This window comes from Mus musculus, chromosome 10 (assembly GCF_000001635.26).
Source record: "Mus musculus strain C57BL/6J chromosome 10, GRCm38.p6 C57BL/6J".
In the NCBI taxonomy this organism is placed as follows: Eukaryota; Metazoa; Chordata; class Mammalia; order Rodentia; family Muridae; genus Mus; species Mus musculus.
Window position 1 is genome coordinate 118,843,175 of NC_000076.6, and position 72,089 is coordinate 118,915,263.

Here is a 72,089-nt window from a genome sequence, read left to right on the forward strand (position 1 = left end):
CTCCAAATGATGACACCATTGCATACACTAGCAAGCGTTTGCTGAAAGGACCCTGATATAGCTGTCTCTTGTGAGACTAGGCCAGGGCCTAGCAAACACATAAGTGGATGCTCACAGTCAGCTATTGCATGGATCACAGGGCCCCCAATGGAGGAGCTAGAGAAAGTATCCAAAAAGCTAAAGATATCTGCAACCCTGTAGGTGCAACAACATTATGAACTAACCAATACCCTGGAGCTCTTGACTCTAGCTGCATATGTATCAAAAGATGGCCTAGTCGGCCATCACTGGAAAGAGAGGCCCATTGGACACGCAAACTTTATATGCCCTAGTACAGGGGAACGCCAGGGCCAAAAAGTGGGAATGGGTGGGTAGGGGAGTAGGGGGGAGGGCATGGGGGACTTTTGGGCTAGCATTGGAAATGTAATTGAGGAAAATACGTTTAAAAAAAAAAAAAAGCATGATCCACGAAAGAGGCATTTAGAAACAGCTGTGAGTTTTTTTATTTTATTTTTTCAGAGTAAATGCAAACAGTTGGCTCAGTCCAAACTAGCTGAGAGGGCTGAAGTTCCTAAGAGAGCTGGGGTGGGGCGGGGCGGGGTTCAGGATCCCAAGACCATGTACTCTCTTACCTTACTTTCCGAGAGGTGGTAATAGAAACATTAGGAACTTTGCATCCTTGGAAAGTTGATCAGTCTTAAGAAAAGCCTTTCCAGAGGTCATCACAGACAACATGTCTTTCTTTATCAACTGACAGAAACTGACTGTGACCGGAGAGGCCGAGAAGCCAGAGAGGAAGGAGAGATTCAGTCTCCAGAGCACATAAGGGAAGCTGGGTACGGCGGCAAAGGCGTGCAGTCCCAGCACTTGGCAGGCTGAGGCAATGAGGAGGTTTTGAGTTTTAGTCCATCTGAGCTATAGAGTCAGTAGCTTATAACAGCATGAGATACAGAGTTGAGAATCTGTCTCAGACAACAGACTAGACATCCCTGAACAAGCTAAAACCCCCTAACCCAATATCTTAGTGTTTCCATTGCTATGAAGCGACACCATGACCAAAGGCAACTCTAATAAAGGACATTTAATTGGGGCTGGCTTACAGGTTCAGAGGTTCAGTCCATTATCATCAAGGTGGGAATCATGGCAGCATCCAGGCAGGCATGGTGCGGGATAAGCTGAGAGTACTACATCTTGAGAGGCTGTCTTCCAGGCAGCTAGGAAAAGGGTCTCAAAACCCATCACCAGAGAGACACAATTTCTCCAACAAGGCCACACCTCCTAATAGTGCCATTCCCTGGACCACACATATTCAAACCGCCAGAAGCAGAGTATGTACATTTTGTACAAATGTACAAGCAACATACACACTCACTATACACAACACAGCAATACCCTTCCCGTGTCTCAAATGTAATGGCTGCTATTGAGACTCAGTTTAACTCTACACTCCTTTTGTCTGTGGGTTTTATGTTACCTTGATTTTTATTCTATTCAAATGGAGAGGTAAGTTTATACTTCACATAACATTCCATTTTGACAAAGAGAGTAAAATAAGCTGAAAGTGTTGTGTGCCACGCTGTTTGGCCCCATTTCCTCTGTGTGGTCTAGCTCAGGTTGTGGCAGACAGTGTTCAGATTTGGTACCTCACTTCTATCCCAATTAGCTTATTTTATTTTATTTTATTTTATTTAAGAAGCAAATGAATCCTCAATATATACATCTATCCAAAACTTCCCTTTCGAAGTGCCAATATACAGACATGAAGGCCCAACAGGCTAAAATTTATTTTCTATTGATGTGTCAAATTAATTACTCCAAATGTTAAAGCTTTTAAAACAACGCGTTTATTATCTTACAGTTCTATAAGTTAGAAGTTTGGCACTGGTCTCCTTGGGTTTAATGGTTAACCGCCCATGAATGGATTGGGGGCTGTCTTAGACAGGGTTTCTATTCCTGCACAAACATCATGGCCAAGAAGCAAGCTGTGGAGGAAAGGGTTTATTCAGCTTACACTTCCACACTGCTGTTCATCACCAAAGGAATTCAGGGCTGGAACTCAAGCAGGTCAGGAAGCAGGAGCTGATGCAGAGGCCATGGAGTGTGCAGCTGACTGGCTTGCTTTCCCTGGCTTGCTCAACCTGCTTTCTTATAGAATCCAGGACTACCAGCCCAGGCCCCACCCACCCCTGATCACTAATTGATAAAATGCCTTACACTGGATCTCATGGAGGCATTTCCTCAAGGGAGACTTCTTTCTCTGTGATAACGTCAGCTTCTGTCAAGTTCACACACAAAACCAGCCAGTGCAGGAGACACCCACAAAATTAGTGCAGCATACTTCCAAGTGTGTTTCTGAGGGTGCTTCTGTGAAGGACATTTGGTTCATTGAGCTGAGAATGAAGGCTTTCCCTGAATATAGGCAGCTTCGTCTGATGGGCTTGGACAAGAGAGAAGAGGACGGGGCTCTCTAGAGTAAGGGTGTTCTCTGATGATGCCCATGCCTGAGGGTTGATCAGACTCCACACTCTTCAGCCTTTGAGTGTAGACTCATACCAGCAAATCTGTGTGAAGCTTCTAGGCCCGTTGCTCAGTGTTGGGAATCACTCATTGCTTTCAGATGTTCTGAGGCCCCCATTTTCTTAGATTTCGTTGCTTTTGGCTTTTCTGGCCCTGCAGCCTCTACATTGCAATAGTAGACCATGTAGCCTCAGACCCTGTGAGTCATTCTAATAACGGCCTAATTATATATGCATTCAGTTGGATCAGTTTCTCCAGGCACCAGTTTGATCAAGATATAGAACTCTCAGCTCCTCCAGTCCCATGTCTGCCTGGATGCTGCCATGCTTCCTACCTTGATGATAATAGACTGAACCTCTGAACCTGTAAGCCAGCCACAAATAACTGTCTTTTATAATAGTTGCCTTGGTCATGGTGTCTGTATGCTCATAGACTGGGACTGAGGTGTCAGCAGGCATGCATCCCTTTTGCCTCCTTCTATGTCTACAGACCTTTTACAGACCAGGAAGATACAGAAGAGCCTCCCCACTCCATCTGATTCTTGGCCTTCACCCCATCTGTCAGTGTAGTCTTCTGTTGTGTGCTTTAATCTCAGCTCTCGCTGCCATAATAAAACACCACTGGTGGTTCAAATGAGAGACGTATGCTTCATGGTGGTTCTCAGGTTGGTTTCAGGGGGGCTTCCCTCCTCTGCAGACAGCAGCCACTACATTATCCTCATGGGGGGTTTCCTGTGCATGCCTACGCTCTGGTGTTGATATTTTGCGTGTGAAGATACCAGCCGTACCATGTTAGCACATCAGTCCGTTCGACAGAGGGCCTGTCTCCCAATATGTCCACATGAGGGGTAGGAACTTCAGCAGGGGAGACTGGTGGGTTCAGTTTGTATGACGCATAAGCCAATAATTCCCACAGGTTCTAGAGGCTAAGAAGGATTCAGTAACACGGTGTCATTAGTAGAACCCCAGTGAGTGCTGCCAGGGTCAAACGAGGAAAGGATGGCAAGACTGACCTTGGTGGGGTGACTAGAAAGAGGAAAGACACTGTATGGGACAGTTGCATTCTGCTACCCCCCAAGTGGTGATAATGGAAGTTTGAACCACTTCCAAGAGGACAACAAACCTTCTCTGGCTTAGGCTCAGGGGACGATCAATAGCAGCACTTACTCAGGGTAAATGGTGGAAGTGGCCACGGGTGCCAAGCCCTCTAGACCACAGGGACAAGACAATTGCACTTCTGTAATGAGTCACAGGTGTCCAGAGATTAATCTGAACACTAATGAGCGGTATATGCTGAGCAGATCCTGGTCAAGTGGCTCGAGGGTCAAGCACTTGAAGACTGCATGGTGAGATAGCATGATGCACGAAAGAGATGAGAAACAAGCCAAGGGTGCTGTTTGTTCCAGAGGAGTGTACCCAGGAAAAGTCTAGAGGGAGGGAAAAGTCAGAGGCAGGAAAAGCTTTTATCTTTATATTCCGTTCTTATCATCCATGAAGGTCATTGGGTTAATCGGCTCATTATTCACCATTTGCGATAGGACACAGAGGAGAGGCCCGAGTCAATTTAAAGGCCTTACTGTTTTCAAGAGGAAAAAAAAATAACTCAGGGAGTGGGAGACACAGACGACTGGGCTAAAGGAAGACAGCAAGAATCTGAAACATGAGAACAACTCAGCTGTAGCCTGTCCACCTCGTCACCGCTAGGCTCTGCCTGCTGTCAGCCACTCACAAGACAAGGCACTGAAAATGTAAAAGTAAGGAGATTATGATGAAAGGAAAGGCTCTTTGTCCTTCTTTTAGTCCTGCCAGATACACGAATATGCAGGCAAATGTAATAGTAGAGAATTAATCCATTACACTGAGATGAATACATAATGTTCCTGGCATTACATTGGCTCCTAAAGAAAAAAGGGGTGGAGGAGCAATCTGCTTAATTAAACCTTAACGAACAGCTAATATTAGCAATGCCTTGGACACATTCCAGGTGTCAAGACTAGAATTCAAACAATAATTCTGAACCACAAGTAATTCTGAAATACAAAACTGCAAAGATACTTCTACAACTAGCAATTGTTTTGCCCAGGGCAGACATTGCTAATCAATCACAGCATTGTTTCCTACTGAACCCTGAGTAAATATCAACGAATGATTCTAGATAGTCACTGCCAATATTTGCAGCAATAACTTTTCTAATTTTTAGCTTCGCCCTGGCCTCATTTCCTCCAAACACACATGATCCTGAGTTATAAGCAGGAGTACCTACAACACAACAGTGATGCTAAGGCAGTAGAAAACAGTCAACAAAACCCAGAAAAAAACCCTGCTATTCATCTATTTCCTCCAATAGAGGTATTCACTCCTGGAAGGAAGGGGAAAGTTTATAAGACCCAGAAAACTTACAAGGAAACTTACAAGGCTCAGGAAGTACATGGAATTTACCAGTTTCATAAAGCCCCTCCTCAATATTACATAATCAGCAAACAATTGGTAGGAACATGCCGTCCCATGTCTGCTTCTCCTGCTTGGGGTAGCCAGGCCCGTTGCACACTATACCAGAGTTGACTGGAGGGAGAGAAGTTTATCTGTGGTGCAGGCAGGATCTTGGTCAGCAATGAGTGTGCTGATAAGGAACACATACACCTGGGAACAGCTTCAGAGAACAGGTTCAGTTTAATGGGGGGAGGGGAACGGGGGGGAGGATCAAAAGATATTTAAGCCTTTGTTTAGTAAGTAAGGGCTATCAGGGTGAGTGTACATCACTGGCCTGGGCCAGGGTGCTAGGAATGCCTCATTTGAATGAGGAGGAATTCCCATATGCTGGACATGAACTTATAAGTGGAAAGGAAATTTAACATGGCTACCTGCCACATGATCTCTTCTAGGGATGCAAAGGCTATATGTGGCAAAACATGAAGGCCTGGGGTGGGTGGAGCCTGCAGGCCTCGGGTAAATGGAGACTGGGGGAAGGGAAGGGGCGGGGCTATTCTTGCTGATCTCAGGATGAGATTTCCAGGGTTTGGACACACCTTGACCCCTCTCATTCCAGGCCTGCTTTCCCTGGTTCCAAGGCTCCCTGGCTCCACACTGGCAGAGGGGACCCTGCCATGGAGTGGCCTGAACGTTAAGCAGGGAGATCCTGGGATTGGAGCGTCTGTAAGTCATCTCCCATGTGGGAATAGTCTTCTTAGTGATGAAGCTGTCTTCAGGTTCATCATGCTCTTATCAGTACCTCTCACTCATGTGTCTGCAGGTAAACCCCAGAAATGCATTGGCTCACCAAGCTACACTTGTGAATCCCTCTTGGGCCCATTGTTGGTGTTCCAGGTCATAGAATGTGATATGAGAAAGTGTACGGCTCAGCGTGATTCCTCAAGACACCAAGAATGCAGTGTGACCATGTGACTTCATTGCTTCACCATAACTAAAGTCCACACATACTGTCTGCCGTGACTTCATTGCCTTCTTACTTTTCTTTGAAATAATACAATGTGTTTTCTAATAAAATTATATGATGAACCGGCAACATACACCAGCAGATATGAGACCACCAACACACATACATCAGAGGACTGTCAGGTCGGTGTTCATTCAGAGAAGATGCACCTAACCCTCAAGAGACTGGAGGCCCCAGGAAGTTTAGAGATCAGATGGGGGGGGACATCCACGTGGAGACAGGGAGGTGGGGAGGAGGTATGAGATGTGGAGCAGTAGGAGGGTGGACGGAGAGGAGGGGAATAAAATACGGAGTGTAAATTAATGAATTAATTAAAAATGCAAAAAATGCAAATACTCATATTCTAATGAAACAGAAGAAAATTAAAATGGAGAACAGACACTGTGTTAGTTACTTCTCCTGCTGCTGTGACCAATGGCCTCACAAGGAGCAACTTAAGCGAGGAGCGATTTACCTCCATCTTTGGAGGCAAGTTTTGTGTCTTATTTTCGGTGTAATATGTGCTTCTATTTGAAGTGTTTCTTTCTCTTTTTTTAGCCTATTTGCTTCTAATTGGATAAAAACATAACCGAGGTATAATTTATGAAGCAATCACCAGTTGGTGTATACAAGTTTTTTCCCAGGTTTGATTTTTGCCACTAGATGTGATTACTTTGAACACAAATTGTGTGAACATCATTGGTGACACATTCCTGAGGCCAATTGGCAGGCAAACTCAACTGCAATTTTTTTAAGCTCAGGGGCAAACTATCGAGGTGCTTTCCAGAAGGCGCTGCTAATTCCACCCCGTAAAGCATCTAATGAGTACATTGCACCACATGGTTTTGGAAACATTGATCATGACTGTTTTATTGATTACCGATACTGCACTGATGAAAAAGAAACCCACTGCTTCGATTTACATTGCTTTGATTCACAAGGAAGGTTCTCGATCGATTTGTTTCTCATGTAACTTTTAAGAACAGTCTTTTGTCTACTTTTTAATTTCTTACTGTTTTTCTTATTGACTCGAAATGTCCTTGCTAGGTTTAATTGGGTCTGTGGAACTTGAAAGTGTACGGGCTTCTCAAGTTCTTAAGGTAAAGGCCTCTAAGGCTCTTGTGTGAAGACTTGGTCAATCCCCTACCTCACCTCAGTTTGCAAGGACAACCTGTGGTCTTGAAACATTTTCATTCCAATCAAGCTCATCATAGAAGCCAGACACACAAGATGCTCTGCCTGCGTGAATCGTCATCACTTTCTTGCACAAGGGTCTCTTCTAAGCTTTCTGCATGAAAACCCAGAATGGCTGTTTCAACGGCTATGTTAATTATTCCAATTGCCTTTTGGTATAATCACAAAAAAAAAAAAAGCCCTGGGTCCTCAGCACGGTCTGTGTAGCCCTACCCACACTGGTCTCTCCTCTACCCCTACTTGTTTTAGATCATGTAGGGCTCAAGAGGCACATGAGGTTCTCAACCTGTGGGTTGTGACCCCATTTGAGGTCACATATCAGGTATTGTGCATATCAGATATTTATATTACAATTCCTAACCATAGTACAATTATGAAGTAACAACAAAGTAGTTTTATGGCTGGGGTCACCACAGCATGAGGGACTGTAGCAAAGGGTCACAGCACTGGAAAGGTTGGGAACCAGTGCCATACAGCATCCTTCTCCCAGAGGAGCTTGACCTTCCTCCCAGTCTTTTATCCTTCTTCCCAACATCACTTGCTTTCCTGCACTTTATGCAATTCACAGCTAACATTCTAACGATTATCCGTCAATCACCCACCTTCGAGACTAAAATGCAATCCCCAGAGACCCCTTTGCTGTGTGCCAGCGTGTGCCCAGGAGGCCAGATAGGAGGAAACAGTGGAGGAGACGGTACAGTGAAGTGAGATCTTTCTGGGGAGAGGGAAATGCCAGTGTCTGCTTCAGGGCAGTATCATCTTGGCCAACTTCATGCCTTCCAGCCACACAGAGACTGTGAAATGCCTGGGACACAGTGTAGCTGAGGAAACCCTGCCATGATGATACACACCTTTCCAAAGAGCTATGCTTCCCTCCCTCACTCTGCCTAGGTCCAAAATTACACTGTAGCCCCTCACACATTGGATGATGAACAAACAATACGCACCTCTGTGAGAACAATTCTCTTCTCTCAAAAATGACCCTTAGCTCTGTAGCCATCTGAATTCCATTGAGACCTGGCTGGAAACACCCCCTTTGAAGCTTTGTATCCAGGGCCACTACAAATGACCTTCTAAAGAAATATAAACTCCTCCCGGTCATTGTTAGTGTTGTTGTTTTGATAAACCAAGCGCAACAAGCATGACTACTGTGTTCTATCCTTCAAGTGCCTTTATCAAACCTTATCTGAAATCTCTCTTTCCATGGTTTCCATGAGAGACTGAAAATATTAAATGACAAACTTCAGAAATAAGTAATTAAATTTTTTTAAACTGCATACCACACTGAGTAGAATCTCATACTATACCACCTGGGCCATGGATACATTCCATACATCCAAGGTATGCATGCTCATATACATTAAACACCAATCGTATGTAACCGCCAGGGTTATCAGGTCAGTTTTCACAGACTCACGAGTAGCATCCATTCTTGCAATAACAGCCTCAAACAGTCAACATTGTACTGATCCCAAACATTTTATCATTTTATCTCACTGTATGTTATTCTAGTTCATTGTTAGCCGATTGTCACCTCTTTCTGAGCCTACTTTATGTAAATATAGTGTTCAGTGTTATCAACCGCTTCAGATATTCAGGAAACGGTGAAGAGAGGCCTGCAGGGAAGAGAGGGGCAGGAGAGGAGTCTAGCCTGGGAGAGTATGTTTGCTGGTGAGTTGGGTTTAGCTGGTCTTTACAAACTTACCCTTGGCCTGTGTGTGTATATGTCCAATGATCTCTTTAAACCTGAAAGCTGCCCGAAGTTCTTTTCAATGGACGAGTAAGTGGGATTTCACTCAAAGGCTTCAACAAGTCTTCAGCAAAGTCTAGTGTTCAGCCGCACTTCACACTTGAACCAAGCACAGTCATCTTCGATTCTCTCTGAACAAACGGGGTATCTCAGTCGACGTTGATTCCAGGAAGCAAACTCGAAATACCTGCAGCTACTTCTGATGCACCAACACCTGCTACTTCTATTTTCATACTCTGCATCCCCATCCATCTTCATCAGATACCCCCCACCCCCAGCCCTGCCCAGCCCAGCCCAGCCCAGCCCAGCCCAGCCCAACCCAGCCCAGCCCAGCCCCCACCCCGCCCGTGCCATTTCCTATGGAACCTTTCTTAATCGACTGCTCTTTCAGTCTTCTACAGACAGCCAAGGAGAGCCCATTTCCTTGTGAAACTTTCTTCTCCTGAAGATCCCTCAGTCACATCCTTGCACCCGAGATAAAGGACATAAAACTTCACATCACCCACAGACGAGGCTTGGCCCGGTTTGGCACGTGAGCATTGCAGCTTAGTCTCACACCAAGGTCCTCACTCTCTGGGCTCCACAAGGGCCATCCTTCGGCTGCTTGCTCAACGTCATGTCACCACCCACTCTTCCTCAGAAAAAGCTATTTCCTTGAGAAGCCACCCAGGACCTATACAACACAGGACGCCCGCTCTGCCGTCGTACGCATGCTCACTGCCACGTGCGTCTCCTTCACGCTTTCATTAGATTAGCCGTTCTCTGTTCATTCAATCACGTTTGCCTTCACAATCAGCCTAAAAACTCCCCAAAGACAGGATCCGTGTCTATTTTGTTGGATATTTTCTATTTCTAGTGCCTGGGATCCAACTTCACATGTAGGCATTTAGTAAGGACTTGGCAGACGAATGTGGTCTGCAACAGATGTTAAAAGGATTCTATGACTTCAGTGTCTTTCTTCTTAAATGTAAGCATGCTCAGGACAAAAGCCCAGTAATTCTAATCCTAGAGAAAGGGGAAAATAAATAGGGCATTAACTTTTGGGGACAAAGATCACAAATGAGCCCATGTTATTTGTATGCTTATTTACTAAAAGTCTAGATAAACTGCTTATAATCAATTACATAGTGTTCCTGCAAACAACTGAAAACGTCAATTTTTATTAAATGATCTAATTCATGGACTTTGGTTTTATAAAGGAGACTTCATTTCTACCAATGAATAAATGAATAAATGGGTCTCGATATTTAAAGCTTCTCAAATGTAGGAGGTAAGTAACCTGTTATAGAAAGCAAGGAAAGACACGATCTTTTAGTTTGTAAAAACTGGTTTATTTACAATTTGGTATTTTAAAACTGTATCTGAAATGATATGTGTATATATATATATACATATATATATATATATATATATATATATATATATATATATATACCCATCCCTGGGAAGTAATCTATATTTATTTAAATATGGAGGCAAAGGGTAGAAAATCTGAATAAATCTTAAGAGATTTATCTATTGCTACCAATCTGTGAATTTTAACTTTTAGTCCCCTGAGAATTAATGTGTCAAAAATATTTTCATACACTCAAATATAAAGGAATAAAAAAAAGTTCAAGACCACAGGAAATAATGAACAGAGAGCTATAGTCACCCATCGCATAAATGACCACATACCCCACTTCTGCCAATTAAGGGGTGTGTGTGCAGCTGCATCTAAATCTGCAGGTAGAGCTAAAGAGACTAAAATGTTCTAGTCTTCAATATTTTTGTGGTGTCTCCATTGAAAAGATAGCCTCAGACATTGGTGGCTAGCAAACCTCTCTTCTTCCCAGTCTTCTCCCCTCTGTTTTTACAAAGCCTCTTTGGTATCATTCATTTCATTTTCTTCAGCATCAGCTGGGGATAATTATAGCTCAGAGGAGTGCGTAAGGATGAAGGATGCTCCTGTGACACTGTGGGATCTGCAGGGAGCTTTCTCCCCTTTGTGGGGAGAGCTGCTCCTACATGCTGCCAAACGCAATACAATCACACCTCTTCCAGTCCTTACCACAGCCAGCTAACACTTCAGAAGAACCACCACTCATTCTTGATTTACTAAACTTCCGAGACTCAGAAAAATCGGCCATTCCCGTCTCCCTCGCAGTTAATGAGGATGCAACCACGGCCGATCCGTTAAGTCGAAGAGGAAAGCAAATAAACCAAGCACTTGGCATGAAGACGCGATTCTCTCATGCACACACAGCACAGTGGTCAGATTTTCTTTGGGGAGGGGCTTCTGTCAGTGGTGACAAGTGTTTATTTGTGTTAAGTCTGAAGGAAAAGAGGTGTAATTCAAACTAGAAGAAACAGGTGAGACAAAGCAAAGCCACAGATACCCGTGGTTTCGGGTCTCTTCTAAAGCCCTTCCTTAACAGAACAGTAAGCGAAGCCAGCGCTAACAAGGGGCATTCTCTAAGGCTGGTTTGAAAGCAGCATTGAAGTTCCTTATTTCTGAATTCTTATTTGTATACTTGCTGGTTCCAAAAAGGTAACCAGTTCTAGAGACTCAAACAGAATATAGCCTTAATTGACTTCAGAACAAACTTAGATTTGGTAAGAGTGGTGGTAACTGGTCTTTACTGAGTCAGACCTGGGTGCCGTGGGCCTGCTTGGGTTTTCATATACATCATGTTCATTGGTTTTGCTCTCGTTTGGTGGATTCTGTGGTTGACTGGTTCTGTGTGTTGCGCTTTTACACCGGATGTGGAATAAGCAGCAAGCAAGATAAATCTGAAGACCTTTGTACTGGGCTTAGGAATCGCATGCTCCCTTCCTTTGGCACATGCTACTGACTGTGGATAAGGCACCGGAAGCCGCTTGCTTGTTGCCATTGGCAAGTAAGCCAGAAATCGGTGTTCAGTGTGATAACTCGACACATCTTGAGTTAGATGTTCAGTGTGTTAACTCAACACATCTTGAGTTAGATGCAGCTCACAAGCCTTATTTCCTGGCCCAAGCATGTCAGGAGACACCAAAACCCCAAAATGTGAGCCAGGGAAAATCATAAAATTAGCAAAAGCATGCACATTTCTGAAAGCCTGGGGTAGATAGGAGAGCATCTTCAGATAACGGACCTGAAGGGTCCACAGGGAAGAGTGAGGAATATCAGGAAAGACCTGAGCACCCTGCTCCCCTCCAGCCTGAAGGATAAAAGGATTCGAAGCTCTAGTATAGGATATGGGATGTAGCAGATACCATATAAAGAAAAATTAACATGAAATTACCAAAGAGAAATAGAAGTATCTAAAGAGCTCTGATTTAGTAGGGGGGGGGGGTTCTTCCTAAAACCTCATAAAACCAACAAGAACAAAAAAAAAACAAAAAAAAGAAAAGAAAAACCCTCAGAATCTGCATATTTCTAGTGAAGAAATAACACAAGGTTTTAAGGACGCAAGCCACCTGCCATGCAAAAGAGTCTCCCCAGGTTTAACAAACCAGGAAGAATCATACGAGAAATAGGGTGAGATTCCAGTTAGAAAAAGGGGTGAGATGTAAGGTAGGACATTAAAATTTTATTCTGAAATTATCTCTGGCCACAACAATAAAATTTAACAAATAATTCACTAAACAGTCTTACTTCTGCTCTGGCTGTACAATGCATACAGTATCATAGAACTGGTCGCTAGGGTTCAGACCCACTACAACACTTCCCATGTCAAGTGGCAACAGCAGCATCTCACAGAAATCTGTACATACATATATACACAGTCCACATTCAACCATTTCACATATTTTCAGTACACACAGTTGCAGCATTAATACAGTCACGTGTCTAAGGTGTTGCTCGATAAAAAACCCAAGCCCCCGCCTAGACATAACTGCAGCAGTTGAGCTGATATAATTACAATGTATCGTATATATGTCCATAGCAGAGAGATGTACAAGCCCCTAAAAACAGAGTCCACAAATACTTTTTTTTTAATGCTACCACAGCATTATGTTGGGCAATATTAAAACCTTTACCAACCGAATCCGTTGATTTTTTTTATTATTATTTTTTATTTTAAAAAAAATCTTCTGTTACCAGAAATAGTCTTGATGAAAAAAATTACAAAAAATGAATGTTCTCTTTTAAAATAATTCGCGCTTTTAAGATTCCAATATGGCCCAATGCTACTGATGCCTAAAGTGTTTTCTGACATTCTGATGGAGTCGTCTAACAGGACCCCACACCGCCCAGTAAGTTTAAAAGTGGCTTAAGTGTCATGCACCCAAATTGTAAAAATCCCTGGCCATCCTTACTGGAGCCAGGCACATAAAAAAAAGGAATGCACTTTGGTTCATACCAAATGCCCTGGGATTAACCAATCACACTATAAAATTAAATGGTTTGAGGTAAATTTTTACAAATACAGTTGATTTTTTTTTGTCTAGTGTTAGCATAACAACAAAAAAGTTATCGTTAAAAAATCAGTCTGATGTTAAGATACAACAAAGACCATCTTTAACCTCTTAAACGTGGGAATTCCTGGCGTAACTAACCAATAGTTATCTTGCTCAGCATCCAGTGACAATTCACGCCTTATGGTTTCTATTAAGGCCTATAAATCTAGATATTTAAGACAGATGTTATCTCCGCAGAGGTGGCATCCCTCTTTACTACCTCTCATTCAAAGAGTTAAAGAGGCCAAAAATGCATGCCCTGTAACATGGCATTCAGAACAAAAGGCACATTATTAACACTAAGGGCACAATTTCTCCTCTACGATGTTAATCTATGCTGCCCTGCGTCCCTCCGTGTTCCACGGTTGTGCTAAGAACACTCTGGTAGTGCAAGAAACAGAGCCAAGTGAGACTGCAACCAAAGACAAGACTACACTGTGCTATTCCTAAATCTGAAAACAGCTGAGACATCCCTAGACAATGGTAACCTGTGAGACCTGTTTCCAAGCCAACTCCTAGTCGCTATCAGAGCCCTTTACTTAGGTGAAGATCATGAAGAGGCAACAGTTTCATTTTAGACACAATAGTTAAATAAGATTCTCCTCAAAGCAGCGGTATCAGTAAATGCTGACACGGTTTTTGTGAATAAAGGAAATTTCACTGTAGTCCCGGGAGGAGGGTGGGGGGAGAGAAGGAAACAAAAGCCTTGTAGCACATGATGGTTCCATATATGGGTAAAGCTCCTCACAAAAGTTCCGCTGGCATCTACGAAGAACCAGTTTTGTGTGGTGGGGGAAAGGCAAACCATCTTAGTCCACTTCTAAACTGTTGCAAGTACAGTGAGGTTCTAGGGGAGTGAGTAACCTTAGACTCAGGCTCAGGCAGCAACCAAGTGAGAACAGAAGAAGGGAGCCTGGCGGGGAGGGGAAATAGTGTCCATTTTTAAAAATTTATTTTAATGACCTAAAGACAATAACCATCGTTAAGAGGCTCATAGCTTTATAAAGTCCCCAGACCGACTCTTTATACTTCTTATGCCTTTAAGCCAAAGTTTTAAAAATAAATACAGCATTTTTAAGCCCTCTAAGCCACTGATTGGGGGTGCTGTCACATGGGCATCTTTATGTAACTTATTGACATATTATTGCACTTCACAGATTACACAGAACTGTGTATAGTATGCTAAAGAGTTTGACTAGGGGAAATAAGCTATAATTGCTAAGTACAGGGGTACAAATTAATTTATCAATGACATCCTTAAATAGTAAAGCAAACATCGATATTACTAACTTATTAATAAGCTAATCTTATTACTGATTTTTGGCAAATATTTGAAATAATTCCTGAGCATATTTTTCCACCATCAACTGGCAAAGCCTCAAGATAAGAAAAATGTTTTATTCAAAATGACACTTTCTATTTTTTTCTTTTTTTTTCTTTTTTTTTTAAGTAAGAGAAAACATAGAATTAAAAAAACTTAACCGGAAACTTTCTTGGCCTCGCTGGGGACCGTGCTTTAAGTACTTGTAAATCGATTTACAGGCAATACAATAATATCTGTGCATATAAAAGATTATTTATCCTAATTTTTACTATCCAAAACCTATTGTCCAAACAGGCAGAAATCTTTCTCTATTAAATTGCACATACTAAAAAATTCTTTCCACGTGCCTTGAAATTGATATATATCACTGTTCATACATTAGTGATAAAATACTGAAATTTTCACTGTGAAAATAATTATTATTCAGAGAAGAAAATATTCTTTTACCTAACTCTCAGTTACTCTCTCAGGTAAAGCGTCATTCCCCACAAAAACACTCAGTGCGATTCAAAAGAAAAAGTCAACTCAACAGAGGAATAGTGTTTTTCCTGGGGCTCTTCTAGTGAATCAGAGAATAAGTCAGGCCATTTAACTTGACATTGGAATTTCTCCTCCCTTTGCAACCCCTATTCTTTCTAACGAAAGAGTTGATGCTTCCCCAGGCTAAGGGAACCTCTGTGGCACCTGCAGTGTGAACTGACTCCAGTCTAGGCGGCTAACTCTTCTTTGGAACTACGCAAATCCCCACCTCAGGTAGCTAGGCCGATGTTCTTTTGGGGTACAAAACTGTAGACAGAATGGCAGCTGAAATGTCTCTCTGTGTTATTGGTCTGGGATGGACAAAAAAGACAGACTAAACGCAGGCAACAGATGTGTGTGGTGGAAGAGGAGCGAACAAGAGAAAAGGCAGCAGGGAACACTGTGGGGGAGGGGGAGTCCTTAAAATTAGGTGCAAAAGCAATTCCGTAACCAGAAGGCTTCCTGATTATGACAGCCCGCCATCATCCTAGTGCCTCGGGAGGAACGGACACATCTCAGTTTCCACTTATCCACTAAATGCGGCTCGGTGGCTTAAGCACATCAGAATGTTAAGTGGGCAGTTGAAAGCGGGCAATCCTATTTTGTAATCATTTGAACAGACCGTGAGGAAAAAAAGAAAATCTCGAAAGTGCAGTTTTCCTTAGAGATTTTTCACCCCGGCCCCCCTTCTCCCTCCTCCACTCTGACCCAGATTAATTTATGAAAAATGGAGGCAAGGCGGGCTGCTTCCGTGTGAACCTGGAGCCAGGAGAGAGGAGGGGGGCCTCAGGGGACCACCTCCCTGGGGAGTGGGACGAAAACCACGAAAACAGAGTGAATGTGTTTGACCAATCTGTAAATGTGTGACAGTCATGAAGAATCAATGGCCTGCCACCAATGTGATTTCTCTGCCACACTAAATACAGTAAGGCTCATCGTACTTTTAGAAACACAAGGAAGGAAAACAAACAAAAAAACAAAAACCAAAAACAAAAACAGTTTCAGAAAGTATAAAAACTTAAAGCATTGTCCCCATGTATTTTATAAAAACAAAACAGTCTTACATCAAGTGCTGAAAAGATACAAATGAGTCGAGTTATTGAGCAAATAAAAACAGGTCTGAGCTACACTTTTTCAACCCAGTAAGGCTCAGCTATAACGCGGTTCTCTCTCTCTCTCTCTCTCTTCAGATTGCCAGCATCAGGGGGACTGGAGCTCAGCTAACGAGTTTCGGCAACACTGTCCTCTGCTGAATATTCCCATTGGCATCTGTCATCTGTGCCAAGTTAGTCCTCAGCTTGGAAGCTGAACTGGAGGGTGGAGGTAACTTGGAAATGGAGGTGATAGCACCAGTACTCTCTGTGACCCTCTTCACCGCTGTCTTCTCTCCGGTCGGAGGCTTTGGCAAGCGCCTCCTAAGCCACGGGTGCCGCAAAGCCTGGCCCGGGGTCATGCGGACCGCGGGATCCCACTCCAAACACTGTTTTAAGAAGTCAAGGAAAAGAGGGTCATCGCATCCCTTCAGTGCGTTCCCCCACTCTCTGCTCTCTGGCGGACCCCTTAGTTTCCCTCTCCGGGATCGGCCCCCGTTGAGGACCACAGAGCCATCTGAAAGAGTCGTAACTGTGCAGTATCGGGGGTAACCCTTGGAGCTCACGAAATTTTTGGCTCGTTTGGAAGCATCCAGGAGTTTCTGAGAGGGCATGCCCAAAAGCTCGATCATACAAGCCAGCTGGTCCCCTTCATCCTCCCCAGGCAAGAGGGGGTAACCCGTCAGGAGTTCCGCGAGGATGCAACCCAGGCTCCACATGTCTATGGGCATGCCATACCTGGCTCCGAGGATCACTTCCGGAGCCCGGTAAAAGCGTGACTGGATGTACGTGTAGACGCGTTGGTGCTCGTAACAACTGGAGCCAAAGTCAATCACTTTAATACTGCTTCGACCCTGCTGCTTTAACAAAATGTTCTCGGGCTTAAGGTCACAGTGGATTATTCTGTTCTTGTGCAAAGCATCCAAGCACTGCAGAATGGAGTGGGCAAACTTGCGCACCAGAGGCAGGCTGAAGCCCTGGAACTTATTCTTCTTGATGAGCTCATAGAGGTTCATGCTCAGCAACTCGAACGTCATGCAGATGTGGTTGCGGAAGGTGAAGTTCTCCAGCATGTGGATGACGTTCATAGTGTTGTCCTTGTCCTGCTTCCGTAGGTGTTCCAAGATCCGGATCTCCTCGGCCGCCTGCCTGTGGAAGCGCTTCTCGTTCCGCACCATCTTCAGGGCCACGTGCTGGTGGACTTTGTGGTCATAGGCCTTGACCACCTGCCCAAAGCTCCCCTTCCCGATGACCTTGAGGACCTCGTACCTGTAAGCCACGTGATCATGGGGCACCTGCACGTACGATCCCTGGTCGTCGTCATAACCACCATTGTTGGGTCCACCGGTCATGCCTTGGCGTTTCTTTGCATTTGGACCCAAGAAGTATATTTCAGGGTAGCTAAAAATCTCATGGTGTTCGAAGGCTGTGAGTTTTTGCATGTATTGCTTCATCGCTTGTTCGGGCGTCATGGGGGAGGCTTTTACCTTCCCCATGCCTTCCATGGACTTCAGAGAGGTGGAGCTGCCCTGCCGTCGGTGAATGCTCTCCAGCTGCCGCTCGGGCACCCCAGGCAAGCCTGTCTTGCCCACCGTCGTAAGCCCATTGGGCTGTGTTGTGAGCACTGTCCTTTTGTTACTATTATCCTCGAACAGCTGCTGAACCTGGATCTGTCCGTGGCTGTTGAGGTGGAGGTGGTCATTCATGGTGTGCTTACTGCCGCCAATCTGGAATGCAGACAAAAAGCATCAACAGAAAGGAAGGGGGGGGCACCCCGCGTCTCTCCAAGGATGACTTTTGAAAAGTCCCTGTTAACCCATTCCCATCTTTACAATATCCAATTTGGTGTGAACAAAGTCACATCTGGTTTTACAACATGGAAGCCGTTCCATGAACATACACCAGCAGAGAGAATGAGTAGGCTGGTTATAGGCAAGACAGTAATAAAAATAAAAAGTAGACTGGGCGGGGTTAGGATACATAGGACAGCCCCAAGAATGCCAGTCCTACATAGCCCAGGTCCTTGGAGTAAGTTTTCCTGGAGCAAGGATCAAGCGTTCATGTTACCATCCTGCACCTAGTGTTTAATAACAGGCCTGGCCCATGGCGGGTGTTTGGAGCCATATCTGATCTGGAAATGAAACAGACAAAGCACAAAGAAGTGCCATCTACCCTGCTGCCCACGCCCAGACCACAGTGCCTCCCACATTTCATCTAGGCATTCTTTATTTACACGAGGACAGGGAATCACATTTGTCCAGTGCTCTTTTACGTATCTAGATCTCCTCCCCAAACACGTTGTTTCCTTCTTCCCTGGAAGTTATAATTGACCTTGGAGAGCACACATAGCAACAAGCAAAATATGCTTCTATTGACAGAGTCTCCCATAGATACGTGTGCCCTGGTTATCTCGCGAACTTCAAACCTGTTGTTTACAGTTTCTGGGTGTTGGTGGCTTTATAATCAGTTAAGGTCATTCTGTCCAACAAACTGAGCAACTTGCCATTCAGTTTGGGGCCTCTGGTCCACAGCTCAGTACCCATGCATGGGTTTGTACAGGCTGCTGGGATACTCAGCTTTCCAACACAGAATAATGTGACATTGAGACTCCCACCATGGCAGGATCTACAATCACCTAAGAGACAAACCTCTGCTCATGTCCCTTAAAGAGCTTCTAGATTGGGTTAACTGAGGTGGGAGGATCCAACCTATACATGGCTGCACTTTTCCACTGGCTGGGGTTCCAGACTGGATGAGCAAAGCGAGCCAAACCCTATCATGCTCCCCCATCGGCTTCCAGCCAGCAGGGGCAGTGTGACCAGCTGCCTCAGGTTCCTGCCACCATGTCTTCATGCCATGACAGTATAGCCCTCCTTAAATTGCCAGCCAAAATAAACCCTTCCTCCTTTAGATGATTCTTGCCAGGTATTTGCTCAAAGCAAAGGAAACAGTAACTAAGACGAATACAAAGTAGCAGTTTCTATTTCTGGCACACATGTCATCCCAGAATAGTCTCATCTAAACAAAACTTGACAGGGCAAAGGAAGAGCCCTCCGTTTCCCATCCTGAATCGGCTTGGGATTTCCTTCGAGCAGCCTGCTGGTGGATTCTCACTTGATACCTCAAAGAATCAACTTGTCACCATAATCTACCCCACTCTTTCAGTGTTAGTAAGGGACAGGCTACAAAGTGCTGGGAACTGTGCCCACTGGAGATTTACAGTAAATAGGATGAGTCCTAGTTCCTCAGCGCTAAGTCCTCTGTTTTGGGTTATTCATACTCCTGAAAGAACAGACGCACTCTGTAGGGTGGCACGGGAATTCAAGAAACGGTTTGGGAGCAGCTGGATTATAGAATGGAATCACACGATCTTCATTGTTTTGTTTTGTTTTGTTTTGTTTTTGAACTGACAAACAGCAAGCATAATGACCATCTATGGAGTGAGACTCTGCTTACTTGCTTACTTCCTTCTAAAACAGAAGGAAGCCAGCACTCGCGACTATGACTTTACAGAATCAAGAATTTTATTCCTCAGAGAGACTTTCAGCAGATTTCTCTTATGGAACCCGCAGATGATGCTCCATGCATCCAAGGCGACTGTATGTTCTACTAAGGGAGGTGCTATCTTTTTCGACTTCAAAAGCAAGGCAGACCACAAAATGCACCAGAAAAGCTTTGCACAGATAAAAAGGCAACACAGGCTTGTTTGTCCTTCCCTTCCTTTCCCCGGGTTCTTAAGACCCCAGAGTTAGCCAAGAACTTGCTAACAAGTGCTAGCCTTAGGGTGGGGGAAACCAGTGCTGGCACTGCCTGCCTCTGAAGTGCTGGGTGCTGCCCTGCTCCACTGTGCCCCAGTCTACGCACTGCATTTCTTCCAAAGCTCCATTCATCTCTGAGCCCTCTTTCCTCTGCAGTCTTTAAAACACCAGGAATGAAAAGGACTCAGGATTTGAAATCTGTCTCTTCAGGGCCAGAGGGGGACTCCTTCAGGTCTACCCCCACCGCCGCCATCCAGATCGATACTCTACGACTCGAGAGCCACATGAAGGATAAAAATCAACCTTGGGATTTGTAAAGGTTCCTAAAATGCTACCACCATAAAAGTTTTTGAGCATCAAGATTTTACTCCGGCTTATGTTATTATAATGACTTTTTGTATAATCCAAAAACCAAAACATTCTAATATTTTAGTGGCCAGAAGTGAAAGAGGTTGCCCATCAATTGGTCCACCATGTCTCTCTCCAGCTGTCTGCTCTCAGCATCCTTTTGCAGGATCTGCTATGTCCCTTTGCTGACAGGTGGGTGCAAGCTTCCGTTCTCTTGCCGTTTCACTCCAATAATTTCCTAGGCAGTGCTGAGCACAGCTGGCATGTCCGGAGCGCCTCTCGTTGGCTGGAGCCTACCAGGTCTCCTCTTGCAGACATGCCTATCCATCCCTGCCTCCTGGACTCCAGCCCTTTCCGCTCAGCTACTAATGAGTTTCTGCTCCCACGAGCAACTCAAACAAACTCCTAACTTTTCTTTATAGAGCCAAATGTTTTCTTGTTATCGTAATCCCAACTTTAAAACAAACAAATAAGCACCGACGACGACGACGAAAACAAAAAACAAAACAAAACAAAACAAACAAACAAACAAAATCCCTTCTCTTTCCAAATAATCACTCTGGCTGAATCCCTGGGAGTCCCTGACAGTGTACACCTGCGACCCTCCTCTGCCTCTGCACCCTTCCCACTCCCGGGAAGCCTCCTGTGTCCAACCCCTCACACCCTTTCTAAGAGTTACATCTGGCCGTACACTGCTTGTTTTCACTGGGACAACTGAGGTGGCTATGCAGGCCCAGACGCACCCTGCTTCATAGCCTAAACTCTTCAAATCCTTCTCCATAGTCTTTTCTAGAGTTGGCATGCACACGCTGTCTGTCTGACACTGCCCTTGCTTTTCTTGTGGCCCACGGCTACATCCCACCACCAGAGCCAATGCCTGCAGTAAGAACGCATCTGGCCTGAGCTCTTCCAAGTCTGATCTATCCATCTCAGAGGAACAAGGCTGAACTCCCAAGACCCAGGGATCCTGTGCATTTTCACACCCTCTCTTGTTGATGGAAACAGTTTTCTAAGAGCCCAGAGATTTTCACCCGTCAAGTGAGTGCAGTGCCCACAGTTACTGTGTGACCCTGGGCTGTTTACTTAATCTCTCAGAACTGCAGTGTCCTTGTGTATAAAAAGGTCCCAAGCTACCTCATTAGGGATATTAGGGAGATTAGAGGGGTTACACGTGGAAAGTGTTGGGTATAGTCCTGAGCAGTGCCAGCTATGACCACAGCCCTTTTCAGACTTGGAATCGCCTTCTTACCAATGTTCATATGATAAACTCCTATTCATTCTTCAAAACCCAGGGCTCTCATGTCCTCTGATTATTCAATTCCCCCTCCCCCCACCCCACACCTACAGTACCATTCACAGCTTCATTTCACTCTGGTTTGACAAAAAAAAAATCACACCTATATATCCAGCTGCTGAGAAATTACAGGAGAGGGTCACCTCTAATTTTTAAGCCCTCGACAACATAAACTCAGGTCCACAGTGGGAATTTAATGAATACCTCCCGGCTAGAAGCGCGCACATCAAGAAATGTCTCTCAGAGTCATTCTTCAGCGATGGTGTTTGCATCTTCAAAAGAAAACATGAAGTCAACACTGAGGGAGTTGGGAAATATCCCAAGAGGCCCAAGTCACAAGATCTCGCTGTGCCTCCGAGGCAAAGGACAGCTGGTTAAAAAGTACCTGAGGTAGACATCTTAACAACACCCCAGAGCCTTACACATTCCAGGAGTTAAAGATATTTACTTGAAGTTTCCAGGAAGAAGAAGAAGCCTGAAATCCCAACCAAAATCAAATGCACAAAACTGACACATGGAGGACTAGGGGGAGGGGCACCCAGAAAGGCCAGACAAGCCAGGACCAGATCATAAACATAAGAACACTGAAAACTCTTCACTCTCACCTCAGCCTCTTGAAGTCAGCGACCATGGGTTGGCCCTATTTGCTAAAATACTACAATGGGTCACATTCAAGAATACAAGCTGACACTAACTAAAGGTGATGGTCCAACTCCCCAGAAATGCATGCATTAACGTGGAGAGACCCATAAAGCCCTCCTGGGAACATGCAATGTTTTAGTATTGAAAATTCTATCCGACAACAAAGGCTAAGAAGTCTGCCACTTCATCACCCTCTCGCGATACCAAAATGGCAAGCAACAGATGCTCCTCGTGCTAAGACTTCTGGGAGTTTTAAAGCCTCCCCAAATCATCTTAGAAATGATGTGTGCTGTTATGGGAAGAAAACCGTGGAGGTTAAAAAATAAAATCACTGATGAATAATTTAAGCATTAAAAGTTATAAGGATATATACCAATATCTTGGAATCTATAGAAATTAAAAGTTTTCAAAAATTTTATCATCGCCCATATATTATTATTATTTTTTAAAGCCAATGAGAATTGAGATATTTATTGGTTTTACTTTTAGGACAAGCTGACCCAAACTAAATTGCTCTAGTATACAATAAACGTCATACAAAAAAAAGAAAGCAAACTACCATGGGAAATTCCAAAGTTCATAATCCTGTCATGTGTTTAAGGGAGAAAGGGCCCCCCTGCTCTGCTCATTTTTCTTCCTGCCCTTTCTTTCTCCCTCTGCCATTCCTCCACAGTTCCTCCCAGGGGTAACTGCTCCAGAAACAAACACATAAACACTTTTGAAAATGTGGAATATTGGGACTCTGGATCTGTAAAGGTTCTAGTATTTATAATTAAGCTAATACTGGTTCCCAGAACTAGTAGTCCCAAATAGTACATTAAACGAAGACTCGGGAGGGTGTGTGACTCGGCAATACACATCAGAGTTGCCTCTGGACTCCTGACAGCTCAGTTAACCTGTGGAGTCTGCCTCCTCAGGTAAACACACAGAGGAGCCAGATCAACTCTGTGCTCCTTAATGCCTGATCTGGGAAACCTGCAATGTTACACAAACCAAGTCGAAAGTAACATTTGAAATACAAAGCTTCACTTTCAAAACGGAGCATCCAAGGATGCAGAGTAGCCGAAGTTCACCCTTCAACTACAAACAGCCATGTCACACACAGGTCACAAAGCACAGGCGTCTATCCCGAAATCGCCTTCATGGCCTTTCCTCTCTGATGCCACACAGGCTATTCTGCTAGTGACAACTTCTCCTTCACCCGGTTCCATGACATATTTCAACCGCAAAGAAGTTCTGATCAGGCTAAGGCCATCCTTACAAAAACTGGGAAACCAGAGGCAAACTGAATTATTTCTTTTCCAGTTCACACCATGTAACATGAGCACACCAACACATGGGGGAGGGGGAGCTGGGGGGAGGGGGATGGACGCTGTATTTTCCAAACTGTCAGATGATTCAAAACCAGCCAAAACCACAAAAAATCCAAACCTCTAAAACCAATGGCTGTTCCTTTGTAGGATGCCCTTGTGGCAATCACATCCCTACTAACTGCAGGCTCTCTTTCCCAGCAACAGTACAACCCAGATGAGTTAATTCTGTGTATGTCCAGCCCCTAGGATAGACCCACAAGAAAAACAGAGAGAATAACAAAACATGTCTATGAGATTATCTACCTCTCTTATATGTCTCCATTACAAACAACTAAAGTCCACCTTCTTCTCATCTCCTGTGATAAGCAAGTTTCAGTCACACATGATTCCCCACCCCCCTCCCCCAGAGATGCTCCCTGCAGGCCACAAACCATGGGTGGGTGCTCTCAACCAACTTTCACTTGGTAACAAAATCCTATGCCCTGCAAGCAACCTCACATAGAAACCATCCTAGGTTGCTCACGCTCCCAGAGAGCCTTTGGGAAAGAGACCTTTGAAACCACCACCTTCTGCAAGCGCACACCTCCTCTAGGCTCCAGGTCACCATCCAAAGGCCATCGCTGGGAGCCGAGGAAAGGTACATTCTGAAGTCACATCCAGCTTGCCAGTCTCTACAGCTACCAGTCCCAGGCTCCGCTCTCCTCCCCAGGGACTCAAGGGACAGCCCTTGTCAGGTGCCCTTCCTTTGCCACCTACAAAGCAAAGCCCAGTCTTTCCTTTTGAGCAATATCCACGTTGAGAATCCTGCGGGGGGGGGGGGGTTGTTTTGTTTTGACTACTGCTGTAGCTCTTATTTTTGTTAATGTTAATTACAATTTCTGCTGTGCTCAAACCTGTAGCTCTCATAAAACATGCTTACACACGCGGGGGACAATTGGCGGGTGCTCCCTGCTGGCTGGAGCCAGGCCTCGGAGGCTCTTTGGGGGATCGATTTTCCGGGCAGGGTAGGCTAGCTGTCCCCTAACACATACGTTTCTATAAATATCCACTACCCCTGGGGTTGGGAGTAGATGTTTACCGGGTCGGGGGGGAAGGGAGCTCTGAGAAGCAGAGATGAAAAAAGGGGGAGGGGGCGCAAGGAGGAAGTTCCCAGGAAAAGGAGCCTGGGGTGGGCGAGCACCAGAGGGAAGCAAGGGGCCCACGCCACGAATCTCCTTTGTGGCAGCAGCTCGGGGCTCGCCCAAGTTGCAGAGGGCGGCGTCGAGGACAGGCCCCTGCTAGGGGCGTGGAGATTCGGCCCTCTCTTCCCACAGTCGGAACCCAACAAGCCAGGGGTCTGCCTGGCGCCCACCCGAAGCCAGGTCTCACCGTGTGGGCTGTAGTGGTAGCGTTGCTGGCCCGGAGAGGCGGCAGGGCGATGGGGGAGGGCGGGCCGGTCCCCACTCCGCTTCGGGGAGCCCCCGCGCCGATCCCCGGGGAAGCCTGAAGCTGGCGAACGGCGGTGTCCCCTCCTCGGCCTGGGAGCCACGCGCGGGAGGAGACAAAAGAGGGTCAGGGTGGGGGAAGAGAGCCACCCAGACCCCCCGCCCCCGCCCCGGTGGGCAGCGAACCCCCTCTTCTAGGGAGAAGATGGAAGGAGACACCCGGCCCGGGAAAAGCCGGCGGCGTGCGGGAAACAAGGGGGGTCGGGACGCGACTCCCCAGCGCGCACCCGCCAGCTGCAAAGTTAAGTTCGCGACCCGGCGGGGAGCAGTGCTGGGCCGGAGCTCCGGAGCCCACGTCGCCGGGCCGGGGGAGGGGAGGGCGGGCCACCGAGAAGGCGCAGCGGCGGGGTCGCGCTCCGGATGGCCCTCGCTCGACCCGCCGGGTTCGGGGATCCCGGGGCACCAACGCGCGCAGCCCGCGCCCCACGCCGCCGACAGGGTCCCGGGGCCCTTACCGGTCGGGTAGGCGGCGGGAGCGGCGGCCGAAGGTTTCCTGGTTAACATGGCCGCGGGAGAGGAACGTGCATGGCAGTGCTGCCCTCGCCGCCGGTCCCGCCGCTACTCCTCGCCGCCGCCGCCGCCGCCTCCTGGTCGCCCCTCACGCGGGTCACCCGCGCCTCGTCGCCGCCTCGCTCCCGCTACAGCCAGACACACGCAGTCCGCTGCATCCCCTCGGCCCGGACCCGCCGCCGCGAGCCCCCCGCTCTCCTCCTCGCCGCCGCCGTCCCCCTCGTCCTCGGGCGGCTGCTGTACCCCCCGGCCCGTGCACATGCCTCGCCCTCCCCTGCCGCACCGCTGGCCTCCCCGACTCCCTCACATCGGGGCCGCGGGGAGCGGGTTGCGGCCGCCGGGACCCACTCGCTCGGGAGCCTCCTCCCGGGCCCGCGCGCGTCCGCGCACACTCGCACACACGCTCGCCCCCGCGGCTCGCGCCCGAGAAGGCCAGCCCCGCCCCCGCCGAGGCCCCGCCCCGGACTCCCCCCACCCCCCACCCCCGGCCCCAGCCACACAGGCTGGCGGCCACCCCACCCCCACCCGCCACCCCGGGAGTCCCACCCCCTCCGATCTTCCGCAGAGCCGCCCTCCGCTCCCAGGAAAACTGCGACTCCGGCTCGCCCTGTGCCTCCCCTACGGCCATCTGCCCTCTACCCGGGTCCCCCTCGCCCCTGCGACGCCCCTCCCGGCACTACCGCGCAACCTACCGCGGCCGGCCTCCTCCCGAAATTGCTGCAGAGACCACTCCCTCTTCCATCACGCCCCTAAACACCGCTCCTAATGGCTGCTCCCAGACAATACTGCGGCCCCCCACCCCTGGCCCCGACCCTAGTCCCTGTCCCTGTCCCAGTGGCCCAGCCAGCCCCTCTCCCCAGTTTATCATGGAGAGAACTTAGTTGTATGAGGGTCACCTCGGAAAGTCAGGCTCCGAGGAGGGACTGCGGCTGAGCCTGGTGACCCAAGCATGGACGAAGGAAGGGGCTGCCCTTCCACCTTCATTTCAGCCACGCACGCCCTCCCTGATTCACTGACACCGAGTGACCGCTGCCCTCCAGTCGCTAGGACAAGGGGAGGCAGACAGGCGCCTGTGGACCGCAGCTGAGGTAGCAGTTGGCTGTGGGTTGCTAGGCAAAAATAAACATCAGAGACACCTCCCATTTCCTTACAACTCCAAGCCTTTCCCCGGCGCGGCGCGGCCACTGAGACAGACACACCTTCCTTTCAGCTCTCTGCTGCACTGGTGCGACACCTCTGATTCCTCACATCCTCGGAGGAAAAGATTCCTTTTCCCTTTCCCTTCCCAGACACGTGGAGAATTTCCCCGCCCTTTTCATTTGTGGTCTATAGCCTCTGTTTCCCAGAAAGAACAAAAATTTTCTTCTCTGTCGTCGCACACCTTATGCTTTGTCGCGCGTGGCACACTTGTGCACCTTTGTCCACTTGGACAGCCAGGTGTGGAGGGAAAGCTTCAAAAAATCCCAGCAGATAGGGAAGAAAGTTGGACCGCATCCAGGCATGCACTTCCTTCCTGGGAGGTGCCTAATTTCTGAAGTGCTCCTGGAGTCCCGGGTCCATTTTTTACTGTCCTGTTCATTGTGTCTGTCCCCAGGTCCCCGAGAGTGCTGGCCCCAGCTAGAGCAGACTTCAGTCCAGAGGGAGCTACCTCCTGCTGTTCTGTGGGCTCTGCTGTTTGCAAATTGTCATAGCAACCTCCTACAAAGATCACCTCAGCTTTATCCAAATGCCAAAGGGACCGGCCCACATTACAGTGTGACCCTCTAGGGCGCCTACAGAGTAATAAGAGGAGGGCACACTCCACCCTCGAAGAGAATGAGAGACAGAGACAGACAGAGAGGAGAGAGGCAAGCAGACAGGCAGAGACACACAGAGAGACAGAGACAGACTAATTTCCTTCCGTTTGGGGGTCCTTTTACAAGAAAATAGGGCCACGGTACAATATTAATAATCGGCTCATGCCATGACCTAAATTGCCCCTAGCAAGAAATCCCTCCCTGCGCTTATCGCCTGCAAACTCACTCGGGAAGGCTGGAGTAGCATTCAGAATTAACCAACAGAAAGGGGATACTAAGGAGCAGCTACATGGCTACAATGTATCTGAGATCCTCGGAGTGGTCTCGCTATTGCTATGCTCGCAGCCTGTGCGCTTTCAAGAAAATTCAGGCAGTTTTCCCCCTTACTCTTTCTAAACAATTATCTCCTTCCCATCTTATTTTTTGAATACTCCATACGACTGATGTTTGAAAAGAATACTGTTCTTAAATATCAATTCCAGTATCAACTTATTTCAAATACCATTGCTTCAAAATTAAATAAATAATAAGAAAAATCATAAATAAGAATACTAATAGTACAGGTACATTCTAGCTCTGTTTCCAAATTAATAATATTAATAGAATAAAAATAAGGGAAAATGAACACTTTTTTTACAAAGAAAATTATTTGCTTTAATTAAAGAAAAGGGTATGTGTCTCATTTAGTGAACTTTAGATAAAATACCTTTTACTCTATGACAATTTCATAATGCAAACTATATATTGATCATATCTACCCCCAACTCTCTCTGCCCACTCCCCTCTCCCACACCCTATCCCAACTCTCTCTCATGACCCCACCCCCAGCCTCCAGCAACTGCCAACATCTTTCTCCCCTTCCCCTCCCCCCTCCCCCCTCCTCCCCCTCCTTCTTGACCTTTTCATTGTGCTTTGGTTTTCTAGAGCCCACTGGGTCTAACTAGCTCTGTCAGGTTGCTGACTGTTTGGTTTCATCTTGCAATGGTGACATGGCTCCTGTGAGTTCTTGTGTGCAATGGCTATGTCATGTCCTGAAGGTAGTGTCTGTTCCCTCTCCCTGTTCTGTCTTTCAAACCCAGGGTTTGGAAGATGGAAGATCACAGCTCTCTGTCTCTCTCTGTCTCTCTGTCTCTGTCTCTCTCTGTCTCTGTCTCTGTCTCTCTCTGTGTCTCTCTCTCTCTCTCTCTCTCTCTGACTCTCCTCTGTCTCTGTCCCTCTCTGACTCTCTGTCTCTCTAACACATACACAAATGCACACGTGCGTGTACATTTCAATTCTCATTGAACTAAATAAACACTATGAGATATTAGAAACCATGTAAATGTGAGACATGGTCTAAGTTTTCAAGGAGCGCCTAAAACAGACAAGAAAAGTCACCTTTAACAAACACATGGATTACAAACTAAAGACATTCCCTGTCTCTCAAACCCACTCTCTACTCTTCCACCCACTCCCTACTGCAGGAGCCTGAGACAGCAGCAACTGTTCTCTTGCCCACTGGTTACCAGTAGATTGGATAAGCAAACACTACTAGGCAGAGATCGAAAGGCCCGAGGACAATGAAGTCAGCCTCTATCGCTGGCTCTTCCTAAGACATTCCACCACAAGTTAGTAGTCATCTTCCATGAGATTTCTTCCACATGCTAGGCATGGAACCCAAGGCCTCATATAGGTCCAGCTAGAGTGTTACCACTAAGCTACATCCCAGCCTGGATGTGCCTGTGACTGAAGATATCAGCTCCTGTTGGACAGGCCTCTTCCATAGATGTCCATTTTCCCTCAGAGTTTTGGAATCCATCCCATCCTCCTGTCCCCTGAAGCCCAGTGGTAGCAAGGATTTCCTGCTATCACCATCTTCAGGGCTCTTGATTTCTCTTTATCAGTTTGTCCAACCCTATCTTCTGCGGCGAATCCTTCAATTAAGCTGCACAATGTTTTGTTACACCATGTTCTGTCTGATACTGAGAGTGACTCATACAGTTCCTGGTTTGGGATTTTTTTTTCTCAGCTTTATGAGGGTGCAAAAGTAATATGAATTCAATGGAAACTGAACTTTGAACTCTTTTTTTTCTTAAAAAATATTTTCCCAGGATGGTGATATGAGGAGTCATTTTCTCAGCAGAATGTGTGACAGCACTGAGCCACAGCTCCAAAGAAGCCATGAGATCTCAAGAGGCAACCACGGATAACTCTACAAGGCTCAGCTAGGCTGAGTTATTGGGGGTGTCCTAGATTAGTTAACCTTAATGTGTCTTTTGACGTAACCTATATTTTCAGTTTAAGAGGGGTTTATCTGACTTTGTCCTCATAGTAAATCAAAAACACCCCTCTAAGTACTCTATTGTGTAGATCATAGAGGCTAAATACCAGATAACTACAAAGGACTAGAGAACCAGGGTTCATTGGAAGAGCCACAGCAGATTCCTCGAGGAGGGGAATTGCATCTTGACTTCAGAAAATGGGCAGACGGGCTTTCCATGAGCAAAGGAGAGCACATTCGAAGTAGAAGAAACAGCGTAGTCGATGGAGAGAAGTCCAGGTAAGGATAACAGACAAGAGATACTCTGGGCGTGAGTCAGCTTCCCACTGGCAGAGACCACAGGACAACTAACTTACAAGGAGGTGTCTCAGTTAGGGTTTTACTGCTGTGAAGAGGCACCGTGACCAAGGCAACTCTTATAAAGGACAACATTTAATTATGGCTGGCTTACGGGTTCAGAGGTTCAGTCCATTATTATCATGGTGAGAACATAGCAGCATCCAGGCAGGCACAGTGTTGGAGGAGCTGAGAGTTCTAACTCTTGTTCTAAAGGCATCTAGAAGACTAACTTCCAAGCAGTTAGGATGAGGATCCTAAAGCCCGTGCCCACAATGACACACTTCCTGCAACAAGGCTCTACCTAGTCCAACAAGGTCACACCTCCTAATAGTGCCACTCTCTGGGCCAAGAATATTCAAACCACCCCAGAAGGCAAGGTTGATTTCTTCAGTTTTGGGTATTTCAATCCCTGATCGATGGCCCTGTAACTTTAGGGCTTGTGAGAAAGGGCAGCATTGTGTCAGCATCTCATGGTAGAGCAAGACTGCCCTGTCACCATCAGTAATGAAAGGAGCAGCAGCAGAAGGAGCAGCTGGAATCTCCAGTTTTCCTTCAGGGAACTCCCCAATGGAGTGAGGACCTCCCACATGGTTCAACCTGGTAAGAGCTGCCACTGGTTTCTAACAATTTTTGAGAGTGCTGTGTGGGAGGAGACAAAGCCTGCAACATGGACAGGACCATTGGGAGTGCATTTAAGTTCCAAACTATAAAGCCAGGAATGAAAGGGCATGTCTTTAATTCCAGCTGTGGAGAAGCAGAGGTAGATGGAGCTCTATGAGTTCAGGGCCAGCCTGGTCTACACTCTGAATTTCAGGATCGCCAAGGCTACATGGTGAGGCTGTTTCAATAAACAGAACAAACAAAGACCACACACACCACAATCATAAAAGATCTGAACTATAGCACCCCTAAACTGAACAATGACCTAAAAAAAGAGATACCGAGTCATAGGGTACAAGGTTTCCAGGTTGAGCACGATAAAAGCTGGTAAGAGGATATAATACATGACGTAGGTGATGTAACACATGGTCAGAGGCCACTGGAGGGTTCTGAGCACTGGGCTGACTAAAGGAAAATGTAGAGCACAGATTATGCGTTAGTTTTACTGCAGCAGCCTGGACCAAAAGCATTAGTCCGGAGACCATTTTCAGGGAGAGCCAAGGGTGGTACCCAAGCCAGTGCCACTTATTTTCATACTTTCTCTTGATTCCAAAAGACTCACCCACACATGGAAGCAAGGAGAAGTCTGAAGAGGCAGGGTGATTTTTATTTTGTTTTGTTGTGTTTCTGATACCATTTGCTTTGAGAACTGACATACTTCAGAAGGCTGTCTAAGTAAGAGTTTTGACATGGTCAGGTGACAAGAGATAAAACTGCAAGGTAGCAAGCTACAATATTGGACAGTGACTCTGGCTCAGAGGCAGAAGGACTCTCTGGCCTGGGTTTGACACCAACAAAGAAAAGAGAAGAAAGAAGGAGAGAGGAGAGGAGGGGAGGGGAGGGGAGGGGAGGGGAGGGGAGGGGAGGGGAGAGGAGAGGAGAGGAGAGGAGAGGAGAGGAGAGGAGAGGAGAGGAGAGGAGAGGAGAGGAGAGGAGAGAAGAGAAGAGAAGAGAAGAGAAGAGAAGAGAAGAGAAGAGAAGAGAAGAGAAGAGAAGAGAAGAGAAGAAGAGAAAAAGGTTTAGAATATAAATTTCCCTGGTAATTGCATCCTTCCCGAGTATCCTGGCCATAGACCTAACAGGATGAAACATTACAACAGGAAGATGTTACAAAAGAGGGAGAAATTGAGTTCCTTGGAGCCTTTCTAGATTCCTGACTCACGGAGAGAAAGGATTGATGTACTGCCTTCTGACTGACTTTATATCTAAAATTTTTAATTTTAAACTAAGGAGTTAATGCCATTAAAAGAATATGTGAAAAATTAAGACTTCCATCTACCATCTTGTTGTTAAAAGAGCTAAAGGAAAGGCAGGATGGAGAAGATGCAGGAAGGGTAAACAGTCTTAGAACAATCCTGACTCCCTGGAAGCCCTGGACCCCAGAGCCCCTTAGGGGATGTGACACGTCCTTGGGTTCTCCAACTCCAGGCTTGTAAGGCTACAAACAGGACACAGGAAACTCCGGGTCACTGTACCGCTCCTCACCAGGGGTATGACCCAAAACTGACAAAATGTCCCTAGGTCTAAGGGCCTCTTAGACTACATAGATGGAAGGAAATGCTACAAAGACCTAAGGCATCAGGGCTTTTTCAGAGTGCTCTCAAGAAATACACAATAATTTATTCATATATGACACTTTGTATCAGTTGCTTTGGGGTCGCTATGACAAAATACCTGACAGAAACAACTTGAGGAGAAAAAAATTATTTTGACTGATAGATTCAGAGGGTTTCAGTCCAAGAAGAAATGATGGAGCAACTTAGGTCCTGGTGACAGAGGCATGTGGTGGAAGATACTCACATCATGATGGACTAGGAAATATACATCAAGTCAGGAATCAGGGGCTGGGTATTTTATATATATGTGTGTGTGTGTGTGTGTGTGTGTGTGTGTGTGTGTGTATACATATACATGTAAAATGTAATATATAATATATATTATATACACATATATTATATTATATTGTATTATATTATATTACATATTAATACATATTATATATATATAATATATGTATAAATGTATTATATACAATGTTCTTCAGATATATAATATATCCTCCATAGTTTTGCTTGTAAGCATGGACTTTTTTACCTGGCTTGTTTGTTCTCAGAAATAACTACCCTTGAGACTTAATATTTTATGAAGAAATGTGTAGGCTAAAAGCTTAGGCTTGTTCCCTGACTAGCTCATAACTAAATTATCCATTTATTATTTTCTAAGTTCTGTCAGATGCCTTGTTACCTCTCTGCAGTTTCGTGTGACCCTCTCCTTCAGTGTTGGGGCAATCTCTCATGCCTATTTCTCAGAAGCTGATATCTCTCTGCCAAATATCCCATGGGCCATAGGCTTTTTATTGATAGGTGATGCTTCCATACACTGCACAAGAGATTCTTTCTACATCTTCCTTTAATGACTTAACTTTTAGCTAGGTTTCCAATACCAATATCAAAACCAACACCAAAACCAGAACCAAAACTAAACAAAAAGCATCAATAAGAAGGTCCAAGTTTTTAAACCATGAACCTGTGGAGGAAGGGGGGTTATGTGACTGCTTTCGTCAAGAAAGCTCCTTAACCAGAAAAGCAAACAACTCAAAGTAGCTTCAGGAAGTTCCTGAAACTGACCAGATTCACTAGGCCCCTCCCTGCGACAGTGAGTAATAAAAGTTGAGAGTCCCTTCAGACTGAAGAGAGATAATCTGCAAAGATGTAATAATCTAGGACCATCTATGTTCACTTGATATCAAGGGATATCAAGTGATACTAAGTCATATGTATTGTTACCCTCTCTATATGCTAGGTTCTGTCCTGTACGTCAGAAATAGGTTGTATTCCTTAAGCTTCATAGGAAGGATGTGAGGAAGATGATATCTTAGGAGTTGGCTCCCAAATTTCCTAATAGCACATGACATTGGTTGGTCGAGTTTGTGATGTTTTGACTTTGAGGGGGTGGTTCCTATGATTCCCCCAAAATAGATGCTGATAAAAAAAAAAAAAACTGCTAGATCTACAGACACATGTGTGATCGTATGTATATGCTTGGTCCAGGGAGTGGCACTATTAGGAAGTGTGGCCTTGTTGGAGTAGGTGTGTCACTGTGGACATGGACTATAATATCCTAGCCATAGCTGCTTGGAAGTCTGTCTTCCACTAGCTGCCTTCAGAAGAAGATGTAGAACTCTTAACTATGCCTGCCTGGATGCTGCTATGCTTCCCACTTGATGATAATAAGACTCAACTTCTGATCTGAAAGCCAGCCCCAATTAAAAGTTGTTCTTTATTAAGACTTGCCTTGGTCATGGTGTCTGTTAACAGCAGTAAAACCCTAACTAAGACAACGGGCAAATATGAATATATATTATAATATATATGTATATATATATATATATACACACAAACATTAAATAATGAAACAAATTTAAAGCAAATATAATGAAACATAAATGTATTGTTTCCTATGATCTTATCATAGAAAAAATTTCCCCTATGCTTGAACCAAATGGAGAAGAGGTCTCTACTACACTAGAAATAAGTGTTCTCCACCAACATGGCCTTTGCACAGAGTAATCTCGATATCAGAGTCCTGGAGAATTGATTTTAATGAAAGCATACATCTATCCATACGAACATTCTCCTCCAAGTTAAAGACTTAATTGACAGTGTTCTGGAGTATTTGTAATCAGTAGCTAAAAACAAAAACTCAGCCTTGGGGAGGGGGGGATAAAAACAAAAACAAATCTGTGTGCTCAATTAGTTGGTCAGGAGCAAGATAAATTACCTGTAGTGACTGAATAATTTGAGCAATTTGAGATACATGCAAATATGTGTGTGTATGTACATTAATATAATTAATATAATGTTCATATATGTCTCTATACACATATATATTTGAATATAGGCACACACACACACATAATAGACCTAGATAAGTCTTCAAACTCTCCTAGTATTTCTTTGATCAGTCAAAATTTATTTGAAATATCATTACAGACAATGCATGCAATGCTTGTCAGTCATCTTTCAGAAGTGATGTTATAGACATCCATTGCTCATAAGTATCATTCTCAGAGGTGGGTTTGAGGCACAGAAACTGAAGCAAGCACCCTGAGCCAAAGGACCCCCATTATCATCTCCAACTGCCAGAAATACTAGAAATTAGCCAACAAATAACGGACCACCAATAGGCAGAAAACATCAGAAATGAAGAAAGGAGTAAGAGGGAGTTTGCCGAGTGAGCACTTCTTTGGGGGGGAGGAAGGGTGATCTTTCTTAGGATTTAGAGGTTGAAAAGATAAAGCCGGCTCTGAAGAACCACGCTTTAAGAGAACAGATGGGAGAGACATCATCCATGGGTACTCAACAGAAGGAAGAGCAAGAATATCGGCCTATGTGGAGAGCAAGGTTAAAAGGAAGTAGGAGCTTTATAGAAATGAATGTAAGGATGATGAAGTGCCAGGTAAGGTCGGTCAAGCATGCAACAAAGGTAAAAAAAAACAAAAACAAAAACAAAAAAAAAACCAAAAAACAAAAACAAAAACAAAAAAAAAACACAAAAAAACAAAAAACAACAAAAAACAAAAACAAAAACAAAAAACCCAGAGCATAGAAATGTGATTCGGATTTTGCGATGCAGCTACTTTCTTATCATACATGTTGGGTGCCTGGAGCTTTCTCTTCTCCTTCCCTGGCTGGCAGTCAGTGTCCACTTTCTCACTAAGGATGTGGCTGGCTGTCTTCTCTTCCCTCAGTACTTGATTACCCTTCCTTTTTTGTCTACTTAACCCACAGCGAGGCATGAGCCCACCCAACCTGTCATGCAATGCAGGCTGGAGGGAAGAATTCCACCCTTGTTTTCTTCGTGACTTACTTGCTGGGCTCTGGACGAAGTGTTTTGCCTGATCCACCCCTTGTGTTTTCACAACCAACCAATGAGGCAGACATATCATTATCCCGACTTTAGAGACAAGGGCTCGCAGATTGAATGGGATGGGTGGCTTGCTAGTAATTGGCGGCGAGTGCGTTTGAATTTGGGGGAAACCTGATGAAGCACATACTTCCCCACAGAGCACTGGTTGCTTGTTATCCAGGTGCCGCGGGGCGGAGAGACTGGCAGGCTCCTGTCTTCTGCTCTCTGCCTGCAAATTTTCATCTGACTTAGCAGCACCAAGTGCCACCTTCATCCTTCCCTAATGGCTGAGAAGCAAGAAGTTAGAGTCCCTTTAAAGAAAGTCCTGGGCAGTCCTGAGACACTGGTGCCCAGGCCAAGTGTATCAAGGTCAAATCCTCTCCGTGTGCCGGTTTGCATGGTTCTGCTTTCTCGTGTGTTCTCCCTTAGCCGGGCCAGAATTGCCACGTGGTCTATTGTGTCAGTCAGGGTTCTCTGACAGAACCGATAGGACCGTTTAATATACACTCAAAGGGGGGTTATTAGAGTGGCTTACAGGCTATGGTCAGAATGGTCTAACAATGGCTGTCTCTTGGCAGAAAGGCTCCATCGGTTGTCCAGTTGCCCAGTCCACAAGACTGAATGCCTCAGCACTTCCTCTCCGCTGCAGCTCGGGGAAGTCCTAGAGAGATGACAGTCTTCAGTCTACATTAGAATATCAGGGAGGTAGGTTCTAATGCCAACAAAAGGGATCTCTCAGGAACACGACAGATGAACTTGCCGGTCAGAGTTAGGGCAAGCAAGCAAAGAGCAAAGGCTTCCTTGTTCCATGTCGTTTTATGTGGGCTGCCATTGTAAGGTGTGGCCCAGATGTAGGGTCAGTCTTCAAACTATCTGGATTTCTCGTCATTCTCCCAACTCAAATAATCCAACCACGACAAATCTCTCACAAGTATGCCCAGCTGCTTCAGTTTTAGTTAATCCCAAGTGTGGGCAAGGGGACCCCCAAGGTCAGTTATCATAACAATCCGGACAATGTATGAAAAAGTGAAGTTAACCCCAGAGACTTGATGTAAATACTTTATGGAATGTGAAAGCAAGTGTAGAATTGGTCACTTCCTATACGGTTAATCCAAGCATCTTCAGAAAAGTGCATTGGAATGTTGGGGAATAATGGAAATTGCTAGCAAAAAAAAGTACTAATGGCCAAGAATCTAGGGCAAGTTTTGAATGTTTGAAATAAACATTCGAAACATTAGGTGAGCTCTCTCTTCTTGAAACATAAACAGCTGACATAAACTTGGGATGAGATCATTTCTAGATCTAAAAAAGCTGTTATGAATCCCATTGTATGACTAAATAGAAAAATGCAATTATTTCACAAATATAAAGTAGCACAATGGCCTTCTAAGACAAAATGCTCTCTAATTGAAAAGATAATAGAAAAGAGAGGCATTGGGTCGCCTCTTAAGAAAGAAAGAAAAAATGTAAGTCAGAGGTCTCCAGGAAGCAAATGGGCAGCAAAAAGTGTCTGAAGGAAGTGTTTCTAAGAGTAAGTCATGGGGAAACACTAATACCCTGCAGCCTAGAACGCACCAAAGAAATCCATGGGGCTGCGTATGGCTGGACGCAACATCAGCACCTTTCCAGGACATGGTGGAAGAAAGGAAGGAATTTCAAAAATCTAAATAAATGCAGCTGGTACAGCAACGTCCATGTACTGAGTGCAGGCACATTTCTAATGGAAGACTTGTTCGTGTCTACTTGATGTAAATCATAGCACATGGACCTCATGGCCGAAGTACCACTGTGACTCAGCTGTGGACTAATTATGTCCATTCCCTGTTTCTCAGCTTCTCCCTCTTGGTTCCTAGCTCCTAAAATATCATCTTCCTCACAGCCTTCCTATGAAGCTTAAGGAATGCAATCTATTTCTGAGGCACAGGACAGAACCTAGCATATAGAGAGGGCACAATACATATGACTTAGTATCACTTGATAACACTCTGGGCAAACATAGATGCTCCTAGATTTTTCCATCTTAGACTTAACAAACCAAGAGCAGTAGAAAGATGCCAGTAAAATATGCACCCATAATTACAACAAGGACAAATAAATTATTTTAAAACCAGGACATTAAAGCATTGTGGCCTTTCAATTCTTGAATTTGAAATGTCAGCTGATAGTACAGACAACAGTCTGGCATGAAAGTCACAATTCCACTTGATGTTGCAATCATTTAAACTAATATTTATTATTGAAGACAGGTGCCTCACCCTGTAATAGGCTTAGCAAAATCCTTCTTACCAAGCCTGTCAGCCCATTCAGGAGATGGATGTGGAACCCCACTTTGTCCTGTCTCTTGCAGCTTCCTCTACGTGCTCATCAGTAAGAGTGAAGGCTCTGTCTAAGGAAGATGGTGGATGGCATCCCAGCACCTGCACTTCATCACCCGACTGTGGCAGCTTCTGCTATTATATGTAACCTTGCGTTTTTAACTGTAGGGAAAAAGAAGTCACTTGCCCACCTAACATGCCAGCTATTGGAATTGTAAGAACTAACCCCACTCAGGCATCCCTTCTCTCAGTTATTTCAAAAGTAAAGCAGGAAGAAAGAAGAACCTGCCTTCCAACTGTATAGATACATGCAGCGTGTGGAAATGAAGCCACTCCAGGGCAAACGACCCCCAAGAGTTCTCCGGAAGATGGAATTCTTCCCAATTTTGTGTGTGTGTGTGTGTGTGTGTTTTCCTGTGATAAAACATCTTGATAAAAGCAACTTAGGGGCTAAGGAATTTAGTTGGTTCACAGTTCATTTATAGTTTATTCTTGTGGGGAAGTCAGGACACCTGAGGCATATATTACATCCATAGTCAAGACCACAGAGCAAGGAGTTTACGAATGCACCAGAGTGCTCAGCTTGCTCTCTCCATGCTCACAGAGTCCACCATTTCCTGTCTAGAGGACTGTCCCACTGGGATCAATCTATGCAGAATAATCCCTCACAGACACGTGCATAACTAACCTAGTCTAGACAATCCACATTAGGACTTCTTAGATTACACCTAGATTGTATTGAGTTGACAATGAGCGCTAGTTCCTCTAGGGTCATGAACTAGGTTCCAGCCACCTATTGGGAAGGAAAAAGGTAATGTGCCCCACAAAGTCTACTCCATCATCTTGGGTTCCTTTCTTTCAGTGAAGATTTCCAGAAAAAAAGGGGGGATGAAAAAATGACTTACTGGGGGAAATATGAAAAACACCCAGGATCATAATAAAAATCCTTTCCACCATGGGTTGAATCCAGTCAGAGCCTGTCCTTTTTCTTCCACCTCTTGCGATTTCTGAAACATCGTTTGAAGAAACATTTCATGACGGTCTTTCAAAATGTCAACCTATTTTGGAGTCGGCAAAGCCGACTTTCCTTTGTTCCGTGTTGTTAACGCAGAGCTATAATCTGAGAAGTTTTTACACAGAAACAATAAGAAAGCTGACAACTTTCATTTTAAGAAATCTTGAAAAGGTGGGGAATTATGTATATTGTATTATTAGTATGCTTTTACTCCTGTATATGTGAATATTAGCACTTCATACGTAAATAGAAACTTCAGGTCATAAGTAAAATGCACGGTCTCTCCTATGCAGGAAAAAAGGTCGTCAAAGCCATGAGGGGATTTAAAAGATCCACTCAGTCAATAATTAAAACAGTTTGCGTGTAGCTGGCAAATTTAGAAAGTGAAAGTTAAAAGCCATCAATCAATAGCATTCTGCAGATATGTTTTGTTTGGCTTTTACATGGGACTTTTTGAAAATGTGAACGCGAGTCCAGCCTTTTAAAATTAGACTTCATGTAAATACACATGTTTCTGGTTGTTCTAGAAACAACACAAAATCAGACTGCATTAGCCTTCCTTCCATCTTTCACAATAGTGGCATACAAGCCTTCCTATCCCCACCTCCACCCTGGGCCCTGCAGAATACCACAGCCCCTACCACTTCCTGTTATTGTACGTGCGCCTTTGCTTTTGGTGGTACCTACTTCTACAGCATGCCGGTAACCTCTACATGAGTTTTTTAATTAATGGAATTTCCTCACCACTGCCTTTCCACAGATAGGAACGCATCTCCCCGCTCCCCGCTCTTTCCTTTCTTTGTTTATTTGGGTATTTATTTACACCGAGACTGCTCAGACTGGTCTTGTTTATAAATAAAAATCTGGAACAAGAAGTATCGTTTTGCCTCGCAGTTAGTTGTGGAGACTCTGAAATCATGGCTTGTTTGAGATCTACCTGAGGTGACCTGGCGTAGCCACTGCAGACAGCTCTATGGGGATTCATCATATACTGTAAAAGCATACATTGTTTCCTTACAGTTACCATCTTGCTTTGTCTGGAAGTTGTTAAGGTCTTGAAGTTTCTGTAGACATTCACGAGCACGTTTTGAATAGGGCAGAAATCCCCATGTCTCCCTACTGTGGAAGGGCCCAGGGGAAGAATACATTTAGGACACCGATGACTCTTGAAATAGCCTGCTTATTCAGTAGTGCTGCATACTAGTTTGTATCTGAACATATCGTGGCCAGCATTAAATGCCAGACTTCTACCCTTCCAAAGTATTTCCCCTAATGTGCTTCCTGTCTCGGCGTAGGGAACTTCCGGTGTTCCGGTCAGCCAGGCCGTGTGCCTTGAAGCAGTTCAGCTAGTTTTATTTGTCAACTTTTATCACAACCTAGAATCATCTTGAAAAAGGGAAGCTCAACCGAGGAATTCCCAGATTTCAGTGGCCTGGGACCGTGTCTGTGACAGGTTGTCTTGGTTGTGGTTCATGAGGGAAAATCCAGGCTGCCATGCATCTAGGCTATATAGGGAAGTTAGCGAAGCGTGAGCCGGAGACAACTGTTTCTGCCTCAGTTACTGCTCGGGATCCTGTTGTCACTTCCTTCAGAGATGACCCATGACCTGGAAGTGTAAGCCAAATAAAACCCTTTCCTCCCCAGGTTACTTCCGGCCAGACTGTTTTATCGCAGCCACGGGAAATTGAGTAGAATGTGGTTGTTTATTCTCCTCTTGCTCTTATCCGTCCATCCCATCATCTACAAAACCTAATAACCTCACACTAAAAGAATTCTACCAACCACTCACTTCTCTTTATGGCTAATATCGCCATAATTAAAGGCAACGCTACAGCTCAACCGCATCATGAGAAATATCTTCTTACGTAGTCTCCATTGCTCCTTTTATTCCCAACATGGCTACCATGAGGATCCCTTCCAGATGACCTTTCAGGTGTTCCCTTCAGATGTCCCTTTTGGACAAACCTGTTGCACCACTTCTCAAAATCTAATGCCTCTTCAGTAGCCAGAGTCAAAGGCAAAGTTCTTGGTGTAACTAAAAGCTCCTAAGTGATTCTCACCCTCCCTCCTCATCTTGTGAGGTAAGCACCTCCCTTGTACACTTCAGCACCACAGACCTGTTGTTGCCTCTCAAGCATTCCACACCCAGGGCTGAGAAGGAGGTGCAATGGGTATAAGTGTGAAGGAAGATCAGAACCCGACATTCATAAGATAGCTAGTGTGGCAGTCTTGCTTATACTCCAGCCCTGGGGAGGAGGGTACAAAGAGAAGGAAGGGGGCGGGGCAAGGGAGATCTCTGAGGCTCACCAGTGAGCCTAGCCAAAGGCACAAATGGTAGGTTCAGTTACAGAAAGACCATCTCAAAATTTAACTTGGGGAGTCATAGAGGAAGATGCTCAAAGTTGACCTCTGGCTTCCACATGCACAGAAATTGGGGGGGGGGGCACATGTGTATATACATGCATGTACATGATACACACACATAAACACTATGCCATACTCATTTCGCACCCAGAGCCATATTTGTATCAGCTCTTTTGCCTAGAATGTTCTTCCTTTAAAAAGCCCTCACCTCTTTCAAGTCTTTGGTACATGTTGTTGGTTGGCTGGAGTCAACCCTAGTCCACTGAAGATCCATTGAAGATAGTATGCATCCTAGCATGCACACACACACATATGCACACATGTATGCACACATGTATACATACATATATAAATACACACATATAGACATATATATACACATATACATACATACACATGTACACATACAGACACACATATACACTCATATATACACATGCACACATATACATTCACACATGTATACACACACATACAGACACATATGTACACATGTACATACATACATACACACATGTATACACACATACACATGCACATGTACATACACACACACACACACACACACACACACACCTTTTTTGTGCTCTCACCATCTGGCATGACACACATCTTTGCTCAGTTGTTTTCTCTTTGTTTCCTTCTTCTAGAACACACATTCTGAGAACAGGAGCTTTCCTTGTGTGTGTGTGTGTGTGTGTGTGTGTGTGTGTGTGTGTGTGTGTGTGTGTGTGTGTGTTTTTAACCTGCTGTTTTTTAGTGCCCAGAATAGCTCATGGGAATGAAAGTTTCCTAATAAATATTCAATGGATAAATTATGTAGAAATGACATTATTTAATTTCTTTAAATATTTAAATTATTTAAATAAAATCTGTAAGGAAAAATGTATGCGTCCAATCCTGAGTACATTTATACAATCTTCTGAAGTATAGCAGCCAAAATAAAAATGTTTATTTCTCATGTTCTTTTGACATGACCCACAATTTTCTAGTTTTCCAAAGCTAAGTGCCTTTGCTCGGTCCCAAGCATGTGGAACGTCTACAGGTGAATAAAGAAAAGTTTGTACTTTGAATTATGCCATAAGATCCTCGGCCTGATACCTCAGAGGCTGCACATTCCGGTCAGCTGCATAAGGGAGCCTCCAGCATCTCTAAAAGGCTCCTCCTGGGCCCCTGTAGAGCTGTGGGTGGCTCTCAGTCTGGGTCTGTGGATTCAGTACCATCACTTGCAAGCTTGCTTTTAACATCATCCCAGAAATGTGCTACAGCTCTTGGGCCTACATTATTTAAATGTACCTTACATCTTCTGAAGCAGAAAAAATTCAAATTGTAAAAAAAGAAAAGAAAAAGAAAAAAGAAAAGAAATTACACCTGAAAAGTGTATTCAATTAGGGTACTTACAAAATTTTATTTAAAGACAAAGCGTTCGGCAGGAGACATAAGGTAGTGAAATTTAATTATTTTATATTAAAGCCTATCTCTAGTACCATCAAAAGCACTGTTGTAATCAGAGTTCATAAAATAAGTAACTATATTCCAGTGCTTCTACACCTTCCCAACGCTGCTGCCTTTAGTACAGTTCCTTGAGTTGTCATGACCCCAACCATAAAATAATTTTCACTGCTACTTCATAAATTGCAATTTTGCTAGTTGTTAATTTTAACGTAAATATCTGATATCCAGAATATCTGATATGTGACCCCTATGAAAGGGTTGTTGGACCACCAAAAGGGCTGTGACCCACAGGTTGAGAAACACTTCTATAAAATTTAACTCTAGTTATTTTGGGTTCTGAGACAAGAGGATCACAAGTTTAGGGCCTACTTGGCTCCAGAGAATGTTCAAGGTCAGCGTAGGCAACTCACAACCTTGCCACATAACATGATTTTTAAAATGTAAAGGACTGGAAGAAATAGCTCAGGGAAAGAGCACTTGCAAGCTATGCAGAGCTATAGTCCATTCTCCAGTAAAAAGGGTTAATTTTTTTTTATATAAAAGCACTGTTGTGAACTTGATATTTAAACAGATGAATCCACTCAAAAATGCAAAGCTCGAACCCCAAGTGTGATGGTTTGTATATGCTCAGCCCAGGGAATGGCACTCTTAGAAGGTGTGGCCCTGTTGGAATAGGTGTGTCACTGTGGGCATGGGCTTTAAGACCCTAGTCCTAGCTGCCTGGAAGCCGGTATTCTGCTAGCAGGCTTCAGATGAAAATATAGAACTCTCAGCTCCTCCTGCACCATGTCTGCCTGGATGCTGCCATGCTTCCCACCTTGATGGTAATTGACTGAACCTCTGAACCTCTAAGCCAGCCCCAGTTAAATGCTGTTAAAAGTTACCTTGGTCATGGGGTCTGTTCACAGCAGTAAAACCCTAACTAAGATACCAAACAGAATTAATTCCTACTGAAATGTCTTTTTTCCTACTTACAGTCCCCAGAGGTGGTTAACTTATCGTGTAACATTAGAAAGATGGCATCAGGGGACAGAGGGTGTAGTGCCCCAGAATTTCCCTTTTATTAGAGCTAGGAAACTCTAATGAGATCACTTCACATAGGAAGGGGCTGGAGATGGCTGCTGTCCACGTAGCTGCTGCCCTACTTAGGCAGCAAAGGCTGGGGGCTTAAGAAAGACTACGGTTTCTCCTGTTCATGGATTCTAGCCACACATAAGTTGCCTCTGCCACAGGCTTATGATTCAACAACAGTGTCTCTGCACTTTAAGTCATAAGTGAAGTTTTTGCCTTCTTACTGGGATTTTTGAATATTTTCTTACCATCCAATATAAAAATATTGAAATTAACTTTGGGGGAAATAAACCTCTCTGAAGTACTTCTTACTCTCATGCTTGAAAAATAAGTTAGCAATATAGTTTTGAAAATTCATAGCCTTATGGTTACATTTTTCCTCAAGGTAGGAAGGGTTAGCATTTTAATTATGCTAAGGGGTCACTGAATTACTTAGGTTGAAAACATACCTTTGGAATTAGAGGAAGCTCTGCTCTGCTATGCAAATCTGGCTATTTCAGGGTTTCTATGGCTTCCTGTTGCTCTCAGGATAAAGTCCAAATTCCTTAGTATGGTTTTTGAATAAGTTTGGCCTCAACAGACTCATGTGTTTGAATATGCTTGACCCATGGTGGGGATGGCACTATTAGGAGATGTGGCCTTGTTAGAATAGGTGTGGTCTTGTTGGAGTAAGTATGTCACCGAGTAGGTGGGCTTTAATATCGCCTATGCTCATCTACCCAGTACCGAGCATACTCTCCTCATGGCTGTCTGTGGAAGACAATCTCCTGCTGCCTTCAGATCAAGATGGAGAACTCAGCTCCTTTTCCAGCACCATGTCTGCCTGCACACTGCAATGCTTCCCACCATGATGATAACGGACTGGACCCCTGAAACTGTAAGCCAGCCTCCAATTAAATGTTGTCCTTATAAGAATTGCCTTGGTCATGGTGCCCCTTCAGAGCAGTGAAACCCTAAGACACTTAGCATACATCAACAGTAGACAGGAGCTACATTGTACCAGATCTTGAAATGTGCTAACTCTTTACAGAACGCTGTCTGTGTGCTTTCCTCATGCCTTCCAGCCTCTTTCCTCTTCCTTCAAGTCTCAACTTTGGGCTCTCAGTAGCCACCCCACCCCCACCCGGCACCCCACAGCACTCCCTCTTACAAGATGATCATTACGTATTGTAATAGACAACATTTTCTAGAGAACCGGGATCTATAGACTATTTGTCTAGACACATAAAAAGATATTTATAGTGGAGGATTCACTTGTGTGATTACGGAACTAAGAAGCACCATGACGTGTCATCTGCAATGGGGATGCTAGGAACCGTTCCAGCAAAAGGAAAGAGGCCTGAGAACTGGGGCAGAGGGCAGAAGGGTGGCTGGTGGTATCCTTCCTAGTCTTGGTTCAGGGATCTAACGTTACAAGTACCAATGCGTGTGGATGCCATGGCTCAAACAGAAAAACAAACAAAAATACAAACAAGCCAAGATGCTTTCTCTGCAAATTTTTTGCTCTTGCCCTTAAGAGTAAAAATGGTACCCATGCACACAAGGAAGAGCCCAACACACCCCAGACACATGCCACGAACACATCCTGAAATGACGTTCTGTTGACAAGCTGTGCATCCCTCAACCCCGTCGTGTACATTAGAATTAACACTGTAAATTCATCCCCTGTCAATGTGGCACCCATGTTTATGTACTTACACATACACAAGCCCCACATAAAGACAATAACAAGACCACAATGTCGTCTAACACCATATAAACCTACTTCGTCTAACCAAAACTACACTAATCCATTTCCCAGGAAAGAAAGGGGGAGTCTTAGAATCACATTGACTCTTTCCGGAGGACCAAGAATATAAACACTCTGATTCTAAACAAGCAATATTCCAAAATTTAAATGAGGTCAAAGTGTCTGAAGAAGCCACACAGCGAGGGAAGATGAGAAAAAGAAAAAAGAAAACAAAGATTATTTGTTCTGAATCTATATACAGAAACATATTCAGAATAAAATGAGGAAATACACGTGACAATTATAGCCCTGGTGTTTGTAGCTTGTTACATGGTAATTAGCTGGCATTTACAGCGATCTCATACTGTGCACCCTGTATTCCCTTTGCCTTTAGAAGTGCCTGATCTAGATAGGGTTCGTTACCTGGTCAGGATGACCAAATCTCCATTTCTGAGAGTCTGGGACACTCGTAGGCCTACTTGCATTAGATCACAGTTTTCCAATGGTCTCACGGTGAATGGTGATCATAGATGGTCCCATCAGGTGTTGCCTGTATTCCAGACAGAAATTCACTGTGGGGTCCTAGTCAGGTTGGATACCACAGTGATGTCATAATTGCCTTCTTGACCTGTTGATTCAGAGCAATGAGGAGGTCAAAGTGGCAACAGCCATAACCCAGAGCAGTGGGATTGTTGATGTGCCTCCTGTAGGAACTGTCTCTCCCTCTGGGATGGAGAGTTTGGTCTAGCAGACTGTAAATAGGAATAGGAAACACTATTTTGCTCTTTAGTTTCTGAGAGTAGTTGGAAATCATGGTTGATCTCTGTATGAGTCCTGGCTATCAGAGACACTGCAGTGTGCCTTGGCTACTTGTCTAGGACATAGTCTAGAGATTCTTACTCCAGCCCTGGAAGATATTAAAATCTAGCTGAGTCTGAGACTTTAAGAGCCCATTCTACCATTCTGGTGGGTTAGTTCTACTGGGTCAGACCTGTGAATTCCATGGGCATGAGTCCTTTGTCATGAAATGAATTCCAGAAGGGATATGTCTTGGAGTGCTGTGCTACTGCATAAGGCATTCTGTCCACCCACTATGAATAGATGTTTCAAAAAGCATTACCAATAGAGAAGATAAATTTATGTATAGACTCTATATACCATGGATACTATGGTAGGAATAAGAGGAGTGAGACTACAGGGATTGAGCTACCCTATGCCATTCACTTGCATTGTTGAGCTCTGGTTGTGTAATGGCTATTCCTGGTAACTTGACTACATCTGGAATGAACTACAATCCAGAAATGGAGGGCTCACCTGCAATCCAGATCTTGAGGCAGGAAGACACAGGCTTCTGACGCGGATCTTGACATGGAGATAGTGGCCATGAAAATCTTAGGCTCAAGCATGGTAGTACATGCTTTCAATCCCAGGATATTGAGGCAAGCAGATCTTTGAGTTCAAGGCCAGCCTGGGACAGAGCAAGTTCCAAATCCAGACATGGTGGTCCGCACCCATAACCTGGGCCACACCTTCTGCTGGAGGCCTATATAAGGACGGTGGAAGAAGAAAGACTCACTCTTCTTTGACTGCCTTCACTTACTTGCCAGCACATGTGTTGGAACTGACTTCTTCAGGATTCCAGCTTATACAAAGACCCGCTGAAACAACTAGCCTCATGGGACTGGGCAACTACTAGTTTTGGACTTCCCATTCATACAGCTGCCCATTGTAATTATCTTATTATATAGAGACATTCCATAAGTTCTGTGACTCTAGAGAGCCCTGACTCACACAGTTTGCATACACAGCACTTCAATGTGATCCTGGACTGTTTCTCCACACATCTAATTTTAAGGCTGGATAACTTGGGTAATACCACATTCCTGGTAGACAATTTAAGACACACATTCACCTGGTAGCCAATGGCCATGGCCAGTCTCTACTAAAGACCCATAGCAAGGAAAAAGCTATTTCTCAAAGGACTAGTTATCTTTAGTTGATGACAAGCACTGTGCTTCAGGATCCTAAAGGCCTCAATCGAATCACCTGTGAGGATTCCCAGAATTTCTGAACAGCACTCTATTGACCCTTCAAATGCCACAATATTGCTGATTGTCCAAAGGCAAAGCAGCTTACAAAGTAGCCACACAACCTATTGCTGCTCCTTCTTGTTATTTGGACTCCAATCAAATCAATTGTAAATGGGCCAAAATGATTCACCCCAATGAGGAATATATTGCTTCAAAAATTTAAATGTGTCTCTTTGGTATTCTACACATTTCCAGCTGCAGACCAGAACATTTACAACAAATTAACCTCCACCTTAGAAGGTATTTGTCTATATCACATGCCACTGGGACCCTAGAAATTTCACACAAGTAAAAGGTTGCGACATTCTATCTGTCCCTAGGCCTAACTACTTATACTGGTAGAGAAGGCTCATCAGAACTGAGAGTTTCAATGTCCCCAGTTCTATCAAGAGCCTTCCCAAAGACTAACCATTGCCCATTTGATGGCAGACAGGCTGTAAGGCTGGGAGCTCAGTTTCTGTTGTACTTCAGTCAGTTGCCCAGTGAGGTTAGGCATTTGATTTTCAGAAACTTCATCCCTGTGGTTACAGAAGATAAGGGACTCCTATGGGCACACATAGAATCTATCAGGTCATTCTTGGATCACAAGAGTGGGAATTTGAATCCTGGACATTATCCTGTTTGTTTGTCTTCCCCCACCTACCCACTACACACACACAACTAGCTCTAGCAATATCAGACATTGTTACATCAGTGCCCTTATATTTATTAATTTTCCAAGACATGTCTGCAAGTATCATAGTCAGAAACACCTAAATTCTTGCCCCCAGAAAGCACTGATGAAGAGCAGTGAGTACATACATTTTATGTATTTCTTTAAACAGTCATGCCAGTGGGCATCAGTGCTCTGTTTACTGCTAGAAAGCATCATTAACATCTTTAATTTGAATAAAATTGAAAGTCGGTTCTAAAAACCACAAAAAATTCAGAATGCTCCTCTTTAAAATGGTGTCCTTCGACTGTCCCCAAATCTGTATTAATTACCATTTATTAATTCATATTCTATAGAACAGATAGAAGACAGACAGACAAATGATAGATAGACAGATATCAATGGATTAATAATCTATGATGGGTCCATAAAAGTCCCTGAATTACAGAGTTCCAAGTTTTTATGGGCTGTTGAACACATGGAAGTATTAAGAAGATAGTCTGCAAAGAGAAGGCAAAAATCACTAAGCCCTTCACACATCATGTTCTGTAGACATCTTTGACTGTTTCTCTTTATCTTTTGCAAAGATAAACATAAGTAAAATATTTCTTAGAGTTAGTGAGCCATCCAGCAGGAGTTTAAGATCATGGGGACTTCCCCATGATATATAAGCAGCTAGCCAGAGGCACTGGGTCACAATCTTGAACATGATTGGCATTTGAAGTGGAAGGAAGTCTCACAGGGACTGAATGAGAAATCTACAGGGTCCATAGTTACTTCAATTAGTGTCAGCATTAAATTGAACTCCCCCTATTGGTGTCCACTGAAAAATCACTGGTAGGTGAACGGGGCACAATTCACTGAATAGATGTAGTCTGCATGAGAATCCAAGAAGAGAGAGAGGAAGTTTCAATGCATTGTTTATTCTTGTGTCTTAGAAAGAATAATGTCCAAGTTGCAATGTTAAATAGGGCAGTCAGGTAGACTTTACTGAAAGGGTGGCCATTGGATACTTTGCCCCGTGTGTGTTTTAGTAGAAGGACATACAGGCCATTAGAACAACTAAAGCAAAGGTCAGGTCCTCTCAGGTATAGCCCAGAGGCCATCCTGCCAGAAGCCAGGGAGTGAGGACTGAGGGAGTGAACAGGGGAGATGGCAGAGAGGAGCGAATTCAGGAAGATTGGAAGAGATAACCTCTCACCCAGAGGAACCCAGAGCTAGACCTGAGCAGGAGAGTAACAAGGTCCAGCTAAGATTTGAATAGAAAACCACAACCTGGTGAACAAATTCTATTTTAGGAAACAGGAAGATAATCTTCCTGAGTTGCCAGTTTCCTTCCTCACATCCCTTGGACAGTGTGTGTGTGTGTGTGTGTGTGTGTGTGTGTGTGTGTGTGTGTGTTCTATACCAAAGGAAACTGCATCCTATAATGTCTGAAATGTATCTAGTGTTTTTAACCAAGAAGTGTCTTGGTACATAGAAACTATGTGGTCCACATGTTGCAGGATGACTCCACCCACTGCAAGTTCAATGGCACAGTCAAGGCTGAGAATTGAAAGCTTCCCATCATTAGGAAGCTCATCACCATCTTCCACCTATGACATCGTGGAAGGGCTCATGGCCCATGCCATCACTGCTACCCAGAAGACAGTAGATGATCCCTCTGGGAAGCTATAGTATGACCCTGCTAACATCAAATGGCTGGAGCAGAGTATGTCATGGAGTCTACTGGTGTCTTCACCACCATGGAAAATGCCAAGGCCCACTTAAAAAATAAGGCCATCATCTCTGCCCCATCTGCCAATGCCCCCCATGTTTGTGAAGGGTATGAATCATGAGAACTGTGACTACTCACTTCAGATTGCCAACTGCTTAGCCTCCCTGGCCAAGGTCATCCATGACAGCTTTGGCATCATGGAAGGGCTCATGACTATGGTCCATGCCATCACTGCCACCCAGAAGACTGTGGATGGCCCCTCTGGGAAGCTGTAGTGTGATGACTGTGGGGCTGCCCAGAACATCCTCCCTGCATCCACTGGTTCTGCCAAGGCTGTGGACAAGGTCATCCCAGAGCGGAACAGGAAGCTCACTGACATGATCTTCCATGTTCCTTCCCCCAATGTGTCTGGTTGTGCATCTGACATTCTGCCTGGAGAACGCTGTCAAGTACAATGATATCAAGAAGGTAATAAAGGCATCCAAGGGCCCACTAAAGAGCATCCTGGTCTTCACTGAGGACCAGGTTGTCTCCTGAAACTTTAACAGTGATACCCACTCTTCCACATTTGATGCTAGGGCTGGCATTGTTCTCAATGACAACTTTGTAAAGCTCATTTCCTGGTATGATAATGTTGCTACAGCAACAAGGTGGTGGACCTCATGACATTGAGAATCTCCCTGATAGTTTCCATCCAAGACCCACAGAATAATACCAGTGTCCTTGCAACCCCTACTCTCTTGAATACCAGTAACAAAGCTCACTGTACCCTCCCCCCCGCCCCCGCAAAAAAATGTTAGTGCACTTTGTTGTGTGGGAACATGAAGGAAGTGTGTCTCCTCAACTCTTACCAGATTTTATCAAATAAAAAAGGAACTTGTAAAGCGATGGGAACTGGTTCTAGAAGAGCTTTGTCATCAACCAAAAGAGAAAGACATTCTCAAGCAATTTCAAGAGTAAGCTAGGGAAATGTTTTATGCTAAGACCATTACAAATGGCTAATGGTGCTGATAAAATATGTTTTAACTGCATGGGTGATCAAGGAAATGCAAAGCAACCGTGAGGTGTTGGAAATTAATTTTGAGGAAGAAACACAAAGAAAAAAGGAAAGAGGATGTTTGGAAAAGAGTACTGGGAGTGCATGAGACAGAGTCTCAGTATCCTTGGGAGCGGGGACTCTGCCACCATGCTGCTGATGTGGGTTTTGGTGCAGGATGAGCAGAGCGAAGTGATGGTGAGGACCTAAGAAAAGATCCTGCATCCTGGCCTCATATTTTCACATTGAGAAAAATTTACTTAGGAAATGATGTACACGGAAATGTAATTTCAGAGTTAATCAGCTACCTAACTAGAGACAGGGAATTGTAAAGCTGGTCTCCAACTTCAGGGCTCAAGAAATCCTCCTGCCTCAGGCTCCCAAATAGTTGTGATTTCAGACATGGGATATTACCACCGTACCTGAGAATATAAACATCATCATTATCACACTATTATTATTCCTCTTTTTTTTTGGTTTTTAGAGACAGGGTTTCTCTGTGTAGCCCTGGCTGTCCTAGAACTCACTCTGTAGACCAGGTTGGCCTCGAACTCAGAAATCCACCTGCCTCTGCCTCTCAAGTGCTGGGATTAAAAGTGTGTGCCACCACCGCCCGGCTTCCTTTTTTTTAGGACCAGATTTCTGTGTGTAATAGTCATGGCTGTCCTAGAACTCAGTCTGTAAACCAGGCTGATTTTGAACTCACAGAGAGATCCATCCACCTGCCTCTGCCTCCCAAATGTTGGGAACAAATGTGTGTGCCACCACACCTGGCTCATCATCATTGTTTTAAATAAAAAGAAATATCTCAATATAAGAAAGGCCAATTGTTTTAAATTGACATTAAACAGTAGTTGTGATAGTAATATTACACAAAAATAATGATATGGGAAAATATTGATGACATAAAGATTCCTTTGATGCAGAATGAAACAGGTCCAGAGGCCTCATCTTAAGTAACACATATACATATGTGTGACAGAAATAAAGCCAGGCAGACAGGGAGTTGGGTGGTAATGATGGTTAGTTTTAAATGGCAAGATCATGGGGAAACTCTCTGGCACTGACTGCCAGATATTTACCTTTACCAAATCATTGACCAAACTGACTTCACAGGTAGGCTAAGTCTTAAAAGTGGTGGTTTGAGGAATAAGCAACACCAGTTCTTTGAGCACAAGTCAACAAGGAACGTGGAAGAATCTAAATCAAATGTGCCAGCAAGCTGCCTTGCTAGGAAGTGAGGAAGACCATGATGTGAATTTGCAACCCTTCATGGAGTCACCTGGATCTTATACCCTGGAGACAAAGGAAGGACAGAGCCCCGCCCCAATTTTATCTTCCATTCTTCTGGTTATCTTGTTCAAGATATCCTGCCCTAATGTCAAGCTTAATACGAATGAATGAATGAATGAATGAATGAATGAATAAAACATTTTTTTGCCCTTAAGTAAGTTTTTAATCTCGTCAAGGCAAGCAGTTTAACCTCAGTACTAGGGAGTAGATTATATTGGCTATTTGAAGAATGGTGAGTGCTTTCTTTCTTTCCTTTCCTTTTTTTCTATTTCTTTTCATTAAGTCTTAGTTCTCTAACCTTTGGAAAACCATCTTTTTCAGAGTTTCACTGCATCCTGAGGCTGCCCTGCCCAAAGAGTTCAACACGTCCCCGGTGGGCGTTCCATCTTCTGGGAGTCCTCGTCCCACACCTGGCTTCGTCCCTTCAAAGCCAACTAAGTGGCAATTCCAATCTCTCTTCAGATAGAAGAGTATGTGGCAGATATCAGTGCTCACAATGTTGACAGATGTGTGGGAACCTGAAGGGAAGAGCACACACACACACACACACACACACACACACACGGGACCCCTGTGCTTCAGTCTCTGGGAGTAAACTTTGATCAGAGCATTTGCTTAGTGCATAGAAGTGAGCTGTGTTTTCCTCCCAAAGATTCCTCTCATCCCGTTCCACACCATGTTGCTTTCAGGTGCCTTGTTATAAACGTTCCTCTCTCAGGATCCAGAACTAGCACACTGTGGATGGTCTATTTCAGTCTTCACTATCCTGGGATAGACATAAAGTTTCCATCTTTTCTGTTTTCTTTCCTTCCTTCCTTCCTTCCTTCCTTCCTTCCTTCCTTCCTTCCTTGAATAAAGGCCATAGGAAGAACGCCTAAAATCTCCCTCAAGCCACCTGGCCATGGTATAGTGCCCCTCTAAATCAAGAGAAAACAAAGCTGTAGCATTTCCCATGCAGAAGAGTGTAGGAGGGGTCACACGGTAGAACAGAGTTTCCTGCTCATTTAAACTTGTTTTTTCCAATGCCTCTGAAGGTTCTGAGTCTGAGGTCATGAACTGGGAATGGGAACCAGTTGCTCCGTGAGCTCCTTAGCCTGCAGGGGAAGCTTGGCTTGGCTGCAGCTCCAGCCGACACTGCGACTGCTGTTGACCTACATCCTCACATTCTAACCCGGCACTGGGAAAGTCCACATCTGAGTTCCCGGGGTCCTTCTTCCATCAGCACAGCCTCATCAGCCTCCTATAGACAGCTGCGTGCTATGTGAAACCATTAAGAAAGCATTCAGAGAACACACCTGCATTTGGCCTGGGAAGACACAGGCGAGGCGAGTCATAGCTGTACATTTTCATTCGTCAGGACTGGAGGAGCTGGCCTTTAGATTATCTATCAATTTTATCAGATACACGGTGCTACTCTGGGCCAAGAAAATGTCCCTTTGTCGGCCGGTCTTGTAGCATGTTGCTTTAGGTTATCTTTTTGCTTTTGCTCCTTTTTCTTTTAATTTGGTGAGGAATCACCATGCAGGGCCTAATGCAGTCAGTCTTACTAAATGAATGCTTCCCTTGGCTATAAACAGGTGCTTTGCCTGTGCTTGCCTGATATTCCATCTAGCTAAACTGGATAAATTACAATTTGATATTAGTTCAATATGGTACACGCGCCTTAAAGACCTTAATATCAAGAAAGTACTTTTCTTTTTAAGAAAGTGCTTTTAAAAAAGAATTGTGCAATTTATGGCAGTTTTGTGGAACTCCCTCGGAGCTAGATAAAGAAGTAGAAACATTCTCCTGAGATATTTAAATAAAATGAGACAGAGCAAGAAGAAGCTGGCCTTGTGTGAAAGGGTTTGTTCTAGGGTTCAAGTTGCTGCTGGCTTCTATATCTATAACCTTCTTTCCTGGCCTCTTCCCCTGGGTACTTACAGTGAATCACAAACCAGCCTAGAATATGCGTAAAAACTCTTGGGGTTAAGTCACTTACAGTATTAATAACCCGGTTTCATAGACTGGGAACGTGAGGCTAACAATTAAGTTGTTTGATGTCAAATTGCCTCCTTCTTTATTCTCACGGCCATAGGTTAGGGCTGCTTTCAACCTTGGTTGACAGAGCTTCTTTTTGCAGTAGGCAGTGGTTAACGCAGAGATTCACAACTGGTAAAAATGTTAGAAAGTGACTGCAGAGTGCTATGTTTTAAATGCGATATCTATAGTACGCATGTGCACGCATGCACATACAGAGAGACAGACAGACAGACAGAGACAGAGAAAGGGAAGGAGGGAGGGAAGAAGAGAGGCAGGGAAGGAGGGATGGAGAGAGAGAGAGAGAGAGAGAGAGAGAGAGAGAGAGAGAGAACACCCAGGGAGCATCAAAGGTGAGGGGGTAAGGGATGGAGAGAGCGCTGTGAGATGTTGTCCCTGGACATGACACAGCCATTGCATCCCAAGTGGCTGTGGTTACTTGCCAGGCAGGATCTGCTCAAGATTAAGCTCACCAACATTCACACACAGATGGTTGAGGGGCTCATGAGTCCCCACCCCTCCCTTGGGAGCTATTGGCAGTTAATGGTTGCTGCAGAGAAAAGTCATTTTCTTCAGTGGAGCAGCCTCTAGTAAGTAGCCCGTGGTCCCATAAATAACCCCCCATGCATGCTCACAAAAGGAACACTAAATTCAGTGGGAAGTAAATGAAAGATATGCAGGTGTAGGGGAGCTTGTTGGAGAGAAGAGGGCTTCAGGGTAGTGGGGGGGAGATAAGAGAGGGTAGCAGAGGTGAGTGTAATCAGAATGTGTACACATGGCAGCTTCTGAAAAATGAGTAAAAATAGTTTTAAAGTAAGCTTTCTAGCTTCGAGCGTACCCATTAGTGGCTAACTCGGAGTTGAAACAGCATTTTCAATTTTTTCAGTTCAGCACTTCTTTCTAGGATAGTGACTCCTGAACTCACACGGCTTCACTTTTTTTTCTGCAAAATGATCTCAACTTAAGAAATAACTGGCTTTTACATCTTTCTCAAAGCATAGATATTAATGGCCATTTTTATTAAGATCTAAGTGGAGGGGTTCCTGATTTGCCCATCAGGCAGTTGTGAGGGTGCCCTGTGCTAAGACTGCCAGAGTTCCCAGCATGTCTGGGCTATCCTGATCTCTGTTTATGTGATCCATTCCTTTCAGAGCTTACCCGTATAAGTTTCTATCCCAGTCACTCCATAGAAATTCAACACAAAATTTCATACGTGTTATTTCTACCTAAAACTAGACAAAGGCTCCCCCAACCCAAAAGCATGAATACCTCTAGTGGTGAATAATTTGTATCCTAAACTTGATACTAGATTGCTAATTTCTTCCTTTGTTGGTGATTTCCTAGACAGCTTTTGCATTCTGTTCCCACCACTTGTAAGCCATACAATGTATCTTTCCCTTTTCAGTACCTGGGACTACACCAGCCCCTTCTGAGAAGGGAAAAGGTAAATGATTAATTATTGACATCAGAGTCTAAATAATCGATAAGATCTTCCTTCTTTGAGACTATATTCCTTTTAAAGGGGGGAGCTAAATCAGAAGCAGATGTTTGACTCAAAGCACTTGGGATCTTGCGGATGCTAGGATCTCTAACACAGCACTTTTAAAGATTGTGGGAAGGAAACCAACTTTAGACAAGGAGATGGCATGGCTTAAATTACCCACGGGGGATTCTTGACTGTGGGCATGAAATCTCTTTGTAATAACAAGTATCAGAGAATGAGGCAGCGGGGAACTAACCTCTTTCTCCTCTGCCTACATGGCTGACGTAGAGTACGAATGTCAAATCATATAACTATAAAAACATCACGACACGCATGAGGCTAACGCCGCGGCATTAGGCGGACAAGATTCAAGTCATTAGCCCTGCAATAGCCATGTGTCTATAGGCACATATGCCTGTGCTCTCCTCTGAAACTGGAGGGTGCTCCTGGGCAGGGTGGATGCAGGGTGGGTCACAGGTCAGGACGGGTAGAGCAGCAGCTTCTATGCTGCCAGTGTGCTTGGCACACACGCCCTAGCTTTTTCCACAGAAGATTAAAGCTCTGCTTTCCTGAGTTTATTTTAAAACCAAAAAAAAAAAAAAAAATTCTTCTAGGAATTGGCAGCAGTTAGGATCACACGGAATATTTTAAGCTCCCAAGAGAATTCAGGGAAGGCAATTCCAGAGTAGAAAGTTTCTTATAGTCTATTATTATTATTGTTGTTGTTGTTGTTGTTGTTGTTGTTATTTTACAAAATGTTACTTATTGTTCAAAAGAGTCCATAGGGGTGTGTGTGTGTGTGTGTGTGTGTGTGTAAGAGAGGGGGAGAGAGAGATTAAAGAGTCAAATGCCTTCTGTCCTCTTCCAAGATTTAAAATGAAAATTCCTGTGATGTACCTGTATGCTTGCACAGGCTGTGCACATTTGAACATTGCAGCCTTCTGAGTTTTTGTTTCAGAAAGTTTGATTTCGAGATCTAACTTTAGAATAACAAATAGCCTCTGCACCGGGAGTCCCAGTGTCCCTGACTCCTGAGGCGATGTAACTTCAGCACTCCCCCTAAGAAACTCTAAGTATGCAATCTTTTATTTCTATTTTTTGATGAGCCACTTATGTAAAGCCCACGAGAATCAACATTCAGATCTTGTGCAGCACTGCCATTTCATTCTCCAAGGATAGGAAATGGACTTTAAGTTCTCTATAAGATCTCAAATGATTTTTAGGGAAACCAACATAAATCTAAATGCATATGCACACATAAGTGTGCTGCTATTTCCAACGGATCTAAAGCAAAGCCATTTTTCCTTGTCTGAACCCTGCGTGGAGCCTGTGCTAATATTCTTCAGGCTGGCAGCCAACTGAACGTCCACTTCACTGTTGCCTCAATGGTCAGTTCTTGCCAGTTTCCCCTACTTGGTGGGCAGACAGCATCCAGCGCCCCACTGGGGCCAGCTCAAACTACTGCTCCTCTTGCTCTCTTGAAGAAGGAAACTGTGTGGCGGGTGGTACACTCCTGTAATTCTGGCACTTGGGGAGGTAGAGACAGCAGGGCCAAGAGTTCAAGACCAGCATCTGCTGCATGCTAAGATTTAATGTCAGTTATTCTTACTTTGGAATGAAAAGAAAATACTGGTTGACGAGAAAGTGACTGAACCCATCTCAAAGCTGGTTAAAAGAACAAAACAAAAATATAGATTTTTCTGGCAGAAGCCTGGTGATCAGATATTTAAAACTTTGGGGTTTTCGGGAAGAGAGTACACTCTGTTCTCTAGACATCTAAAGCTCAGATTTTGTGTCCTGTATTTAAGTTCTCCAGCATAGCTTTTCAGTGTTACTCATTTCCCGAGGAGTCCTCTTGTCTTAGTAATGAAACTTGACTCTCCCAAAGGAGAGGTCCACCATATCTGGAACCCAGCACTGTCTAACACCAAGGTCAGTAAACCACCAATCAATTCTAGATGAATGAAAGTTCCTGTTACTTGGAGATGTTTCAACAGTTATTAATCATGATAAAGTATTATTTGTAAAGACGGCTTTTAGTGTGTGTATGTGTGTGTATGTACATGTGTGTATGTACATGTGCATGTATGTATATATGTGTTTGTATATGTGTGTGTGCATGTGCGTGCATATGTGTGTTTGTATATGTGTGTATGTGTGTTCACCTGTGTGTGTGTATGTACATGTGTGTATGTACGTGTGTGCATATATGTGTTTGTATAATGTGTGCATGTGTGTTCACATGTGTGTGCATGTGTGTGTACATGCGTATATGTGCATGTGTGTGTCCGTGTGTGTGTTTGTATATGTGTGTGTGTGCATTGTGTGTGTACGCATGCAAACCTGCACACATGTGCACAGGCACACATGCACCACAGTGCCTCTGTGGCAGTTAAAGGACAACTTTAAGGACTCAATTTTCTCCTTCCACTATGAGATTGCATCATCAGATTGAGTGGCATGCGCATTACTCTCCGGGCATCTCAGTAGCCCTAATAGGTTATTTGTTAGAATGCTGGTGAGTCAATACTGACCCAACATACTTCACTAACCTCTCTAGTGTGCGCTAGAGTTCACTCACTGTGCTATACATTTTATGAGTGCTCGCTGATGAGTAAGGACAGTCATTCACTATTACCACATCATATGGAACAGTGTGACCAAGTTATTCTTCAACACAGCTGTGCCTTATTTAATGATGGGGATAGTCTGAGAAATGTGTCCTTAGGCTTGCCCACCATTGTGCTAACCTTAGGCTCCCTCGTCATGTGCTAGCATCGTGGAGTGTATACTTATGCACACCTAGATGGTAAAGCCCAGTCACTTGGCATGGCCTATTGATGCAGTCCTAGGATATATCAAACAGAAGATGCATTGAGGCCTCTGTGGCCATAACACAGCCTACTCTTGTACAATATGCCTTTTTAAATAAATGGAACAAGCAGTCTCTAATCCAGCGGCTCTCAACTTTCCTAATGCTGTCACCCTTTAATAAAGTTTCTCATGATGTGGTGACCCCAACTATGAAATTATTTCACTGGTACTTCAAAACTGTAATTTTGCTACTTAAGGCAAGTATCTCAGATGCAGGATATCTGATCTACAACCCCCTAAAAGGTCACGAGCCACAGGCTGAGAATCACTGCCCTAAAGCAACAGTAACAACTGTCATCTAATAAGCACAAAACCAATTGGAACAGCTGACTTCACTTCCATGTATTCTGCACCGTCCATAGTATGTGTTCTTCACATCAGCAGCGACTGAGGCAACAGGAAGTTTTCAGCTCCACTGTGGCCTGGCGTGACTGTTGTCACCTATGAGCTTTCGAACTGACCAGGAGGTTGCTGTGCTGTGTGTAGCTATAGAAAGAACACAGCAGCACTTAGTCCTGTCTTCCTCAGGGAGAGCTCTAGCCATGCTATAAAAGTTAAAAGCTAATGATGTCCCCATTAATGATGTCAGCACTCACTCTTTCCTCTGTGTGTGTGTGTGTGTGTGTGTGTGTGTGTATGTGTATGTGTGTGTGTGTGTGTATGTGACTATTTCCTCTAGGCTGTGTCATTCAGTCCACACAGTGACTTCCTAAGTGCCCGTTTCCCAAGATCTTGAAAGCTCAGAGTGGAGGATAACTCACCTTTACAAAGCTCAAATCGCTAGGAAAGGGCAGAACGAGGCTCCCAACACAGATTAAGTGAGGCTCGTTCATGCTGCTAAATGGTGAGCTGTTTAATGATCGAAATGCTAAAATTAGTTCCTTCCACCATTTGCGGAGCAATTAAGGATGCAATTGGAAGTGGATCCAGATGGCATCGTCTTCGAGGCAGCTTCTGTTCTTGTCCTGCGTGGCAAAGAAATGATAAGCTGCAAGCGAGGCTGGGGTGGTGGTGCTTGGTGCCCTATGCCAGCTCCCCACGGGAAGCAGCCACAGGGAAGATCAAAGTCTAGGCAGAGCCCTGTGCAGTCAGGCCAGGGAGCTAGAGTGTGTGTGTGTGTGTGTGTGTGTGTGTGTGTGTGTGTGTGTGGAATATTTCACATGGGCCATGGTTCAGTGTCATTCAGAGGAAACCTAAAGAGTGGAGGGAGATGGTAGGAGGAAGCAGAGGCAACAAGCAAACCGTGGGTGAGCACAGAGGCCAGAAGGGCAGCATCTCTGTTAACCGCTAAGGGAGAAAGATGCACGAAGCACGGTGAACTTGGCCAAGTGCAATGTACTCAGAGAACAGCCCTTCCTTCCATCCACAACGTTGGTCGTGTCAGTCCATCATAAGCAGCAGAGAAAGCATGTCCCCTCTAGGCGCTGCCTGCCCTTGGGAAGCTCGGAGCCACACATTTCGTCTTATTGGGTTAAAATCCTCAGGGACCCTTCAGAGTCCTCAGGACACCCATCCTTCCTCTTCTTCAGGCCATGCCTTCAAGTGTCACTCACGGGCTTATTTTACAGGTGTGACTGCCACATCCTGTGTCCTTAGACACTGAATAGCAATGCAGAAGAGGGAGGTCTCAGTTCCCAGATAAGATCGCAGCCTCTTAACAATTCTTTACAAAACCATTCATCGAGGACTTGCTTTAGGTTGACCTTACGCCAATTAAGAAGACTGTAATCTTCATAATTCAGGGGAGAAACATTTTCTTCTACCAACTACTCAACGAGAACTCAGAGTCAATTTTAACTAAGACCCACACTGCTTCTTAAGAACATGGTCAGAGAGCCGAGCGTGGTGGCGCACACCTATAATCCCAGCACTCGGGAGGCAGAGGCAGGCAGATTTCTGAGTTCGAGGCCAGCCTGGTTTACAAAGTGAGTTCCAGGACAGCCAGGGCTATACAGAGAAACCCTGTCTCAAAAAAAAAAAGGAAAAAAAAAAAAAAAGAAAAAAGAAAGAACATTGTCAAAACTATAGGCTCCAATTTCAGTCCTTTTTTCTTTTCTTTCTTTTTTTTTTTTTTTTTTTTTGGCACCACTTGACTGAGGATGACCCTCTGTCAGTGATGGTCCTATCCACTGTAGCCATCAAATTGTAGAATTTAAATGGAATTTCATATTTGGAGGCTGTGGGAAAGTTTGTAAGCTAATCAAAGTCGACATTTCCAAGCCTGCAGTGTCCAGGTGGTTGGTTGCCCCTAGAGCGTCATGGCCAACTTCACTGTCACAAGACGAGGATCTCAACAACAGTGAGAGAGACTCTGGCCACTGTGACAGTAAACCCCACTTTTCCAGTGACTTAACATGCAAGTGCCTTGGACTAACTCTGACACAGACATCATTCTTTGATATGTAACATTCTGTGTATTCTGTTATGGATCACAAAATTCATACACTGTGGTCTTAAGGCCTCAGTTCCTTAAAGCATAAGCTTTTGCGAAACAGAAGTATTAGTTAGTCCAAAAGAGATCGTATTGAAGGGGGCAGGGAGAGGCATTTAATCCTATTAGATATTTTTCCTCGTAAAACTTCACACTGGCAATAAAGAGAGATTACACACAGAGGAAGGCCACACAAACGGAGAGAGATGCCGGGAAGCCTGAAGTGTATCCTTTCTCCTTGCTCCCAGGAGCCAACCCATCCAGACCTTCAGTTAGGTTTCTAGCCCTTAGACCCATGAGGTGTTTCTGCTGCTGAGGCTCAGTTCACAGCACTTTGATATGACAGATAGAGTAAATAAGTGAATCTGTAAGCAGAGTCATTTTTCCATGATGTGGTTCAGCCATTGTCAAGGGCTCTGAGTTCATCAACAGTGCCACTGTGACTCCATAGTAAGTGAAGGACATTATGTGGAAGGTCACATGGAATTCTTTGGGGGGGGGGCAGATATGAAGGAGCATGCCTGTCTTCTGTGTACATATTTTACATTGGCAAGAGCTCAGTCACATAGCCAAACCTAACTGCAATGGTAGCTGGGAACTGCAGGTTAGCTGTGTGTCTTTGAGTCAGAGCAAACAGGTATCACTCAACATAGCCAGCCTCGGCTAAGTTCCAGTAGAAAGAGCCTGGAGGGAAGAGGCTGCTAGAAACGTGTGGTAAAGACTGCAGAGCCATCCTCTGTTCACGGTTGTATCTACTCACCAAGTGTTAACAAAGGGTCTGCATTTGCCAGCATTTAGCTGGGTGTTGAAACACAGCAGGAAACAAAAGGGGAGAATTGTTTTCTTTCAAGGAACTCACACTATGGTAACTGTAAAAGGTATGTAAAGGATTTGGAACTTGTGATGATTTGTATATGCTTGGCCCAGGGAGTGGCATTAATAGGAGTCTTGTTGGAGTGGGTGTGGCCTTGTTGGAGTGGGTGTGGCCTTGTTGGAGTAGGAGTGGCCTTGTTGGAGTAGGTGTGGCCTTGTTGGAGTGGGTGTGACCTTGTTGAAGTAGGTGTGGCCTTGTTGGAGTAGGTGTGTCACTGTGGGCTTTAAGACCCTCAGCTGCCTGGAAGCCAGTTTTCTCCTAGTAGCCTCCAGATGAAGATGTAGAGTTAAATTATTGACAGTTGACACCTTTGGTAACGAAACATAACCTGGCTGCATATAAGATTACCTCCGTTTTCCATCAATTGAACTCAGTAACTTTATTCACAAATTTTGTCAAGACAGTGTTGATATGTTTTATACCAAAATAGATGATAGAAAAACATCACTAAGGTGTCAGTCACCCAGATGATTAAGACAAAGGGTGAATTTTAATGAGAATCAGGGGGGAAAAACTTCTATTCACTCAGGTACATGGACAACTTTAGTATGTTTTATTTCAAAAGTTCTAAGAATCAGCAGATTCTATATGTTTAACAGGAAGAGTTATCACCAATGATTCATTTGATACTTGGACCTTTTGAAGCATATACCACGTAGATAATGCTTGGCATCTCGTTGAGAGAATTCAGTAGCCATTGATCTGGATCTGAAGACTTGACATAGAATTGACTTAGGATCTAGAGGTTTCTGCTAGCCAGGAGTTGGAATTGAAGATACCAGAGCTGTTGCTATACCCCACCATCTTCTGCTTGGTAAGTATGGTATGGTGGGATAAGGCAGTGTTGGTGGTTTCAAAGATGCTCTGGGTAGATCCCACCAATAACCCAAAATAAAAAAAAATGTTTTGATCCCAGTCGCTGACTTACAAGACTCATATACACAGATGAACAATGGGAAGAACAGGGTTGGCTTTGCTTCTTAAATCAGGACATCTAGGGAGTGAGTTGTAAACCATGGTTACCCAGCAGAGCTTTGTGTGATGGTGGAAATAGAATCTTATGACCCGTGGTCCCCAATAGAGTAGTCACCAATGTAGTATGGTTATGGGATCCCATCTGCTGACACATAGACGTAATGATGGAACAATATTATTTTCAATTACTTTTAAACACTAATTGAAGTTAGAAAAATCAATAGCTATATTAGTTCATTTTCATTCTCAGATCTGAAGGCTAGAAATCCAAGACCATAGTGTGCATGGCTCTTGATGGGGGCATTTGTGTGCTGAACCACATTGGAAAAGCAAATTCAAGAGGCAGCCTCACCGTGTAGAAACTCACTCCTGAGGAAACTAGCCCAAGCCCTCCTGAGCAGGATTAATCCATTCATGAAGGCATGTCCCCGTGTCCTAGTCACTGCTGACGTTTCTGTTGTCTCTGAATCCTCACACACACACTGGGACTAGTTCTGCAACACGGGAACGCAGGAGCAATCTCTTTGCTCAACATTTTCTGTTCTCAGCAACATCCCCTTCTCTGTTTTGCTTTTCCCTTTCCTCCCAGCCAGGTAGAAAAAAGAAATTTAAAAACAAAAAGTCCTACAAAGCAAGATACAAACATCAGCATGCAGATAGCGTATATTCGACATGGTTTTGGCTAACATAGATGTTCCAAGTGACTGGATGGGATGAGCTTGCTTCAGGCCTTTCTCCTAGTGACCGGTAGATATTCTTTTCAAAGTCAGGGGCACCAGAGTGCCTGGTACTGAGCAGATCTTTGTTAATTGTGAGCTGGACCTCCCACCCCCCCCCCCAGGCTCATCACTGTCACACAGTGTTTGAGTTCACTTGTCCAATACTAAATACTTATGCTGGGCGTGGTGTCTCACACCAGTGTTCCTACTTGCAGGTCACATGATGCTTTAAAGTTTCCCCATACATAATCAACGTGGGGAGCCTGTGCAAATCAAGAGGGTTTCAGCCAGAGGGAAATGGCATAATGTGACGGATAATTCTCCAAATATTTCATTGTGATTAGCTAAAGAGAACGTTCAAAAATCCTAGATATTTTTAATTATCTCAGGCAAAAACATCATATGCAACCTTAGTCAACTTGCAGTGTGTCACTTGGTAGCTCAGAAAGAGAGGTGGGAGGGGGTGGGGACAAATTCCTACCCTCTGTAGCCTTCCCCCCAGCAACTTTCAGACTAGATCCTGACATGTAGACCATACTCAATCCTATAATCTTGTCCTTTTTTTTTTCTTATTTCTCTGTCTTTATCTCTGTCTCTTCATATCTCTCTCATCCCTCCCTCCATCTCTCTCTCCCTCCTCCCTTTCTCATTCTCTCCTTCCTTCCCTCTGAGGACTAAACCTAGGATTTCATATTTGTAATATAAATATTCTATCACTGACTTACTTCCAAAGACTAGATATAGATATCGATATATAGATATAGATAGATGATAGATAGATAGATAGATAGATAGATAGATAGATAGATAGATAGATAGATAGATAGATATACATGAGAGAGAGAGAGAGCGTGTGTGCGTGAGTGTGTGTCTATGTTGTCCAGGCTGGCCTTGAACTCTTTCTGTAACGTAGGAAGATCTTGTACACGTGATCCTATCCCCTTAGCCTGTGGTGTAGCTGGGATTATTGGCCTAGACCACCCAGCAAGTTCTGATTAGCTTGGTGAGATCATGATTCTTTGTCATGTGAGGACAAGCACTTTGCTTCCTTAAGTAAACGTAATGCACACTTGATTGGCAGGATCAGCCAGATGTATCAGGCAACAAAGCCCTCCACTGAGTGGGTGAATGGAGGGCCTGGGGCCAACTGGCAGTCTAGACCTAAGCTCTGTATCAAAGGTGTTCCAGATTCCCATACCTTATTCATGCAAGGGAGGGAGTTTCCCCTAAAAATCATTCAAGAGACAACTATAAATACAACCTTTTTCACTAATATCTTATGCTGCATAATCAACCCACTGGGTATGCATGCAAATAGTATTATCTGAAGCCTTAGCTATCGGAGTGCAGGCTCCTCTATCTCTAGACCTTGGCAGTTTTAACTAATCATCTTTGGGAACGGCTTTCTGATCAAAGTACTTCAGAGCCTGTTGAACCAGCTTAAGGACAGTTACAGAGTATCCAGGAGGAAATGGAGGTGTTTCTTGTAAATGACAAGCAGTATGTGAAAGTGATAGTCAGTCTCCTTGCTCTCTGTCCTTCTCGCTTCCCTTCATCCCACATCATTCATGGGATGTCCCATTGCTGAAAGGAGGAGTGAAACCTCTGAAGTCTTGCCCCGGGCCTGACTCTGCCACTGTCTTTGTTTCCTTACCTAAGAGATGATAACAGTAAGATGGCACCACCCTGCTCTGTTGTTCTGGAGCTAGATGTGAACTCAGGTAAATGCTTTGTGTGTGTGTGTGTGAGTGTGTGTGTGTGTGTGTGTGTGTGTGTGTGTCTGTGCAAGTGTGTGTGTGTGTCTGTGCATGTGTGTGTGTCTGTGTGTGTCTGTGCATGTGTGTGTGTGTCTGTGCATGTGTGTGTGTGTCTGTGTGTGTGTGTGTCTGTGCATGTGTGTGTGTCTGTGCCTGTGTGTGTGTCTGTGTGTGTGTGCCTGTGCATGTGTGTGTGTGTCTGTGCCTGTGTGTGTGTGTGCATGTGTGTGTGTGTGTGTGTCTGTGTCTGTGTGCATGTGTGTGTGTGTGTGTCTGTGTCTGTGTGCATGTGTGTGTGTGTATGTCTATGTATGTATGTGTGTATGTATGTATGTATGTGTGTATGTATGTATGTATGTATGCATGTATGTATGCAAAAAACAACAAGTACTACAAGAACCAATGCCAAAAGTTGTCCTCGGATCTCTACACACACACACACCACTCACGTACGCATTACACATGCATATACACCACACATGCATGCCACACATCACACACACATACACCAAACACACACCACCCACATATGCCACACACGCCCAAAATATACAATTTTTAAAATCCCCATTTCATTATTAACTGAGATATGCAAAGTAAATTTCATTGAGAGGATAACGTTAAAACAACTGAGGGCCTGGAGTGATGGCTCAGTGGCTATGAGCGCCTTATGCTTTTGTAGAGGACTTGAGTTTAGTTCCCGAATCCACAGCAGTTATCTCACAATCTCGCTCCAGGAGGCTTGACAAGCTCTTCTGCGTGCATGCAGTGCATACACTTAGACTCAGGCATGTCCACATATACGTGAAAAGAAAAAGATCTTAAAAAAAAAAAAAGAACTGGTATAGTGCACAAGAATATTTTTTTCTTAAATGTTCTTCATTAAAATTTTGTCTCTCTGAATGCTGAAAACATTCTGTAGGGCTAATTGCCAGTCAGAAATGAGACTGTTGTAAACAGGCCAACAGTTAACTGCATACATTTGGCTTTTTAGAGCTCAGAATGAGTCCTGAGCCCAAATCTACAGAGCACTTTACCATCGTCACAAACTCAAAGCTGAAGGGTGTTTAGGAGACAGATTCCAGGGGGAGCAGAAAAACTTGTCTCTTTTAGATTCTGTTGCTTGCTCTTTATTTTAATCATGCATCTTTTAGTGGAAAGAGTCTGTAGTGGGTTTTTTTCCCCATGCCCACTGTAGGTATCAAGTAAAATTTCAGTGTGCAAAAGTGGACCCTTTTTCCCATGAGATGCAAAATGACTCATTTGATAAATCCAAGAAAAGAGCTAGAGTTTGTATTTGAAGCGAGGTGACCAAACTGAAGGTTGCAGTATTAACCTGCTACTCAAAGATGCTCTACACGTAAGCAAAAAAGAAACAATAGTTTAATAGTTTTTAAAAAAATCTTTTATCGTAAGAACTCCTATGTATCTAACATACCATGTTTGTGCAACAAGATGGTTTGCTCCAACAATTCAGGGCAGAAATAGATGAACACTCTCTATGTGCCTTCTTGTCTCCAAAGTGCAGAAAATTGAGAGATGGCCCAGCAGTTAAGAGCACTGACTGCTCTACCAGAGATCCTGAGTTCAATTCCTAGCAACCACACGGTGGCTCACAACCATCTATAATGGGCTCTGGTGCCCTCTTCTGGTGTGTCTGAAGACAGAAACAGTGTACTCACATATGTCTGGAGCTAAGACGAAATGATGGACTATCCAGAGACTACCCCACCCGGGGATCCATCCCATAATCAGCCACCAAACCCAGACACTGTTGCATATGCCAGCAAGATTTTGCTGAATGGCCCTGGTGTAGCTGTCTTGTATGAGGCTATGCCAGTGCCTGGCAAATACAGAAGTGGATCCGCACAGACATCTATAAGATGGAACACAGGGCTTCCGCTCGACTCGAGCCCCGGGCTTCCTTGCCAGCAGAGTCTTGCCCAACACCCGCAAGGGCCCACACGGGACTCCCCACGGGCCCCTAAGACCTCTGGTGAGTGGAACACAGCGCCTGCCCCAATCCAATCGCGCAGAACTTGAGACTGCGGTACATAGGGAAGCAGGCTACCCGGGCCTGATCTGGGGCACAAGTCCCTTCCGCTCGACTCGAGACTCGAGCCCCGGGCTACCTTGCCAGCAGAGTCTTGCCCAACACCCGCAAGGGCCCACACGGGACTCCCCACGGGACCCTAAGACCTCTGGTGAGTGGAACACAGCGCCTGCCCCAATCCAATCGCGCAGAACTTGAGACTGCGGTACATAGGGAAGCAGGCTACCCGGGCCTGATCTGGGGCACAAGTCCCTTCCGCTCGACTCGAGACTCGAGCCCCGGGCTACCTTGCCAGCAGAGTCTTGCCCAACACCCGCAAGGGCCCACACGGGACTCCCCACGGGACCCTAAGACCTCTGGTGAGTGGAACACAGCGCCTGCCCCAATCCAATCGCGCAGAACTTGAGACTGCGGTACATAGGGAAGCAGGCTACCCGGGCCTGATCTGGGGCACAAGTCCCTTCCGCTCGACTCGAGCCCCGGGCTTCCTTGCCAGCAGAGTCTTGCCCAATACCCGCAAGGGCCCACACGGGACTCCCCACGGGGCCCTAAGACCTCTGGTGAGTGGAACACAACTTCTGCCAGGAGTCTGGTTCGAACACCAGATATCTGGGTACCTGCCTTGCAAGAAGAGAGCTTGCCTGCAGAGAATACTCTGCCCACTGAAACTAAGGAGAGTGCTACCCTCAAGGTCTGCTCATTGAGGCTAACAGAGTCACCTGAAGAACAAGCTCTTAACAGTGACAACTAAAACAGCTAGCTTCAGAGATTACCAGATGGCGAAAGGCAAACGTAAGAATCCTACTAACAGAAATCAAGACCACTCACCATCATCAGAACGCAGCACTCCCACCCCAACTAGTCCTGGGCACCCCAACACAACCGAAAATCTAGACCCAGATTTAAAAACATTTCTCATGATGATGATAGAGGACATCAAGAAGGACTTTCATAAGTCACTTAAAGAATTACAGGAGAGCACTGCTAAAGAGTTACAGGCCCTTAAAGAAAAGCAGGAAAACACAGCCAAACAGGTAGAAATCATTAAAGAAAAACAGGAAAACACATCCAAACAGGTGATGGAAATGAACAAAACCATACTAGAACTAAAAGGGGAAGTAGACACAATAAAGAAAACCCAAAGCGAGGCAACGCTGGAGATAGAAACCCTAGGAAAGAGATCTGGAACCATAGATGCGAGCATCAGCAACAGAATACAAGAAATGGAAGAGAGAATCTCAGGTGCAGAAGATTCCATAGAGAACATCGACACAACAGTCAAAGAAAATACAAAATGCAAAAGGATCCTAACTCAAAACATCCAGGTAATCCAGGACACAATGAGAAGACCAAACCTACGGATAATAGGAATTGATGAGAATGAAGATTTTCAACTTAAAGGGCCAGCTAATATCTTCAACAAAATAATAGAAGAAAACTTCCCAAACATAAAAAAAGAGATGCCCATGATCATACAAGAAGCCTACAGAACTCCAAATAGACTGGACCAGAAAAGAAATTCCTCCCGACACATAATAATCAGAACAACAAATGCACTAAATAAAGATAGAATATTAAAAGCAGTAAGGGAGAAAGGTCAAGTAACATATAAAGGAAGGCCTATCAGAATTACACCAGACTTTTCACCAGAGACTATGAAAGCCAGAATAGCCTGGACAGATGTTATACAGACACTAAGAGAACACAAATGCCAGCCCAGGCTACTATACCCGGCCAAACTCTCAATTACCATAGATGGAGAAACCAAAGTATTCCACGACAAAACCAAATTCACACAATATCTTTCCACGAATCCAGCCCTTCAAAGGATAATAACAGAAAAGAAGCAATACAAGGACGGAAATCACGCCCTAGAACAACCAAGAAAGTAATCATTCAACAAACCAAAAAGAAGACAGCCACAAGAACAGAATGCCAACTCTAACAACAAAAATAAAAGGGAGCAACAATTACTTTTCCTTAATATCTCTTAATATCAATGGACTCAATTCCCCAATAAAAAGACATAGACTAACAGACTGGCTACACAAACAGGACCCAACATTCTGCTGCTTACAGGAAACCCATCTCAGGGAAAAAGACAGACACTACCTCAGAGTGAAAGGCTGGAAAACAATTTTCCAAGCAAATGGACTGAAGAAACAAGCTGGAGTAGCCATTTTAATATCGGATAAAATCGACTTCCAACCCAAAGTTATCAAAAAAGACAAGGAGGGACACTTCATACTCATCAAAGGTAAAATCCTCCAAGAGGAACTCTCAATTCTGAATATCTACGCACCAAATGCAAGGGCAGCCACATTCATTAGAGACACTTTAGTAAAGCTCAAAGCATACATTGCACCTCACACAATAATAGTGGGAGACTTCAACACACCACTTTCTTCAAAGGACAGATCGTGGAAACAGAAACTAAACAGGGACACAGTGAAACTAACAGAAGTTATGAAACAAATGGACCTGACAGATATCTACAGAACATTTTACCCTAAAACAAAAGGATATACCTTCTTCTCAGCACCTCACGGGACCTTCTCCTAAATTGACCATATAATTGGTCACAAAACAGGCCTCAATAGATACAAAAATATTGAAATTGTCCCATGTATCCTATCAGACCACCATGGCCTAAGACTGATCTTCAATAACAACATAAATAATGGAAAGCCAACATTCACGTGGAAACTGAATAACACTCTTCTCAATGATACCTTGGTCAAGGAAGGAATAAAGAAAGAAATTAAAGACTTTTTAGAGTTTAATGAAAATGAAGCCACAACGTACCCAAACCTATGGGACACAATGAAAGCATTTCTAAGAGGGAAACTCATAGCTCTGAGTGCCTCCAAGAAGAAACGGGAGACAGCACATACTAGCAGCTTGACAACACATCTAAAAGCCCTAGAAAAAAAGGAAGCAAATTCACCCAAGAGGAGTAGACGGCAGGAAATAATCAAACTCAGGGGTGAAATCAACCAAGTGGAAACAAGAAGAACTATTCAAAGAATTAACCAAACGAGGAGTTGGTTCTTTGAGAAAATCAACAAGATAGATAAACCCTTAGCTAGACTCACTAAAGGGCACAGAGACAAAATCCTAATTAACAAAATCAGAACTGAAAAGGGAGACATAACAACAGATCCTGAAGAAATCCAAAACACCATCAGATCCTTCTACAAAAGGCTATACTCAACAAAACTGGAAAACCTGGATGAAATGGACAAATTTCTGGACAGATACCAGGTACCAAAGTTGAATCAGGATCAAGTTGACCATCTAAACAGTCCCATATCACCTAAAGAAATAGAAGCAGTTATTAATAGTCTCCCAACCAAAAAAAGCCCAGGACCAGATGGGTTTAGTGCAGAGTTCTATCAGACCTTCAAAGAAGATCTAATTCCAATTCTGCACAAACTATTTCACAAAATAGAAGTAGAAGGTACTCTACCCAACTCATTTTATGAAGCCACTATTACTCTGATACCTAAACCACAGAAAGATCCAACAAAGATAGAGAACTTCAGACCAATTTCTCTTATGAATATCGATGCAAAAATCCTCAATAAAATTCTCGCTAACCGAATCCAAGAACACATTAAAGCAATCATCCATCCTGACCAAGTAGGTTTTATTCCAGGGATGCAGGGATGGTTTAATATACGAAAATCCATCAATGTAATCCATTATATAAACAAACTCAAAGACAAAAACCACATGATCATCTCGTTAGATGCAGAAAAAGCATTTGACAAGATCCAACACCCATTCATGATAAAAGTTTTGGAAAGATCAGGAATTCAAGGCCCATACCTAAACATGATAAAAGCAATCTACAGCAAACCAGTAGCCAACATCAAAGTAAATGGAGAGAAGCTGGAAGCAATCCCACTAAAATCAGGGACTAGACAAGGCTGCCCACTTTCTCCCTACCTTTTCAACATAGTACTTGAAGTATTAGCCAGAGCAATTCGGCAACAAAAGGAGATCAAGGGGATACAAATTGGAAAAGAGGAAGTCAAAATATCACTTTTTGCAGATGATATGATAGTATATATAAGTGACCCTAAAAATTCTACCAGAGAACTCCTAAACCTGATAAACAGCTTCGGTGAAGTAGCTGGATATAAAATAAACTCAAACAAGTCAATGGCCTTTCTCTATACAAAGAATAAACAGGCTGAGAAAGAAATTAGGGAAACAACACCCTTCTCAATAGTCACAAATAATATAAAATATCTTGGCGTGACTCTAACTAAGGAAGTGAAAGATCTGTATGATAAAAACTTCAAATCTCTGAAGAAAGAAATTAAGGAAGATCTCAGAAGATGGAAAGATCTCCCATGCTCATGGATTGGCAGGATCAACATTGTAAAAATGGCTATCTTGCCAAAAGCAATCTACAGATTCAATGCAATCCCCATCAAAATTCCAACTCAATTCTTCAACGAATTGGAAGGAGCAATTTGCAAATTTGTCTGGAATAACAAAAAACCTAGGATAGCAAAAACTCTTCTCAAGGATAAAAGAACTGGCGGAATCACCATGCCAGACCTAAAGCTTTACTACAGAGCAATTGTGATAA

At 44.3% G+C, this 72,089-nt stretch overlaps 1 protein-coding gene, 2 long non-coding RNA genes and 1 pseudogene across 6 annotated transcripts; 3 read left to right on the forward strand and 1 right to left on the reverse strand.

Moving 5' to 3' along the window:
- The first annotated feature begins 5,542 nt into the window (after nucleotides 1–5,542).
- Gm40776 lies at nucleotides 5,543–5,958 on the forward strand. The gene is made up of 2 exons (XR_001779699.2): nucleotides 5,543–5,669; nucleotides 5,767–5,958. It is a non-coding gene; the product is annotated as a predicted gene, 40776 (long non-coding RNA).
- A 6,469-nt stretch (nucleotides 5,959–12,427) lies between these two features.
- Nucleotides 12,428–46,071, reverse strand: Dyrk2 (dual-specificity tyrosine-(Y)-phosphorylation regulated kinase 2). Of its 3 annotated transcripts, none has more exons than XM_006514046.4 (3): nucleotides 26,498–26,688; nucleotides 24,976–25,124; nucleotides 12,428–17,979 (listed from the first exon to the last, which is right to left on the reverse strand). In XM_006514046.4, the coding sequence occupies exons 1-3, from the start codon at nucleotides 26,583–26,585 to the stop codon at nucleotides 16,378–16,380; spliced, it is 1,839 nt and encodes a 612-aa protein (XP_006514109.2). In that variant the 5' UTR covers nucleotides 26,586–26,688; the 3' UTR covers nucleotides 12,428–16,377. The 3 variants fall into 3 exon arrangements, with proteins under 3 accessions (XP_006514109.2, XP_011241854.1, NP_001014412.1); NM_001014390.2 differs by lacking the exon at nucleotides 26,498–26,688 and adding an exon at nucleotides 25,547–25,729 and having other exon boundaries at nucleotides 16,175–17,979; XM_011243552.2 differs by lacking the exons at nucleotides 24,976–25,124; nucleotides 26,498–26,688 and adding an exon at nucleotides 45,937–46,071.
- On the forward strand, nucleotides 28,603–39,167 carry Gm40777. 2 transcript variants are annotated; one of them, XR_872090.1, is made up of 3 exons: nucleotides 28,603–29,936; nucleotides 36,143–36,269; nucleotides 37,912–39,167. It is a non-coding gene; the product is annotated as a predicted gene, 40777 (long non-coding RNA). The 2 variants fall into 2 exon arrangements; XR_872092.1 differs by having other exon boundaries at nucleotides 29,920–29,936; nucleotides 36,147–36,269.
- On the forward strand, nucleotides 40,167–50,430 carry Gm26976 (annotated as a pseudogene).
- Nucleotides 50,431–72,089: the final 21,659 nt, after the last annotated feature.

What these genes read in the sequence shown, in the direction of transcription:
- Dyrk2 (XM_006514046.4), bottom strand. Translation starts at nt 26,585, where the DNA reads ATGAAGGTGGAAGGGCAGCCCCTTCCTTCGTCCATGCTTGGGTCACCA. An exon ending in TCGGAGCCTGACTTTCCGAG is followed by an intron (nt 25,125 to 26,497) that starts GTGACCCTCATA and finishes CGTGGCTCCCAG; the next exon opens with GCCGAGGAGGGGACACCGCC. An exon ending in CTACCACTACAGCCCACACG is followed by an intron (nt 17,980 to 24,975) that starts GTGAGACCTGGC and finishes TCTGCATTCCAG; the next exon opens with ATTGGCGGCAGTAAGCACAC.